Below are 61,135 nucleotides of genomic sequence, written 5' to 3'. Positions count from 1 at the left end.
GCTTCTAAAGTGTCGTTAGATGGAAAAGCTGTTGTTGTTGTTTGTGTTGTTGGAATTTCTGCTCTATTAATAAAAGTGGTTGCATTATTGTATGATGTTGAATGTAAAGATGGATGGGCTATTTTATTTTGGAAGTGTGTTACTGGCGTGGTTATAGGCACATTATTTTTTGTAAGTTGTGCTGCTCGACCTTGATTTGAAGTGGAGACTGCAAACGTTACATTAGTATTTTCTACAGAACAATTTGGTCCGTTAAGCGGTGGCACTGCACTTTGATTTATTTCTGGTATGTTATGAGGATTGGGTTGATTGTTCAGCCATTCGTGTACGGAATTTATGTCTACGGAGCTACGATCATTCCTATCTTCTTCTTCTTGCTGCAACAATTGATACTTCGGAATCTCTTTCTTTAGCTAGTTGCCTTTCTTCTTCGAGGCGCTGCATTTCTAATTCTTTTCTTCGGATAGTGGAGCCTTGTGAAACGCTGGAGGCTTTGCTGCGATGACTTCTGACAGATTTTGAAGAGCTTGAAGACAGATTTATGTTGGCACAATTATGGCATGTGCAAGGTTCATTATCACTGTTTACGGTAACACAATTTAGGTGATAAATCTTCTGGCATTTGTGACAAAGTGCACGCTGATCCGAGAGGGGGTTATTACAAACGGAACAGTTTTCTGTTGATGGCGAGTTGGTGTTGGAGGCAATATGGTGTTGTGGCGGTTGACCCTGTAAAGAAGAATTATCCATTTTTAGGACTTACAAATTTGGCCGGCTGGATGTGTTTTCTTTGGGTTAACCGTATCTTGGTTGTCTTATTCCACTGCTTTGGGTTAGGTTTTGGAACGAGGTTCTTCTTATAAAAAGAATTTCAATTTGTTACGGGAATCTCCCAAGCGCTAAGTTCCACAAGATTGTAAACAGCAAATACTTGGTTTAGAAAATTCAGTTTATTCAATATCCAGTTGTATTTGTATGTTGAAATTCCTAATTGAGGAATAATTATAAATTAAATACATAAAAGTAAATTCAGTTTTTAGATGTTTTTAGTTACTTTTTAGTTTGAAACAAAGCGCGAAAACTTATTATATTTTTTGTACAAATTGAATTCAACGTTAAAGTAATGTTGTATTCTACACTTAGAAACACGTTGGTTTTATAACCTTAAAAAAGATTTAATTAATAGTGATTGAGATTACAATAATTCGATAACTATCAAAATTTGGCAATAGTTCAACAATTGGCCGTGGCGCTAACAGCATGTTGCAATGTAGTTTATCAGTTAGGCGACAGTGGCGCTAACACTCCCTATATTCGGTATTTTAGTGATTTTAGCGACACAATTCACAAGAATTGTTTCAGATTTCGTAGTTGAAGTTACTAATGGGTACTTTAAGCGGTACTTTATTATATTCGGCATTTCGATGATTTTAGCCACATTATGCATCGGAATTGTTTCAGATTTCGTATTTGTCATAAAAATGCTTTCCAAAATACTCCAGACACAATAGTCCAACGGATTGGTATCCGGTGATTTTGGTGGCCATTATGCCCTGGAATTGAAGTGAGGAACCTCATTTTGTAACCATTCTTGGGTGGAGCGTGCGGCTGAGTGCGATGGTGCTGAGTCCTCTTGGAATGTCCAAGGTCTGCGGCCAAAATGTTTGCGTGCCCTAGGCTTTAATACACCCTCCAGAATATTTTCGCGATAATACTCGGCATTTATTCTGATACCACGGTCGATTAATACGTGTGGAGAGCGACCATCGGCTGTTATGGCGTCCCACACCATCACCATGGCAGGCGCTTGAGTTATGGTGGCCAACCGAAGATGCACATTTTCAGCTGACCTCTTTGGCAAGTAAACACGACCACATTGTTTGTTTACAAACTGCTGAACAACGCATGTTTTCTCATCGGAGAAAACCAAATTCGGCAGTTCCCCACATTCGGCCAATAGAAGCAACTATTTAGCTCTTTTGAGTCTATTTTCTTTCTGTTGCGATTTTTTGCACTTTTTGGAATTTCACTCCGAGATCATTTTTCAATATTTGCCGAATGGAATATTGCGATATTTTCAGCTCATGAGCCATTTTTTGGTCACTGCAACGCAGATTTCGATCAAGTCGCTTCTTTACTTTTCGAACCATTTCTGCTGATGTTTCTGCTTTCTTCCGTCCACTTCCTTGACGTCGGGCTACGCCAACAGTATAACTGTAACAAGCGATGATACGACATACAAAAAATTTTTTCACATTTAAATGCTGGAGTGCTCCAACGATAGCCCCTTCAGGTTTTCCAGCCAAATATAAAGAAACCACACTATCACGCTTAAATTCCATCACGAATAAGTTTTTTTCTGTAAAATTCTCATCAAAATGCTTTTGTGCGTTTGTAAACAATATAATGGGCTGTCACTGTAATAATTTTAACAGCTGTCGGACGAGTGACTTAGAAATGACAGCAGTCTGAAGTTGGTTGCAGTTTTTTCACCTCATCTTGCATTATTTCATTCTGCGGCATCAAATCATTTAAGGCAAGCAAAACCATTCTTTTCGCCATCCTTTTTATTATACCCTCCGCCTTGGAAAGGATGGTATATTAATTTTATCATTCCGTTTGTAACATCCCTAAATATTCGTCGTAGATCCCATAAAGTATATATATTCATAATCAGCATAAAATTCTAAGTTGATTTAACGATGTCTGCCTGTTGAAATCACGACACAGCCTACATTATTTGACGTTGAGCGTCAAAGTTTAGTAGAACAATTTGTATTGTGTCTAGGATGCTTGGTATTGAAAATGACATATATCCGTTCACGTTTTGGTATAGTCCCCATATAACGGTACCTTCCGATATTCGGTATTTTGATGATTTTGTCACGGATTTGTCTAAAAATTGGTGTTTGTGTGTCCTAATGGGTCCAAGCGCCGTTGGCGAAACATTGTATGTAGAGGTCAACATTTTTGTATAGCCCCATATAGCGGTACCTCTCGATATCCGATAAGTTGATGATTTGTGCCACATTTTCCCAAGAATATTTCTTAAAATTGGTATTTGTGGGTCATAATGGGTTCCAATGTTTCCTTTACCCTAAGGTGGAGGTTATTAAAAGTTCGACCCGGCCGAACTTAATGTTTATACCCTACACCACAAGGTGGTCAGGGTATTATGTCTTTGTGCATTTGTTTGTAACAGGCAAAAGGAAACGAGATAGACCATAGTTCCTTTTGATGATCTGCATAGAATCACATTTTGAGCCGATTTATGCCTGTCCCCCCGTCCCTCTGTCCGTCTGTCCATCTATTTTTGTAAACAACGTGCAGTTCGCATTTATTGCCCTATCCAGATGAAATTTTGCACAAATCATTTGTTTGGGCCAAGGACGAACCCTATTGAAATTGGAGATAATTGGGCAAAATTTAGATATAGCTCCCATATATATCTTTGTCCGATTTGCCATTTATTGTGCACCAAACGTGTAATATCAGTCCGAATAGTATGGAATTTTGCACGTACGTTCAGATTGGACCTGAAAGTAAGTATGTTAAATTTGATCGAAATAGGTTCAGATATAGCTATAGCTCCCATATATATTGTTCATCCGATTTGTTATTTTTGTCCTCCGCAGCCGTAAAATGCACTCTGTAACAACAATATTTGGGGAAATATATCAAATAAAGCTCAGAAATACATTTGCTAAATTTTATCGAGATCGGTTCAGATTTGGATATAGCTCCCATATATAACTTCGTCCGATTTACCTTTGATTGTGCACCAAATGTCTAATATTTGCCCAAATGGGATGGAATTTGGCACTTACGACCGAATTGAGTCTAAAAGCTAGTATGTCAAATTTGGTGAAGATCGGTTCAGATATAGCTATAGCTTCCATATATATTATTCATCCGATTTGTTATATTTGTTACCCACAACCGTAATATGCACTCCGTAACAACGATATTCAGGGAAATATATCAAATACAGCTCAGAAATATCTTTGCCAAATTTTATCGAGATCGGTTCAGATTTGGATATAGCTTCCATATATATCTTTATCCGATTTCAAATTAATTGTGCACCAAATGGGCAATACAATTCCGAATTTAAAAGATGCAAATGCTTCGGCATATTTAGTTCTTTGAACTTTAAATTATAATTATAATCATAGCGTGTATGATTGAATTCTCCCATAAAAACTTTTAATTGTTATGCGCAGCTCTACTAAATTAGCAATGTGATGTAGGGTATCATAAAGTCGGCTCCGTCCGACTTTAAGACTTTCTTTACTGGTTTTATTTGTTTTCAACTTTTGATAGCCACTTCCAGAACAAAACACTATGCGTATGTGGCAACTTACTTATTTAGAGCACTTTGATTCTTGCCTCCGAAGAGATTCCCTTAAGAATTACAATAAAATAATTTATTATTTCTTATTATTCCACCTTGGAGATTTTATGCTACAATGTGAATCATTCGCTTATCTCATGGCCTTCTTCATTAATGTATTTTCCGATTTTGGAAAAACCATTGATAAATGCAAATATGTTCGTGCTTTTCTTTACCATAAATTCTTTGTTGTGATTATTCTTAACGCAAAGTCTTACGGAACGTCGAAGACAGCTGTTAAAAATACGGTCGTTTATTTATAATCGAAAGTTACAAGAATTGAAAATTAAATTGAAGTCATTTTGAAATTGTCTCCAGGAATATGAAAAGCAATAAAATAAGTGTGTGTTTAATGCTCACAACACTTGCCCTATGGAAAATCCAGCATGGTAAGTGTGAACATTTGGTGAATGCTGATTTTATAACTCATAACCGGCGAATGGAAGTAGTAACCTCATTTTCGCTGGTCGAATGACGATACGTGATATTATTTCCAAACTACTGTATACTCATATCCATTAATATACTCCTTTTCTGTTTCTGATCTTATTTAGCTGTCGCCGAATCCATGGATGAAGAGAAACGCTGTCAGATACTATTAGATCTGGGCGACGTCATCGTAAAAAACGGAAATGAGATAATAAAACCGGGAGATTTTGTTGATGCATATAGTGTCATTCGCATGGAATGCGTATTCGACAACAGGCGATTTCAATCAAATTATGCATTTTGTTTTGATGGAAAATTTCCAGAAAATTCTTTTACTTGCATCGGTAGGTTCGAAATAATTATGTAAACCCGATTGCATGCTCATGTTTCCATTGGGAAAAATTTTATAGATAATGAATAATTTCGTGCGTTATTGTATTTGTGCTACAGAATTTATTGAATGTTGTTGAGAAAGGAATCTATGTTAAGCAAAACCAGTAAGGAGAGGTCAAAAGTCGGGCGGGGCCGACAATATGATATCCCACTATGCGTATTTAGAAGAGCTCCCGTAAAAGAAAGGTTTATATTTGGAATTTAGTGATGTAGATTATACCAATGAATGTAACGGTTACATTAGGGTCTATACGACCACATGGACCTGCATAGGTAACTTTTGTCATAAGCCATTACAATATTTAAATGCGAACTTTAAAAAAAAATCGGTGAATAATGTGGCTAAAATCATCAAAAATGTCAAATATCGGGGGTACCGTTATATGGGGGATATACGAAGACGTGGACCTGCGTGGACAATTTTCTGTCATAGGCTGTATTATTTATTTCAAACTTCAAATACCAAATTTGAAAGAATTCCGGTGAATAATGTCGCTAAAATCAACAAAGAACCGAATATCTGGAGGTTCCGTTATATGGGGATTATACGAAGACGTAAACCTGCACCGACAATTTTCTGTCATAGGCTGTAGTAACTATTACGAACTGCAAATACCAAATTTGAAAGAATTCCGGTGAATAGTGTCGCTAAAATCAACAAAGAACCGTATATCCGGAGGTACCGTTATATGGGGGCTGTACGAAGTCGTGAACCCGCACAGACAATTTCCTGTCTTAGGCTGTGGTATCCACTACGAACATCAAAAACCAAATTTGAAAGAATTCCGGTGAATAATGTCGCTAAAATCAACAAAGAACCGAATATCGGGAGTTACCGTTATATGGGGGCTATACGAAGACGTGGACCTGCACAGACAATTTGTTGTCATAGGCTGTATTATTCATTTCAAACTTCAAATACCAAATTTGAAACAATTCCGATGAATATTGTCGCAAAAATCATCAAAATACCAAACATCTGGAGGTACTGTTATATGGAGGCTATACCAAAACGTGGGCCTACATGGGCCATTTTCAATTTCCATTTTGGCCTGATATAATATATATATGGTGGATAATAGGCGTAATTATTATATATAAAAATCTGAATCGATCCCGAAAAATTTGGAAGAGGTATTTTCGAGCTGTATCTGATGACCGTTATCAAATATCATTGTTGTGGAGTGCATATTACGCATGTGAGGGACTTAAAAACCAAATCGGATGAAACATATATATGGGAGCTATAGCTATATCAGCAGCGATTTTCACAAAATTTAAAGTATTTGTTTCTACGATGAAATCCGTCGGAAGTGCCAAAATTCAGTCCATTTGGGCTGATATTAGCCATTTGTGCACAAAACACCTGAAATCGGATAAATATATATATGGAGCTATATTCAAATCTGAACCGATCTTAAAAAAAATTTAAATATTTATTTCTGAGCTCTATCTGATATCTGCCACCGAAGATTATTGTTGTAAAGTGCGTATTAAGCATGTGAGGGACTTAAAACACTAAATCGGTTTAAACATATATATATGGGAACTATAGCTATATCTGAGCCTATCTTCAAAAATTTCAAATACTTGTTTCTACGATGAATTCAATCGCAATTGCTGAGATTCAGTTCATTTGGGCTGATATTCGCCCTTTGATGCCCGACAAAAAAACTGGAATCGGATAAAGATATATAAACGTCAGATGAAAAAACTACAACCAATTTCAGACTGCTGTCTTTTCTAAGCCACTCGTCCGACAGCTGTTGAAATTATTCCAGTGACAGCTTATTATATTTTTTACAAGCGTATAAAAGCATTTTGGTGAGAATTTTCCAGAAAAAAAAAGTTATTCGTGATGGAATTCAAGTGTGTAGTTTGATTTCTTTATAATTGGCTGGAAAACCACAAGTGGCTATCGTTAGAGCACTCCGACATTTAAATGTGAATGAATCTTTTGTGTCTCGTACAGTTGCTCGTTACCGTGATACTGGTAGCGTAGCCCGACGTCAAGGATGTGGACGGAAGAAAACAGCAACATCAGCAGAAATGGTTCCAAAACTAAAGAAGCGACTTGTTAGAAACCCGCGTCGCAGTGGCCGAAAAATGTCTCGTGAGCTGAACATATCGCTATATTCTATTCGGCAAATATTGAAAAATGAGCTTGGCGTAAAGCTATTGAAATTCCAAAAAGTGCAAGAACTTACACCGCAACAGAAAGAAAATAGACTCAAAAGAGCTAAAGAGTTGCTTCGCTTGGCCGAAAGTTTTGAACTGCCGAATTTGGTTTGCTCCGATGATCAAACATTCGTTGTCCCTCAGTTTGTAAACAAACAAAATAATCGTATTTACTTGCCAAGGAGGTCAGCTGAAAATGTCCACCTTCGGTTTTCCACCAGAATTCAAGCGCCGGCCATGGTAATGGTGTGGGCCGCCATAACAGCCGATGATCGCTCTCCGCTAGTATAAATCGACCGTGGCATCAGAATAAATGCCGAATATTATCGCAAAAATATTCTACAGGGCGTATTAAAGCCTTGGGCATACAAATATGTTAGCTGCAGATCTTGGACATTCCAACAGGACTCAGCACCATCACACTCAGCCGCACGCTCCACCCAAGAATGGTTACAAAATGAGGTTCCTCGTTTCATTTCCAGCGCACAATGGCCACCAAAATCGGATCCGGATATCAATCCGTTGGACTATTGTGTCTGGATTATTTTAGAAAGCAATTTTGGCACTAAAAAATTTCAAAGTGCTGATCACCTCAAGCAAGCGCTTTGCCGGGAATATGCCAAAATACCGCAGATCAACATTCCGGCAGCGTATGACTGTTTCATTGGCCGTTTGAAGGCTATAATTCATGCCAAAGATGACCAATTCGAACAAATCTAAACTTATTCTAAAATATGATGCTATTTCCGACATTTTTTAAAATTTTTAAATTAAAAAAAAAAGTCAAAATTTAACCCCTGCTTAGAATTGTATGCCTAATATGAATATAACCTCCTTTTCAAGGTGAAGGGCATACAAATTCATATTATTTTATTTTGTTGAATTATGATTTATAGAACACCGTAATATTAATATTTTTTCTTTTGCAGACGATCAGAAAGCCTGCCAGGCACCAATGGATCTTAAAGACGCCATTATAATACGTCATAAGCACGACAATGAGACAGTGAAACCTGGCGAATTTGTTGATGAAAATGAACACGTTTTCGTGGAATGCATAATCAACAACGTTCGAACTTATTCAGACGGTTTAATTTGTTTAGACGGGGAGTTTACAGATCCATTACCAAATTGCAGGGGTAGGTTCGGCAACATAGTTGTATGAAACATATTTCATCGATCGATTGTGTTTTTTCTAAAAGTTTTTTGCAATACCAGCCTCGTCAATGATCCGTCAACTATATACGAAGTATTTTCTTCGAGGGATGAACTTTTGCAACCATATGTGTATGAAAACGGTATACCCTTCAATAGTACAGTGGAAGTTCGTTGTGCATCTGGATATACCAGAGCTTCAATAAAATTCCAGAATCGCTTTAGTAATCGGCAGATAATGCACTGTCTGGAGAATGGTACATTTGACCAGCTAATGGAGCCGTGCAAACGGGAAGAATGTAAGTAAAAAAGAAGTAAACCAGTAAAGAAAGTCTTAAAGTCGGGCGGAGCCGACTTTATGATACCCTACACCACATTGCTAATTTAGTAGAGCTCCGCATAACAATTAAAAGTTTTTATGGGAGAATTCAATCATACACGCCATGAATATACTTGCAATTTAAAGTTCAAATGCCGAAGCATTTGTATCTTTTAAATTCGGACTTGTATTGGCCATTTGGTGCACAATTAATTTGAAATCGGATAAAGATATATATGGAACCTTAATCCAAATCAGAACCGATCTCGATAAAATTTGGCAAAGATATTTCTGAGCTGTATTTGATATATTTCCCTGAATATCGTTGTTACGGAGTGCATATTACGGCTGTGGGTAACAAATCTAATAAATCGGATGAACTATAGCTATATCTGAACCGATCTTCACCAAATTTGACATACTAGCTTATAGACTCAATTCGGTCGTAAGTGCCAAATGTCATCGCATTTGGGCAAATATTAGACGTTTAGTGCACAATAAAAGGTAAATCGGACGAAGTTATATATGGGAGCTATATCCAAATCTGAATCGATCTCTATAAAATTTAGCAAAGGTATTTCTGATCTGCATTTGATATATTTCCCCAAATATTGTTGCTACGGAGTGCATATTACGGCTGCGGAGGACAAAAATAACAAATCGGATGAACAATATATATGGGAGCTATAGCTATATCTGAACCGATTTCGATCAAATTTGTCATACTTATTTCCAATCTGATCGTACGTGCAAAATTCCATACTATTCGGAAATTCCATACTACACGTTTGGTGCACAATAAAAAGCAAATCGGACGAAGATATATATGGGAACTATGTCTAAATTTTGACCGATTATCTCCAATTTCAATAGGGTTCGTCCTTGGGCCAAACAAATGATTTGTGCAAAATTTCATTTGGATAGGGCAATAAATGTGAACTGTACATTGTTTACAAAAATACATGGACAGACGGACGGACGGACATGCATAAATTGACTCAGAATGTGATTCTATGCAGATCATCAAAAGGAACTATGGGTCTATCTCATTTCCTTCTGCCTGTTACAAACAAATGCACAAAGACATAATACCCTTACCACCTTGTGGTGTAGGTTATAAACAGCTTTAAATTCGGCCGGGCCGAACATTGAATACTCTCCACTATTTGGGACGAATTTGGCAATTCTCAAAAACAATAAAATCCGTTAAAAATCATCAAAATTCCAAATATAGGGAGGTACCGTAATACGGGGGCTACACGAAGACGTGGACCTGGACCTCCACATACCAAATTTGAAACAATTCAGGTAAAAAAATGTTGTTAAAATAATCGATATACCGAAAATAGGGAGGTACCATTATATGGGGGTTATACCAAAACGTGGACCTATATGGCCCATTTTCAATACCAAAAGTCCTGCAGACATAATATACATTTGAGTAAAATTTTATCAACCTACTTCATTTCGTTCGGAAGCTAGAGTGATTTCCACAGACGGAGGGACGGATATCGCTAAATAGACATTAAATTGTAGCTATAGTTTTTCGGCAGATTACACATATAATAGATGCAATTTTTTTCTATACCTAAAAAAACAGTTTTTCCAGTCTTAGTTGTTGGCCCATATCATGTCTTATCTAAAAACGGCAAAAAACGCTGTGAGATACCATTTATTCTTCAAAACATCGTTGTAAAACGTCATACACACGGAAACAAAACAATGGAACCAGGAGATTTTGTCGAAGAAGGTGAGGTTGTGCACGTGGAGTGCAAAATGAATAATTTAACAGCCTTCTTGGGGAGTGTATTATGTGGTGATGGATTCTTTTCAGCTGAATTTCCTAAATGCAAAGGTAAGTTGAAATAAATCATAAAATCTTAAAAATGCCGAATATATATTGGGGTCTATACGACAGGGACCTACATAAGCTTTGTTTGTCATAAGCCATTACCATATTCAAATTCGAAACATGAAATAAACGGTAAACAATGTCTCTAAAATCATCTAAATACCGCATATATGGAGGTACTGATGTATGGGGCCTATGTGAAGACCTGGATCTGCATAGAAAATTTTCTGTCTTAGGCTGTAGTGTCCATTTCCAACTTAAAATACCAAATTTGAAACGATTCCGGTGAATTATGTCGCTAAAATCTTCAATATACCGAATATCGGGAGGTATCGTTATGTGGGAGCTATACGAAGACGTAGACCTGCACATACAATTTTCTGTCTTAGGCTGTAGTGTCCATTTCGAACTTCAAATACCAAATTTGAAACGATTCCGGTAAAAAATGTCGCTAAAATTGTCAAATTTCTAAATATCGGGAGGTACCGTTATATGAGGGCTATAAGAAGACATGGACCTGCATAGAAAATTTTCTGTCTTAGGCTGCAGTTCCTCTTTCGAACTCCAAATAGCAAATTTGAAATAATTTCGGTGAATAATAGCGCTAAAATAATAAAAATACCGAATATCGGGAGGTATCGTTATATGAGGGCTATAAGAATATGTGGACCTGCACATACAATTTTCTGTCTTAGGCTGTAGTGTCCATTTCGAACTTCAAATACCAAATTTGAAACAATTCCGGTGAATAATGGCGCTAAAATAATAAAAATACCGAATATCGGGAGGTAACGTTATATGAGGGATATAAGAATATGTGGACCTGCACATACAATTTTCTGTCTAAGGCTGTAGTGTCCATTTCGAACTTCAAATATCAAATTTAAAACGATTCCGGTAAAAAATGTCGCTAAAATTATCAAAACATCGAATATCGGGAGTTACCGTTATATGGGGGCTCTACGAAGACGTGTACCTGCACAGATAATTTTCTGTCTTAGGCTGTAGTATTTATTTCGAACTTCAAATATCAAATTTGAAACGATTCCGGTAAAAAATGTCGCTAAAATTATCAAAATACTAAATATCGGGAGGAGCCGTTATATGAGGGCTGTAAGAAAACGTGGACCTGCACAGACAATTTTCTGTCATAGGCTGTAAGATCCACTACGAACTTCAAATATCAAATTTGAAATAATTTCGGTGAATAATGTCGCTAAAATCATCAAAATACCGAATATCGGGAGGTACCGTTATATGGGGGCTACACGAAGACGTGGACCTACGTGGCCCATTTTCAATACCAAAAGTCTGGCAGACATAAAATACATTTGAGTAAAATTTTATCAACCTACGTCATTTCGTTTCGAGGGACGGACATCGAGGATATAAAAGTGAGAGGAGGATTATTTGTATGGGGTTATAGCAGTTTCCCCTAGGAATATATTAGAAGTGGGAAATATTCTTGGTTGAGTCGAGGAGTAGAACGATTCTCGGGATGGATGTCTTAGTGACTTCTTTCTTTCTTTCTCTCTCAAGCGCCCTGCTACTCCTGACTTTCCTGGTGTCAACAACTAAACGAAGTCGCCCAATACCACCCGCAGGAGCGTTGTTGCAACGTGTCTGAGCTCCTAATACAGGGTGGCGCAGAAATACCTATATAACTTTTTATTTCAGATATATTTTTTTAGTAAATTTTTATTTTAAATTTTTATTCGCTGTTGATAGTTGTTGTAATATTTTTTTTTATTTTTTCTCATTAGTGGTTTGCGACTCCCAACACTTAGAAGGACTCTCAACAATTTATAATGTCTTCGCACCGTATGGCCAATTTGTAGAGTCTTCTCTTCATAGATTTGGTATACCCATCGGCAGTGTAGTCGAAATCAATTGTGCTTCGGGTTTCAAAAGAGATTTCAATTGGCAAACAGAATTTCTCTCAAATCGTCAGAATTTAACATGCCTGCCAAATGGAACATTTGATCAAGTACGTGTAGCGTGCATACAGGACTGTGGCCATCCGTTGGTGAGCATATATCCCCTGACAAAGGGTGGAATTCAAACTGATCCCAATAAGGTTCCATGGCATGTTTCGATATATCAGCGCGTAGAGGCTGAGTGGGTTTTTATTTGTGGTGGTTCCATAATCACACCACGGCTTATTTTATCCGGTAAGTTAGGAGGGAGGCATCCATATCATTTATTTCTATCATCACATCAGCAATTTTTTATTTTGATCTATAGCTGCCCACTGTTTTTGGGATAACAAGTTGAGGCGATTGTTCAGTCAAAATCAATTTCAATTTGTTGCTGGTAAATATCGACGAGGTTTCAATGACACCGAGGCGGGTAAAACTCAAATAAGAAATGCTCAGATTATTCACGTATCCGAGAGGTAAGTATATATGTCATGTTCTCATAGCTAAGAGAAGAAGTGTCGAGCATTCACAAGTGAATGAGAATTACAATCACTTCTTGCCTTTCATAAAATACACACATTTTCAACTAAGAGCTCATGGAGTCGGAGAGTCGGAGAAACTCCACACAATCGCGGGTATGTGAGCTTGTTGGTATTTGTTGTGTTTTGAGAAGGCATGAGTGTGATTTGAAATACACATTTTAGACCCCACAAAGTAAATATATTCGTGATCAGCAATGAAATTCTATATCGATTTAGCGAAGTCCCTCCGCTTGTGGAACTCACTCTAGCTTCCGAACGGAATGAAGTAGGTTAATAAAATTTTACTCAAATGTATATGATGTCTGCAGGACCTTTGGCATTGAAAATAGGTTATATAGGTCCACGTTTTGGTATAGCCCCCATATAACCGTACCTCCCGATATTCGGTATTTTGATGATTTTAGCGACACTTTTAACCGGAATTGTTTCAAATTTGGTATTTTAAGTTCGTAGTAGATACTACAGCATAAAACAGAAAATGGACCATGTAGATCCACGCCTTCGTATAGCCCCCATGTAACGGTACCCCCGATATTCGGCATTTTGATAATTTTAGCAACATTATTTACCGGAATTGTTTCAAATTTGGTATTTGAAGTTCGTAATTGATACTATAGCCTATGACAGAAAATTGTCTGTGCAGGTCCACGTCTTCGTATAGCCCCCATATAACGTTACCCCCCGATATTCGGTATTTTGATGATTTTAGCAACATTTTTCACCGGAATTGTTTCAAATTTGGTATTTGAATTTCGTAAGGCAGGTCCACGTCTTCGTATAGCCCTAATAGAATGGTACCTTCCGATATTCGGAATTTTGATGATGTTAGCGACATTATTCACCGGAATTGTTTCATATTTGGTATTTGAAGTTCGTAATGGATGTTACAGCCAAAGACAGACAATTGTCTGTCCAGGTTCACATTATCTGTGCAGGTCCACGCCATGGTACCCCCATACAATTTGACCTCCTGATATTCGGTATTTTTATAATCGTAGCGACATTATTCACCGGAATTGTTTCAAATTTGGTATTTTAAGTTCGAAATAGATACTACAGCTTATGACAGAAAATTGTCTGTGCAGGTCTACATTTTCGTGTAGCCCCTATATAACGGTACCTCCCGATATTCGGTATTTTGATGATTTTAACGACATTATTTACCGGAATGTTTTCAAATTTGGTATTTGAATTTGGTAATGGATATTACAGCCTAAGACAGAAAATTGTCTGTGCAGGTCCACATTTTCGTGTAGCCCCCATATAACGGTACCTTCCGATATTCGGCATTTTGATGATGTTAGCGACATTATTCACCGGAATTGTTTCAAATTTGTTATTTGAAGTTCGTTATGGATATTGCAGCCTATGATAAAAAGTTGTCTGTGCAGGTCCACATCGTCTTATAGCGGTACCCCAAGATATTCTGTATTTTTATGATATTAGCGACATTATCCACCGGAAATGTTTCAAATTTGGTATTTTAAGTTCGAAACAAATACTACAGCCTATGACAAAAAATTTGGTATGCGTCTTCGTATAGCCCGCATATGACGGTACCTCCTGATATTCGGAATTTTCATGATTTTTGCGACATAAGTCACCGTAATTGTAGCAAATTTCGTATTTAAAGTTAGTAATGGGAACTTCAGCTCCTTTTTTTTTTGAATTCGTCACGGAAATCTTATGTTCTTTGCGATATTTTTCCGAAAAAAAAAACTTTCAGAGTCTTGGGCAATCTCATACAATTTTTTTTTAAATTCAATATCAGAATCGGAAACTTGTGCAGAGTTTTTTTTCCGAATTTGAAAAAAATGTTACTATATATTCTTTATGCTAAGAAATTTCCGAACCGCCCTCGTATCTGTGTTATTACTGTTGTTTTACGCATCTTCTCTTCTCCTCCTGATTAGCGTTTTTTGATAATTAAATTATTGGCTGTGCAACATTTCAGCATGCATCCTGCTCCATTGTTATTCATGTTGCTGCTCTCCTATTATTTTCATATCAAAGTCTTCATTTTCGATTTTATTTTATTATGGTATGAGTTATGTGAATGTAGAGCGACATTCATTTGTTTATTTTTACTCATTATCGCAAAAATTTCGTCCAAGTTATTTTTGGTCACGTTCACGAATTATGTTATCTAAAAGTGTATCCAATACAATATCCGCTATGTTTGGTATAAGGGAGTTTCCCATGAGCATACCATAAGTTTGAATGTAAATGTAGCGTGAGGTAAGTGTGCGGTAAGTTCGTTATTTTTTATACCCTCCACCATACATAGTATGGGGGGGGGTATATTAAGTTCTTCATTCCGTTTTTAACTCATCGAACTAATAATAACATAATAACTAATAATTTTAGACCCAAGCAAGTATATATTCTCTTGATCAGCGTAAAATTCTAAATCTGTCCGTACGTCCGTCTATTGTAATCACGCACCAGTCAAAACGAATTAAGATAGGAAGCTAAAATTTTGCACAGATCTGTCGTTTGTGTGCAAGAAGGGCTATATCGTTCGAAGATGGGCTATATCGTTTCACGATATCGTAAATCCCCCCGATATTCGGTATTTTGCTGATTTTAGCGACATTTTTCAATTGAATTGTCTGAAAATGCACACACGGTGTTTTTGATGAATTCCTTATCCCCTGAAAGAGAATTGTCTGTATAGGTCTACGATATCGTAACCAAATGACCTGAACTTTGGTACATCCAACCGAATTTAGTCGAGAAGCAAGTATATAAAATTCGGTTCAGATATAACTTTAGCACCCATATATATGTTTCATCCGATTTGGGGTTTTAAGTTCTCCACATTCGTAATATGCACTTCACGTTAAAGATATTTGGTACCAGATATCGGATGCAGCCCAGAAATACCTCTGCCAATTTTTTTTTAAGATCGGTTCAGATTTGGATATATCTCCCATATATGTATCTCCCTTCGGGTGATTTCTGGTTAATTGTGCACCAAATGGTCCCTATCAGTCCAAATGACCTGAAATTTGGGCGATTCGACCGAATTCAGCCTAGAAGCAAATGTATAAAATTTTCAGACAAGCTTTAGCTCCCATATATATAGATATATTATAGAGCTTGGAAATACCGATTTCAAGTTTATTGTGCAATTAATGGCTAATATCAGCCCAAATGAAGCGAATTTTGTGGAACTCGGCACCGAGATGTATTTTTTTATTATAATCCTTCTCGAAGTGATATCATGCACTTTATAGCAATTGTATAGCCTCCTAATATTTGTTCCCCCTGAAATCAAATTATAACTGCTCTAAAGCCAAATGTTGATCGGTGGTATGATCTACTTCAAATAAATTCTTTTGTTACTGGTTTTGTATATATTTCATATATTTATATATATTTATTTATTTTTTATTTCCTATATTTTTAGATTTGAAGGCCCCCGAAATAGAAGCTTTGCCGATATTGCAGTTATCAAATTGGATTTACCATTAATTTATAATGAAAATGTATCGGCTATATGTTATAAACCTGCCGGTGGCCTTACCCGTTATTTTGTCCCTTCGAATATCACGGGCATTGTGACCGGTTATAATGAGCTGAACAACAGTTTGGAACAAGTGACTATGACATCGGCAGGATATAATGAATGTATATTGCACGATTCGATTGGTGCCACTCTTTCGCAGGATAAATTTTGTCTATACAACGGTCACGACGAGGGTGTTTGTCGCGGTGACAGCGGCAGTGGGTTTGCCCAGGAACTAAAAATCTATGGAGAATCATTATTCTCTTTATTGGGTATTATCAGTTTTTCGCCGGGCACAGTAAATGGATGCGCCCGCGAAGGTTACATAGCGGTGACAAATGCCAAATATATGCTCGACGATTTGTTTGATAAATTCCGGAAGGAAATTGAAGAGGATTTAAGTTTGTTGTAGAATAACAATGCACATGGAGGAATAAGTTTAGAAATAAACGAACGAGTTGGCAAGGTGCGCATTACCATTGGAGCTCCCGTAAAAAACAAATTCTCGGAAAAACAAAGTGGTGATTCAAAATATATATATATATTTTTTTTTTTTTGATGAAAGAAAAGAGTTTTACTCGACTGAGGAGAAAAAAGAAAAATATATAGCTCCTTCCAGTTAAATATTCAAACTGCTCTGATGCCGTATGTCTTACTTTACACATTTTACCAATATAAACGTATTATAGTATTATATATTATCATAATAGCTGCGATATTACTAATACTAATTTAATTTTTAATGTTTCCTTATTTTTTAAAAATAAGGCTTTATACCTTATATTTCTACTTATGGAATTATTAATTATCGTTTTATTGTAGATGAACTCTTTGCAAAAATATATACTTAAATTGTATTCTTAATTGAATTTGGAAATTTTCTTAAAAAATAAAAATAAAATGCGTTAAAAATTCTGTTAAGATCTTATAAAAATCGAATATAGCCGTTATTTGGCGTCTATACGAAGACGTGGACCTGCATAGGCAATTTTTTTCATAAGTCATTAAAATATTCAAATACGAAACTTGAATAAAAAACCCATTACGATTTCTAAAATACGAAATTTGAAACAACTCCGGTGAATAATGTCGCTAAAATCATCAAAATACCGAATATAGGGAGGTACCGACGTATGAGGCCTATGCGAAGTCGTGGGCTTTCATACGCGATTTTTTTTGTCACGGGCTGTAGTACCCTTTCCCTAAATCCCATTTCCCAAAACCCTAAAATCATCAAAATACCAAATATAGGGGGAGGGGGGTACTTTTGTATGGGGGCTATACGATATTGTGAACCTGTGTAGATAATTCTCCTCCAGGGGGTAAAGTACTTAGAAAGAACTTCTTGTGTAGATTTTCAGACAATTTCATTGAAAAATGTAGCTGAAATCATCAAAAAACCGAATATAGGGAGATACCGTTATATGGATATACGATATCGTGGACCTATATAGACAATACTCTTCCAGGGGGTAAAGTACTTAGAAGGAACTTCTTTTGTTGACTGTCAGACAATTTAATTGAAAAATTTGACTACAATCATCAAAATGCAGAATATAGGAGGGTATGGCTATATGGGGGCTATACGATATCGAGGACCGATATAGCCCATCTTCGAACTTGATCTGCCTACAGACAAAAGACTAATCTGTGCAAAATTTTATCTTTCTATCTTTACTCTAGCGTGATTACAACTTGGAAAAATGTGGCACAAATCATTAAAGTACTGAATATGGGGAGGTACCGTTATATGGGGGCAATACCAGAACGTGGACCTATATGTAAAGGGTGATTTTTTTTGAGGTTAGGATTTTCATGCATTAGTATTTGACAGATCACGTGGGATTTCAGACATGGTGTCAAAGAGAAAGATGCTCAGTATGCTTTGATATTTCATCATGAATAGACTTCTCATCTGCCACAACGTCGAATTTTCAGTGAATGGGCCCTAGAAAAGTTGGCAGAAAATCCGCTTTTTTATCGACAAATTTTGTTCAGCGATGAGGCTCATTTCTGGTTGAATGGCTACGTAAATAAGCAAAATTGCCGCATTTGGAGTGAAGAGCAACCAGAAGCCGTTCAAGAACTGCATCCCGAAAAATGCACTGTTTGGTGTGGTTTGTACGCTGGTGGAATCATTGGACCGTATTTTTTCAAAGATGCTGTTGGACGCAACGTTACGGTGAATGGCGATCGCTATCGTTCGATGCTAACAAACTTTTTGTTGCCAAAAATGGAAGAACTGAACTTGGTTGACATGTGGTTTCAACAAGATGGCGCTACATGCCACACAGCTCGCGATTCTATGGCCATTTTGAGGGAGAACTTCGGAGAACAATTCATCTCAAGAAATGGACCGGTAAGTTGGCCACCAAGATCATGCGATTTGACGCCTTTAGACTATTTTTTGTGGGGCTACGTCAAGTCTAAAGTCTACAGAAATAAGCCAGCAACTATTCCAGCTTTGGAAGACAACATTTCCGAAGAAATTCGGGCTATTCCAGCCGAAATGCTCGAAAAAGTTGCCCAAAATTGGACTTTCCGAATGGACCACCTAAGACGCAGCCGCGGTCAACATTTAAATGAAATTATCTTCAAAAAGTAAATGTCATGGACCAATCTAACGTTTCAAATAAAGAACCGATGAGATTTTGCAAATTTTATGCGTTTTTTTTTTTAAAAGTTATCAAGCTCTTAACAAATCACTCTTTACTATGCGCCACCGGAGCTAGAACCCATTGCGAACTACAAATACCAATTTTTGAACAAATCCGTGAAAAATATGACAAAAATCATTAAAATACCGAATATCGGGAGGTACCGTTATATGAGTGCTATACCAAAACATGGACCGATTTTCAATACCAACCATCCTAACACAAAAAATTTAATTTTGATGAAACTTTTTTTTTATTTGTTTCAGTATACTCTGACAAATCATCATGAGTAGACTCACGCTTGAACAACGCTACGAAATTATCAAAATTTACTCAGGCTCTAGTGCAGTTGGTAAATGACCCGTTGTTTTATCTCAAAATTGTGTTCAGGGATGAGGCGCATTTTTGGCTTGACGGGTTTGTTAATAAGCAAAATTGCCGCATATGGAGTGGGACCAATCCACAAGAGACCCTACGGACCCCATTACATCCAGAAAAATGCACATGGTGCGATTTTCACGCTGGTGGCATTATCGGACCTTATTTCTTCAAAAATGAGGCCGGTGCTCGCGTTACGGTCAATGGAGATCGTTACCGCAACATGATCAATGATTTTTTGTTTAAAAATATGGATGACATTGATCCGGAGGAGATGTGGTATCAACTGGATGGCGCTACGTGCCATACGGCGAACGCAACCATCGACTTATTGAAATCAAAATTTGGCGATAATTTGATTTCGAGAAGTGGACCTGTCAATTGACTTCCAATGTCGTGCGATTTGACACCTGGCTTATGCTGATAAACCAGCAACAATTGACGCCTTGGAGGCCAGCATTGTTCGTGTTATTCGTGATATACGACCAGCAGTGCTCGAAAAAGTGGACAAAAATTGGACGTCCAGAATGCACTTCGTCAAGAATAGCCGCGGTGCCCATATGTCCGAAATCATTTTCAAATGTTAATGTCACGTATTGATCTTTCGAATAAAAAAAAAATTGATAAAAATTTAATTTTTTGTGTTATTTTTTACAATTTCAAGTTCTATGGGCCTAAAAAAACACCCTTTACTTTATGGGATCTACGACGAATATTTAGGGATGTTACAAACGGAATGACCAAATTAATGTACCCTCCTTTTCAAGGTGGAAGATTTAATAACAAACTGTGTGATTCATCGTTAAGGTGCCCGAGGACGTAAACTAGGTGTCAGTTTAGTTGTTGTTGTTGTATCAGTAGTACATGTAGATGTTTGGATTCTGCTAATCTGGTTCAAGCTTGAACCTCAATGGGCTGTAACCATAGATCTTCTGGAGTGAGTTGGGTAGGTTTGGCGGTGCAATTAAAGTGGTGTAGCGTATTGTGCGGCCTGTGTCACACGCCAGGCAGACGTCACGCACATCTTTGTCAATTTGTGTCCAATACGAATTGAGACGACTGCACCATCCTGAACGAAATTACGCCAAAACGACACTGCAATATATGGTGGTGGACTCCGATGATGACATTCATCCTGTAATTTCTGATGGCATCTCCGACTGCATCGGTATGAATGCCAATAAGACCTGCCTGATAGGCTTTTTGATTGAGAAGTTCTCTCTTATAGCGTTGGACCTACCTCTTTAGATCATGTATGTCTTTCATGACACGCCTGGGTGGGGTTGCATCCACCAGATACTGCAACGAAAGCATATGATTATATTGACGTAAGGGAAGGACTTTCGCATTATAGATCGTCCACTGGTGTCATGAGGAGACACTCTGTCGCAGTTCTCAGGGCAGAATTCTGGCAGGTCTGGATGTGCTTCCACTGCGTAGCACTAGTATACCACAGACCAACCTATCGCATTATAAGAGGTCAACAAGGTTTCCTTGTCCCCACTCCAAGTGCTGCAGGCTAGCGCCTTAAGGAACTTCTTCCTATTTTTCATCTTGTTACAGATAGCTGTGGCTTGCGCGGATGACATGAACATGCTGTCGAATGAGACCCCTAGAATCTTGGGGTAATTCGTGGTCGGTATTACCTGTGGTAAAGAGTGTGACTGTCAGAGAGTCGTACTTATCCACTAAGATCTTTGGTAATTAGTTTCCGACAAAGTGAATACCGAGAGAACTGCAAATTAGAAGAAGAGATGAAAATCTGAGAGCAAACATAAAACTGAGCGTCGCATCTCATCAGTTTTTCATATAAAGAGCCTGAGTAAAGTACCTTGATGGAAAGGGAACGTGCGAAAAGGGTCTTTGTTCAAGCAGTTGGGTGGCGTGTTCTGAGTCCTGTTGGAATGTCCAAGGTCTGCGGCCAAAATGTTTGCGTGACCAAGGGTTTAATACACCCACAAGAATATTTTCGCGATAATATTCGGCATTTATTCTAATGCCACGTTCGATTAATACGAGCGGAGAGCGACCATCGGCTGTTATGGCGGTCCATGCCATTACCATGGCCGGCGCTTGAGTTCTGGTGGCCAACCGAAGCTGCACATTTTCAGCTGACCTCTTTGGCAAGTAAACACGATCGTTTTGTTTGTTTACAAACTGTTGGACAACGAATGTTTTCTCATCGGAGAAAACCAAATTCGGCCAAGCGATGAAACTCTTTAGCTCTTTTGAGTTTATTTTCTTTCTGTTGCGGTAAAGTTCTTGCATTGAAATTTCAATGGGTTTACCCCGATCTAATTTTTTAATATTTGCCGAGTGGAATATTGCGGCTCTCGAGCCATTTTTCGGTCACAGCTACGCGGGTTTCGATCAAGTCGCTTCTTTACTTTTCGAACCATTTCTGCTGATGTTGCTGTTTTCTTCCGTCCACTTCCTCGACATCGGGCTACGCTACCAGTATCACGGTAACAAGCGATGGTGCAAGACACAAAAGATTTATTCACATTTAAGTGCTCTAACGATAGCCACTTGTGACTTTCCCGCCAAATATAAAGAATCACACTATCACGCGTGAATTCCATCATGAATAACTTTTTTTCTGGAAAATTCTCACCAAAATGCTTTTGTACGCGTATAAACAATATAATGAGCTGTCACGGGAATAATTTTAACAGCTACCGGACGAGTGGCTTAGAACTGACAACAGTTTCAAGATAGTTGCAATTTTTTCATGTCACCTTGTACAGGTCCAATTTTTAAGGTACGTCCCCAAGCACGCTAAAAATAAACAAGTGATCGGGCAATATATATCTCTCAGAATACCTACTATACTGATTATAATTGAAAATATTTTAGAATTTCCAGTTCCTCCAGCTTGCGATGGGTCAACGAAATATTCCCCATTTCAACAAAAATCCCCAACAACATGAAGAAAGCTTGCTTTGTGCGTATTGCAGCAGTAGAGAATAGAGAAAACTTCCAGTAAACGGCAGCTCTTGCCTCTACGAGAGACTAAACAAACTGAGGGTCTCTCAAAAACATTCTCTGAGACGAAAGAAACATGTTTTCCCTCCATAAAGCGGTGTGTTAAGAATTCCATTCATTCAGTAGTACTTTACACTCGATGCGGTTGCCACTGGCGGCAAGTACAAGTTCCATCATACCGGTTAGCGCGTAATGAGTACCAAACAAAAAGAAATCAAAACAAAGCGAATCGAATCGAAAACAGCGTAATATTTAATTAATTGTGTCTTGTTTTTTGCAAAAAAAAGATAAATTAAAAACCTATAATTATTTTGTGCACATCATTGTGGAATCTATCAATACAAAAATTATCGGTCCGAAAAATAAAAAGAAATGAATAAATTCTATTGCATTCATGTACAATTGTTTCTGCTGGCCAGCCAACTGATGGTCAATGCTGAAATTTGTAAGTATTCAGTTCAAAATGACAACAAGGTTACTTTTCTTGGTGTTTTGTTTGTTTTGGTACGACCGAATAGTAAGATAAATGTGTTCGTTTCGAGCCGGCCGAACCTGTTATACATACCTGCAATCTAGATGGAACAAAAAAAAAATAACTTTCCAGTTTCAATAAGATCGCAACATCCCTAAAGAATGACTTGAAGTGACAGATCGTCGATAACACTGTCCAACGCATAAAATAATTACAGGGAAAAACCAGCAGATCGTGAAAGTAGAGCTAAAAATAGAAGACGCGTGTATTGGCGTTTTGAATGTTTACATCGCCAAATAAGAAATATAGTATAGAGGGGGGTCAAGTCTCCCAATTTTAGAATGAGGTTATTGATCTGAACGTTTACAGGCTGGTTATATATTTATTGTTTTATAAATTAACCTCTCCCTTATTTGCTTGAAATTTTTGAATTAAAATTCTTTGGAATCTATTTATTGTAGGTATATAGCACTTCTGCAATATTGCACATACAAACACAGAGATTATACTATTCGAAAATGTTAACTTTCAAGTGAGCCAACAAAGGGATCGTTTTGGTCCTTTTGTTTGGTTCTTATGATTAAGAACTGCTTTTTCATGGGATCGTAGCAAGTCTATTCTACAAAATTAATAGTCATAAATTTCTACTATAGGTCTTAAAAGACGTCAAAAGTCTCAATCTTACTTAAACGCCAGCAGTTCATAATGAAGAACAAGTAAACAAACATTAAGTTCGGCCGGACCGAACTTTTAATACCCTCCACCACAAAGTGAGGCCGTTATATGGAGCCATGCCAAAACGATAACATCTATAGACAATTTTATACTTCAATGATTGTAATATATCGAATCTTTTTAAATACCAAATTTGAAAAAAATTCGTGGGTAAATGCGAGTAGGATTATCAAAATATGGAATATCTGTGGGTATCGTTATATGTGCGCTATAGGAAAACGTGGAACTAAATACTTAATATTCTGTCACCGGGCTAGAACCCATTATGAACTGCAAATACCATTTTTTTTATCAAAATATCGAATATCGGCAGGTACTGTAACCAAAACGTGGATCTATGCATGCAATGTTTCGCTACACGAGCTTGAACCCGCCACACGAGCTAGATCCCATTAAGAACTACAAATACCAATTTCCGGACAAATCCGTTAAAAAATGTGGCAAAAATCATCAAGTCACCGAATATCGTTAGGTACCGTAATATGGGGCTATACAAAAACGTGGACCTATACATTCAATGTATCGCCACCGAAGCTAGAATCCATTATGACCCACAAATAATCAATTTTTGGACAAATTCGTGAATAAATGTGACAAAAATCATCAAAATACCGAATATCGGGAGGTACCGCTATATGGCTATACCAAAACGTGGGCCTATATACACAATGTTTCGTCACCGGAGCTAGAACCCATTATATCCTACAAATACTAATTTTTACATAAATCCGTGAAAAAATTTGGAAAAAATCTTCAAAATATCGTATATCGGTAAGAACCCTTGTATGGGGGCTATACCAAAATGTGGAATTAGAAATACAATGTGGCAAACAACAAAATACTGAATATCGAAAGGTACCGTTCGTTATATGAGGACTATCGTGGAGCGATATATTTCATTTTCAATACCAACCATCCTAGGTAAAATACGTCAAAAATGTGAGGTGAATCGTGATTTCAACAGACAGACGGACGGGCAGACAGACGGACGGGCAGACAGACGGACGGGCAGACAGACGGACATCATTGAAACGATTATGGGGTCTTCGACGAATATTTAGGGATTTTACAATCGAAATGACAAAGTTAATATACCCTTCTTTCCCAGGTGGAGGGTATAAAAACACATTTAGGTTTAAAGCCGTTGTCAATGCGAGTTTATAAAAAGTTCCCCTGCAAAGCAGACTTTTTGAAGGATGGCGTGAAAGATAAAAATATTTCTCATCAAATTATGTAGTTCCCATTACCAATTCTAAATACGAAATTTTAAACAACTCCGATGAATAATAATGAATATCCAAGTACTCTGAAGGACAATTTAGGGGGGGGGGGGGGGGTAACGTTATATGGGGGCTATACGATATCATGGACCGATATATTTCGATGAATTACAAACGGAATGACGAACTTAATATACCCTTCATACTATGTATTGTGGAGGCTATAAAAATCGCAATTCCTACTGAAACCCCATTAAAATTGAGGGAAGTGGTCAATAACTTGGACACTTGGGAATGTTTTTTTTTTTTTTTTTATCAGAAAGAGGTATGGAAAAGCCGTTAACTTCGTAATCTTTTCGGGTTTATGGGAGTACAAGGATCTAAGTTCCATATTTATTGTTCTTTTAATCGCTGAACTTCTATAATTTTTCATTTCTTTAGACGAGAAAATATTTAATGTCATTCTCAACGTAAATCATTTGTTATCAGAAACACAAAATTGACGTATTACCTATTCTGAAACAATTAAACAAAAAATAACAAAACCGACAACAAGACGCTTGTATGATAAGCAAGAAATCCGAATTACCCTCACTAATTCGTATTACGTTGCTGGGCATAACGTAAGACTTGCACGATGTTAATTGGATGGGTTTAACCGAGATGATACTTAGTTTGTAGTGAATGTAAATACAGGGTGAGATGAAAAAACTGAAAGCAACTTCAGACTGGTGTCATTTCAAAGCCACTCGTCCGACAGCTGTTAAAATTATTCCAGTGACAGCTCATTATATTGTTGACAAGCGTACATTTTGGTGGGAATTTTCCAGAAAAAAAGTTATTCGTGATGGAATTCAAGCGTGATAGTGTGATTTCTTTATATTTGGCTGGAAACCCACAAGTGGCTATCGTTAGAGCACTCCAACATTTAAATGTGAATAAATCTTCTGTGTCTCGTGCCATCGCTCGTTACCGTGATGCTGGTAGCGTAGCCCGACGTCTAGAAAGTGAACGGAAGAAAACAGCAACATCAGCAGAAATGGTTCGAAAAGTAAAGAACGACTTGATCGAATCCCGCGTTGCAGTGGCTGAAAAATTGCTCGTGAGCTGAACATATCGCAATATTCTATTCGCCAAATATTGAAAAATGAGCTCGGGGTAAAGCCAGTGAAATTCCCAAAAGTGCACGAACGTACTCCGCAACAGAAGGAAAATAGACTTAAAAGAGCTAAAGTGGCGAAAGTGGTGAACTACCGAATTTGGTTTTCTCCGATGAGAAAACATTCGTTGTGGGCCGTCGTGGGCCGCCATAAAAGCCGATGGTGGCTCTCCGCTCCTGTTAATCGACCGTGGCATCAGAATAAATGCCGATTATTATCGCGAAAATATTCTGGAATATTCTAGAAGTTTTAAGTTGCTTATAAACAACAGAGAAAAAAGTCTGCTTCAGCCTGAGACGGCAAGTTGAAATCCTTGCAAAGCTAATTCGTTGATGGCAGGACGGTTGACCAGCATTATTTGAAATCGATCTAGCCATGTCCGTACTCCACATCTGTCCTTAGGTTGGGTTGACAAGATGGCCGAAACAATTGCCATATGTCTTATAGGACATACACGTAACCCAGTATAGGCTTGTTGTGCGCTTTAGGCTAAGTAGTTGTTGAAAGAAGACGGCAATTTACCATATTGCAATCTTCCTTCTCCTCCCTGTGTGAACATTTCCCATCTCCTCACGTCCAAAGTCTTGTTTTGTCGTCCAAAGACTTCGTTCCGTCTCGAACTTGCTGCCAAATCCTCAGGCGTATACCGTCATTTTAGTTAGGCGAGGAATTTCGCTCTTCCTTATCGGCAGCTGTAGGCTGCCGTTTTCCCATGAAGGTCTTTTCTTACCGATAATCTTCTTTAGGGTGGCATGGTTTGCATGTGCAGCAAGCTTAATTAACATTTTATCGTTCTTTATGCCGCCACTCATGATGGAAATTGGATCACCGTCTTCCATTATGTAATCCAAAATTTTGTTGTTGACAATTTTCTCTATGGTTTCTAGGTGGTCTTTGGGTAAATTGCCCGAACCTTTATTGGTATCGATCAATTTGTAGTGCATTTCGTCCTTATAATGTTTTCTGGCTGTTTTGACCTAAGATTGCAGCTTCTTACCCGTTTTCTTGGGCCTCTTCGGTCGGGCCAGGGATTTCCCCAAACTTATCAGCCGATTACGCGGTCGGATCAAATGTCCGATTTTCTTTACCTCCCTCCACTACCTCCCTCATAAACGTTAAAATTTTTCAAAAATAAAGATCATACATGTATTTTCATTTCACCATTTTTATCAAACATAGGTCATGGGCGATCCCAGCTGGTCCACAGCAGCTCTACTCCTCGCTCTCTCCTAAAATGTGAATTTAGTATCAGATTTCTTTGAACTTGGCATATTATTGATTCGTGCCCAAAATGTTTTTGAAAAATGCAATTCAATTCAAAAAAAAAAAAAAAAAAAAAAAAAAAAAAATAACATCCGCTAAAAATTCTGTTAAAATCTTAAAAATACCGAATATAGCCGATATATTGGGATCTATATGAAGTCGTGGACCTGCATAGGCAACGTTTGTCATAATTGGATTGGAAGCTAAAATTTTGCACAGATCAGTCTTATGTCTGCAGGCAGGTCAAGTTCGAAGATGGGCCATATCGGTCCACAATATCCTATATCCCCCATATAACGGCACCTTTCGATATTCGGTATTTTGATGATTTTAGCCACATTTTTCAATGAAATTGTCTGAAAATCAACACAAGTAGTTCTTTGTCAGTACTTCAGCCTCTGGAAGAGAATTGTCTATATAGGTCCACGATATCGTATAAACCCCCCCAAATTCGGTATTTTGATAATTTTAGCCACATTTTTCAATTGAATTGTCTGAAAATTCTCATAAGAAGTTTCTTGTGAGTACTTTATCCCCTGGAAGTGAATTTTCAATGGAATTGTCTTAAAATCCAGGAAAGGTCCTTCTGAGTACATTACCCCCTGAAAGAGATTTGTCTGTGTGGGTCCACGATATAACGACACCTTCCCCCATATAACGGCACCTTCCGATATTCGCTATTTTGATGATTTTTGCGATGTTATACACCGGAATTGTTTCAAATGTCGTATATATTGTTCGGAACAGTTACAACAGCCTATGACACAAATTAATTATGCAGGACCACGCCTTTGTATAGCTCCCATGAAACGGTTTTCATATGATCGGTATTTTCCGACGGATTTTTTTAAACTTTCAAGTTTCTTCCAAATGGTGGAGGGTATAAACAGTTCGGCCCGGCCGAACTTAGCTGCTTTCTTACATGTTTTCTTTTTCAATTTCTATTTTTTCTACGAATCTTGTACTATTTTATTCTCAATTGTTCATGTTGCTATCTGTTAAACTTGAGGAGTTACAGGCTTTTTTAGTTGGAATTTGAAAAAAAAAATCAACAGTATATTGCGTTTATGCAGCACTTAAATACTTCAAGCCATGCTTGATCTTGCAACGAAATTTGGCACTTTTATCTGGTGACCTATTTGCAAATTTTAAAATAAAAATAACTTTTTGTGCGATATTTTTTTTTTAATTCGTTAAGTCAAATCTCAACCCATAGCAAAAATGCGAATTTCTCATAACTGAATTTTTTGAGATGTGACCCTGTTTGATTAAATGAGCAATATGTTTGTTTGGGGACCGCAGCTGATAAGACATACGTTCTTGTATTTCACACAAATGGTGGTATTTTTGGAGTGCAAGAAATACAACGGCTTGGAAATCCCCAGTCAGTATCAGAGCAAAACATAACATTGGAATCAAAATAATATTATTTTTGTTACATTCGCATTTTTTTAAATATGAGATTATTTTACGCTGCGAAAATCCCGACGTAGAGTGGTTCACAATGTAGCATGTGGGATACTTTTTCATACTTATGGACGAAATCCATTTCAGGATATTTGAAGTTGATTTGACAGTATTCGTCTGTCTGGTTGACCTGAATTTCTAGGGAATGGAATGGTGGCTATTGTGCGCTGGAAATGGAGCAAGGAACCTCATTTTGTGACCATTCTTAGGTGGCGCTAGCTAAGTGCGATGGTGCTGAGTCCTGTTGGAATGTCCAAGGTCTGCGGCCAAAGTGTTTGCGTGACCAAGGCTTTAATACATCCTCCAGAATATTTTTTCGGTCACTCTCCGCTCGTATTAATCGACCGTGGCATCGGAATAAATGCCGAATATTATCGCGAAAATATTCTGAAGGGTGTATTAAAGCCCCCAAACATTTTGGCCCCAGACCTTTGACATTCCAATAGGACTCAGCACCATCGCACTCAGCACGCGCCACCCAAGAATGGTTACAAAATGAGGTTCCTCATTTCCAGCGCACAATGGCCACTAAAAACTCCGGATACCAATCCGTTGAATTATTGTGTTTGAAGTATTTTGGAAAGCAAAGTTGGCACTAAAAAATTCCAAAGTGTCGATCACCTCAAGCAAGCGCTTCGACGGGAATGGGCCAAAATATCGCAAAACAACAATCGGGCAGCGTGTGACGGTTTCATTGGCCGTTTGAAGGCCATAATTCGTGCAAACGGTGACCAATTCTAAAAAATCTAAACTTATTCTAAAATTTGATGCCATTTCCGACATGTTTTGCGTCCATTCAATAAAATTAAAAAAAAAATGTAAAAATTATGGCATTTGACGTTGTTGCAGTTTTTTTTATCTCAGAGTTTCGGACATTTCCATTGAAAAATTTGGCTTCAATAAATTAAATACCGAATATCGGAAGTACCGATGTGTGGGACCGATATAGGTCATCTTCGAACTTAATGTGCCTGCAGACAAAAGACTGATCTGCGCAAATTTTTTCTTAATTCGTTTTGACTCTAGTGTGATTATAACAGACGTACGGACGGATAAGCGGACGGACAGGGCTAAATCGTCTCTTAAGTTGTATCATCATTCAAAATTGGAGGTGAGGCTAGTAACTTTACCACTGGTTTTTAAAGAGACTGAATAATGTTTTCATAGCTTCTATCTCCCACTAATAATTTAACAAAACCCCTAGAATAACCCTCTTTAAAAAGAACAACAATGACTAAAAACAAACCAAGCAGAAAATTGAATCAAAGAACAATCACCGCAAAATTGGATGAATATCTTCACCATTTTTAAATAAAACAAAAACGTCAAAAAACAGCCAGAGTTTTTGTGGGTTATAAAAGATGGCACTCCATACTGAAATGCTTTAGGACCTACTCGATTTGTTTTTTAAACTCCATCTTTTTGTCGGATATGGCATAAATATGGACATACATATTTTTTAATGACTTTTTAAAATATTTTTGCAGCATTTTTTTTAGATTTTTTTTTTGTTCCTCTTTAATAATAATAATTTTAATGTATTAATTTTTTCTATTGTGCGTAGTGTTTGAATTTTACACGGAAAAATGCACTTATTCATAGCACCATTTCTGCAAATATTTATTTTTAATCATCCAAAAAACACCTGTGGCGATAAACAATTCACAGAAGCTCCAATTCAAACCATTGACGTCACATTATCGTTTATCGTTCGATAACATATTTGCACTTATGATTCTTAGAGGAATTCCGGGAAAATGATAAACTATTAGTGTACACTCATAAATGAGTGTCTAATTTGGAATTTTCTAAAGTTTTGAAAATCGTTATGAACACTTTTCAATCTAAATGAAGGATGTAACAGAATCACTCATTAAAACTTTTTAGGAATTCTAATAAAATGCTGCTATTTTCAATTAAACATTCTGCAATAATTTTTTTTATTAATTGTAATCATCTAATACTTTCTTCTTTCTCCCTCTCTATTTAGTTGACTCATCTTCCGATTTGGATTACTCAAATCAGTCCTCATCGAATGATTCTGTAGCGGAATGTTCGATAAATTCCCTGTACAGCTGGCAATGCAACAATGGCCAGTGTATCCACATTGAAGAGCTGTGCGATGGTGTGATACATTGTGAGGATAAGTCCGACGAGACAATGGAACATTGTCTTGACAGTACTTGTCCGGATTATGCCTTCAAGTGTGCCTACGGTGGCTGTATATCGGGTAATGATCGTTGCAATGGTGTGCGAAATTGTATTGACGGCTCCGATGAAATACGCTATCTGTGCGATAGTTCGTCAGATTTATTCCAAGATTTAAGAGGAAGTTGTTGGTAAGTTTGAGACTATAGATATTTTTCAATTTTGTATTTTTATTATTTTTTTTTTTTAATTTCAAACGGCTCCCAAATGTGTAGAGACACCCCAAAATCCACGTTTCTTGGGCTTTAGATAAACTCTATTTTTTCTGGGCTTTAATTCATGTTTTCTAGGCTAAAGATAGACTCTAAAAATTCTTCAAATAATTCACGTTTTTTAGGCTTTAGGGGTCTCTAAAAATTATTTAAAAAAATCTAAGTTTTTTAGGCTTTAGGGGTCTCTAAAAATTATTTAAAAAAATCCAAGATTTTCGCTCTTAAAAATCCACGTTTTCTGGCCTTAATGGAAGCTCTATAACTTCTTTAAAAAATCCACGTTTTCTGGCCTTCAAGGGTCTCTAAAATTTCTTAAAAAAATTTACGTTGCCTGGTCTTCAAGGGTCTCTAAAAATTCTTTAAAAAATCCACGTTTTCCGGCCTCTAGGGGTCTCTAAAAATTCTTTAAAAAATCCACGTTTTCTGGCCTTTAGGGGTCTCTAAAAATTCTTTTAAAAAATCCACGTTTTCTGGCCTTTAGAGGTCTCTAAAAATTCTTTAAAAAATCCACGTTTTCTGGCCTTTAGAGGTCTCTAAAAATTCTTTAAAAAATCTACGTTTTCTGGCCTTTAGGGGTCTTTAACAATTCATTAAAATATTCCACGTTTTTGGCCTTTAGGGGTTTTTAAAAATTCCACGGGGGGTTTTTTAATCCACGTTTTCTGGGCTTTAGATGGAGACAAAAATTTCTTTAAAAAATCTACGTTTTCTGATCTTTAGGGGTCCTTAAAAATTCTTTAAAAAATCCACGTTGTCTGGCCTTTAGGGGTCTCCAAAAATTCCAAAAAATCCACGTTGTCTAGACTTTATGGGGTTTCTAAAAATTCTTTTAAAAATCCACGCTTTCGGGCCTTTATGGGGTTTCTAAAAATTCTTTACAAAATCCACGTTTTCTGGCCTTTAGGGGTCTCTAAAAATTCTTTAAACAATTCATGATTTCTGGCCTTTAGGGGTCTCTAAAAATTCTTTAAAAAATCCACGTTTTCTGGGCTTTAAGGATCTCTAAAAATGTTGAAAAAAATCCACGTTTTCTGGCCTTCAAGGGTCTCCAAAAATTCGTAAAAAAATCCACGTTGTCTGGCCTTCAAGGGTTTCTAAAAATTCTTTAAAAAACCCACGTTGTCTGGCCTTTAGGAGTCTCCAAAAAATCCACATTTTGTGGCCTTTAGGGGTCTCTAAAAATTCTTTTAAAAAATCCACGTTTTCTGGCCTTTAGGGGTCTCTAAAAATTCTTTAAAAAATCCACGTTTTCTGGCCTTTAGAGGTCTCTAAAAATTCTTTAAAAAATCTACGTTTTCTGACCTTTAGGGGTCTCTAAAAATTCTTTAAAATATTCCACGTTTTTGGCCTTTAGGGGTTTTTAAAAATTCTTTAAATTAATCCACGTTTTCTGGGCTTTAGACGGAGACAAAAATTTCTTTAAAAAATCTACGTTTTCTGATTTTTAGGGGTCCTTAAAAATTCTTTAAAAAATCCACGTTGTCTGGCCTTTAGGGGTCTCCAAAAATTCCAAAAAATTCACGTATTCTGGCCTTTAGGGGTCTCTAAAAATTCTTTAAAAAATCCACGTTTTCTGGCCTTTAGGGGTCTCTAAAAATTCTTTAAAAAATCCACGTTTTCTGGCCTTTGGGGAGTCTCTAGAAATTCCATTGCTAATCCACATTCTCTGGGCTTTGGGGAAACTCCAAATATTCTGCAAAAATTCAAGTATTTTAACCTTTCAATATCAAAAAGTTTCAATCTCCTTCCAGGTTATTCTCGCACATGCAATGTAAATCGGGAGAATGTATTTCCCGAGATACGATGTGTGATGGCATAGCCGACTGCAAAGATGGCAGTGACGAAACGATGGAAATATGTAGTATTTTCGATTGTCCCGATTATACGTTCCGTTGTGGTTATGGTGCTTGTGTGCCAGGTATTGCAAGATGCAATGGAATTAAAGATTGTTTAGATGGCTCGGATGAAATACCCAGTCATTGCGGAGTATCGGCGTTGAATGCAACAGAATCCCAAAATGGAACTAAAATAACTATGCCAGGTACCAGAAGACCAGACTATGTTACGTCCAGGATTCCAATATATACTCAAGCTCCGCCAATTCAGGAGTCAGGAGTCACTAGCAGGGGGACACCGCCAACACCATCTAGACCTTTCTTTGTGCCATCAACACCAACTCATACCTCACCAACACCATCTAGACCTGTCTTTGTGCCATCAAGACCAACTCAAACCTCGTCAACAACATCTAGACCGTTCTTTGTGCCATCAACACCAACTCAAACCTCGCGCCTACCCACCTCGACAATGAGACCCTCATTTGCTGGTCCCGCCCGTTTTTGCACTCCCAATTCGGTGGTGAGTGGAATTTCCACAGTTGCGTCATGTTCGTACAATAACACTCCGGTTAGTTGTTATCATAACGCCCCAATTGGTACGGAGGCCAAGATTTTCTGTTCGCCTGGTTATATGCGAAAACGTCTCAATCTCATCGACAGCATGACCATGTATTGCAACTTTGATGGTGTCTGGAATCGTCCGAAGTTTAGGTGTATTCCACGTTGTGGTGTCTTGAGTGAGGAAGAGAAACGCAATCCAATTAAGCCCTGGGATGTGACGTTGTTTCGGCGTTCGCATACAACGCTCTATCTGCCGATTTGCAGCGGCGTTATTGTTTCAGCTAAAATTGTGTTATCAGGTAAAATACTTTAAATTTATATATTCGAAATATAACTTAATTATTAATTTGTGTATTTTTAGCCAGCAACTGTCTATTATCAGGAGATGGGGTATATACCACCGATCATTTGGTCTACAATGTTGTTGAAGGTTATTACAATAACGTCTACAGAGAGGGCGAGACGCAAAGGGTTATGGTACACAATATATCTGCTGTTAGAGTGTAAGTACCCTCAGATATACAGCTTCAAAGGCTATGTATCATATTGGTAAAAATTTTAACTTTTAAAATGATTTAGAACTTCTATTCAGTGAATCGTAGCAACTCAAATAAAAAATCAAAATTTTCGAGCCTTCAAGGAAACTGTAAACAAATTACGTTTTAGGGGCGTTGGGGAGAATCTAAAAATTCATTGAAATGTTATCTGGCTTTTGAGAGGCTCTAATTTTTTTTTTGTAAAGAATTTAGAATACCCTAAAAATGTTCAATAACATCAAAGCCTTTAGACTCTAAAAATAAAAAAAAATCCACTTAGGATGTCTTTAAGGAGACCCAACAAATCGTTAAAAAAGAATACACATGTTGGCGTTAGGGAGACTTTAAAATTCCTAAAAAAAGTTTTCTCTTTAAAAGTCCACGTTTCTGGAGTTTTATTAGACTTTAAAACCTTCCAAGATTTAAGACCATAATGTGACTGTAAAAATTCTATAAAAATTCACGAAGGCCCCGAAAAATTTGTAAACTTATAAGAAAATCCCGAAAAAGTCAGATTTTCTGTTCTTCAGGAAATTCTTTAAAAATCCACGTTTTCTGGTCTTTAGGGAGGGTTTAACATTTTTTTAAAAATCCACGTTTTCTGGTCTTTAGGGAGGGTTTAACAATTTTTTAAAAATCCACGTTTTCTGGTCTTTAGGGAGGGTTTAACAATTTTTTAAAAATCCACGTTTTCTGGTCTTTAGGGAGGGTTTAACAATTTTTTAAAAATCCACGTTTTCTGGTCTTTAGGGAGGGTTTAACAATTTTTTAAAAATCCACGTTTTCTGGTCTTTAGGGAGGGTTTAACAATTTTTTTAAAAAAACCAAGTTTTCTGGTCTTTAGTGAGGGTTTAACAATTTTTTAAAAATCCACGTTTTCTGGTCTTTAGGGAGGGTTTAACTTTTTAAAAAATCCACGTTTTCTGGTCTTTAGGGAGGGTTTAACAATTTTTTAAAAATCCACGTTTTCTGGTCTTTAGGGAGGGTTTAACTTTTTAAAAAATCCACGTTTTCTGGTCTTTAGGGAGGGTTTAACAATTTTTTAAAAATCCACGTTTTCTGGTCTTTAGGGAGGGTTTAACTTTTTAAAAAATCCACGTTTTCTGGTCTTTAGGGAGGGTTTAACAATTTTTTAAAAATCCACGTTTTCTGGTCTTTAGGGAGGGTTTAAAAATTTTTAAAAAATCCACGTTTTCTGGTCTTTAGGGAGGGTTTAACAATTTTTTAAAAAATCCACGTTTTCTGGTCTTTAGGGAGGGTTTAACAATTTTTTAAAAATCCACGTTTTCTGGTCTTTAGGGAGGGTTTAACTTTTTAAAAAATCCACGTTTTCTGGTCTTTAGGGAGGGTTTAACAATTTTTTAAAAATCCACGTTTTCTGGTCTTTAGGGAGGGTTTAACTTTTTAAAAAATCCACGTTTTCTGGTCTTTAGGGAGGGCTTAACAATTTTTTTAAAAATCCACGTTTCCTGGTCTTTAGGGAGGGTTTAAAAATTTTTTAAAAATCCACGTTTTCTGGACCTTGTGGAGGCTCTAAAAAATCTTTAAAAAATCCACGTTTACTGGACCTTGGGGAGGCTCTAAAAATCTTTAAAAATCCACGTTTTCTGAACCTTGGTGAGGCTCTAAAAAATCTTTAAAAAATCCACGTTTTCTGAACCTTGGTGAGGCTCTAAAAAATCTTTAAAAAATCCACGTTTTCTGGCCTTTATGGAGACTCTAAAAATTCTTTAAATAATTTACGTTTTCTGGCCTTTATGGAGGTTCTAAAAATTCTTTAAAAAATCCACGTTTTCTGGCCTTTAAGGAGGCTCTAAAAATTCTTTAAATAATCTACGTTTTCTGGCCTTTATGGAGACTCTAAAAATTCTTTAAATAATTTACGTTTTCTGGCCTTTATGGAGGTTCTAAAAATTCTTTAAAAAATCTACGTTTTCTGGCCTTTATGGAGGCTCTAAAAATTCTTCAAAAAATCCATGTTTTCTGGCTTTTATGGAGACTCTAAAAATTCTTTAAAAATTCCACGTTTTCTGGCCTTTATGGAGGCTCTAAAAATTCTTTAAAAAGTTCACGTTTTCTGGCCTTTGAGGAAGCTTTAAAAATTCATTAAAATATCCACGTTTTCTGGCCATTGAGGAGGCTCTAAAAATTCTTTAAAAAATCCACGTTTTCTGACCTTTATGGAGGCTCTAAAAATTCTTTAAAAAATCCACGTTTCCGGCCTTTATGGAGGCTCTAAAAATTCTTTAAAAAAATTCACGTTTCTGGCCTTTATGGAGGCTTTAACATTTCTTTTAAAAATCCACGTTTTCTGGAGCTTGGGGAGGCTCTAAAAAATCTTTAAAATATCCACGTTTTCTGGCCTTTTTGGAACCTGGAAATTCTTTAAAAATCCACGTTCTCTGGCCTTTACGGAACCTGAAAATTCTTTAAAAAATCCACGTTTTCTGACCTTTATGGAGGCTCTAAAAATTCTTTAAAAAATCCACATTTCTGACCTTTATGGAGGCTCTAAAAATTCTTTAAAAAATCCACCTTTTCTGACCTTTATGGAGGCTCTAAAAATTCTTTAAAAAATCCAAGTTTCCGTCCTTTATGGAGGCTCTATAAATTCTTTAAAATATCCATGTTTTCTGGTCTTTATGGAGGCTTTAACAATTCTTTAAAAAATCCACGTTTTTTGGACTTTATGGAGGCTCTAAAAATTCTTTAAAAAATCCACGTTTTCTGGCCTTTGTGGAGGCTCTAAAATTTCTTTAAAAAATCCCCGTTATATGGCCTTTATGGAGGCTCTAAAAATTTAAAAAAAAAAACAACGTTTTCTGGCCTTTATTGAGGCTTTAAAAATTCTTCTAAAAAATCCAAATTTTTTGGTTTTTTATGGAGGCTCTAAAATTCTTTAAAAAATCCACGTTTTCTGGTCTTTATGGAGGCTTTAAAATTTCTTTAAAAAATCCACATTTTCTGGCCTTTGTGGGGGCTTTAAAATTTCTTTAAAAAAATCCACGTTTTCTGGCATTTATTGAGGCTTTAACATTTCTTTTAAAAATCCACGTTTTCTGGACCTTGGGGAGGCTTTAAAAAATCTTTAAAAAATCCACGATTTCTGGCCTTTATTGAGGTTTTAAAAATTCTTTAAAAAATTCACGTTTTCTGTCCTTTATAGAGAATCTAAAAATTCTTTAAAAAGTCCACGTTTTCTGGACTTTATGGAGGCTCTAAAAAAAACTAAAAATTCGTTAAGAAATCCATATTCTGGCCTTTACGAAGACTTAAAAAAAACTGCAAAAACTGATAATAATACTAGGAATATTTTGGGAGAGGGGGAACTTGTCCCACTATTTGTTACTTTTCGTGCACATTTCCAAAACCACTTTAATATATAAAAATAACTTTCCAACCTTGATTCTCATCTCAAACTATACCACTTTAAAAGTTTATCACCATTTTAGAACTTAACTTAAAGTTCGTATTTCCAAAAAAACTGCACTCCATCAGTGATTCTCATTCCAAATTTTAGAATTCTAGTTCATTCCGTATGTCCAATAAAAAGTTTTCAATTTTTAGTATATTTTAGCACTTTTCCTACCCTTTTAGTCCGAATTTCCAAAAATCCTACCTTATCACTCGCACCAAGATCCTCGTGCAAAGATTCTAGCTTCAGCCGTTTTGTCTGAGCTTTGATTCTTGGTTAGCCAGTCAGTCACTCAGTTATTTCACTACCCTTTTATATTTTTAACCGATTTCTTTTATCTCTCTTTTTCAGGACCACATATCCATCGATACCGCCAACTGACCAAATTGCCATATTGGTAGTGGAAGATTATTTCCTTTTCTCCTCTCGTGTGAAACCTGTATGCCTACCAAGTCTTGAAAATCATCCACTACTGCTTAGCGAACCACATTTGAATGTGGGGCGGGGTGTAATACGAGATACTTCGAGAGAATATTTGGAATTTCTGATATCCCGGATGGAAGGTTCAAGTTTTGGAAGTCAACAAATCAATACAAGTATCGAATATATACGTATTGAGAAATTTATACCATTCATTATGAAGGAGATTAAACGTTATGATACCATATTGTAAAGAGAGGGCGAGAGAGAGAGAGAGAGAGAGAGCGAACGAGCGAGTGAACGAAATAAGAATGGAGCAGAAATATGAATGCATTGAGAGTTTTGGAGAGGTAGCTGACATAGCTGTTGTTAGTTGTGTCCTTACACCATTATTAAAATTGGTCCCCCTTTGTCCTAAAAATAGTACAGATTTCTGGAATTTCTTCAGGAAAGGAAATATAGTCTTAATAATGAAAATCATGTAGATTCTTATCTCCATGGCGGCAAGGTGACCAGCTCCCAACTAAAAGGTGTTTTTCGAGATTAACCAAAATACCATTTAAAAGTATTAAAAAGAATTTGTTCCAAATAAAACTGCATTTGTGCTCGTCATCACTTTTTTGTTGTAGATTAATAGTTAAGACATTTATTTAATTAACTTTTTTTCTTCTGTTTTATAATTATTCTTTTTTTTGTTCATTATTTTTTTCTGTATTTTTTTTTTGGTTTTTCTATTATTTATTTTAAGTTTTTTGTCTAAGTTTTCATATATTTTTTATTTTATTTATTATTATGATTAAGTTAATACTACATATTTAAATAACTTACAATTACATTATTTTTAATAATAAAAAATATTTATTTATTTAAAACGAAAAAGAAAAAATTATTAATAATTTTTTCATATAATTAGAATGTAGTTTTTAAGGTTTCATTTTGCTTCCTGTTCCTATTCTTATTGAGATTCCTTAAAATGTGTATTTTGTAATAAATTGTTAAGTAAATGTACATTAAAAAAATCAATTAAAATTATTAATTTTGCTGTTGTAATTTTTTCATATACAAGTGGGATGTCAGATAATGCAGGAATGTTGTCGTAGTGAAGAATAATATAATAATCATCTAAATCAAATCATTCGATATAAAAATTGATTTCTCAAACCCTCTGTGGCGCTGAAAATATTTTTTTGGTACCTTTGGTTTCTAACCCCAAATGTGGTAAAAAATAAAATGTTTATAAAAAAATAAAATGTGTTAAAAATAACAAACAAGTATAAAAGCTGTAAGTTCGGCCGGGCCGACGGCTGAATAATGTCCTTAAAATCATGAAAATACCGAATACCGGGGGGTACCGGCTATACGATATCGAGGACTCATATCGACAATTCACTTCCTGGGTATAAAGTACATAGAAAGAACTTCTTGCGCAGATTTTCAGATAATTTCATTGGAAAAATAATCAAAATACCGAATGTAGAGAGTTACCGTTATAGGAGGGATATACGATATCGTGGACTTATATAGACAATACTAATCCAGGGGGTAAAGTATTCAGAAGGAATTCCTTGAATTCAGACAATTCCATTGATAAATGGGCTACAATCGTCAAAATACCGAATATCAGGACAGCGTTATATAACCTATCTTCGAACTGATCTGTTCAAAATATTGGCTGCTTATCTTAATTTGTTTTGACACTAGCGTGATTACAACAGATGAACGGACTGACAGGTATAAATCGTCTTAGAATTATACGCTGATCAAGAATATATATAATTTGTTGGGTCTACAGTTATTATTTTGATGAGTTACAAACGGAATGACGAACTTAACATATCCTCTATATATGGTGGAGGGGGTATGCGTCACTTCTGTTATTAGGAACATCCAATTCAAATTTCAAACAATTCTGTAAAAAATATGGCTACAATCCCCAAAATATCTGCTATCGGGAAAATAGGGGATATACATAAATGTTGGCATATATAAATATTGTTCTATATAAGCAGGAGAACCACTTAGGAATTTTTAGTAATTCCTTTAGCAAATGTGGTTTAAATCGTCCAAATACGGAAGTATCTTTATATGCGGAGCATAGGAAAACGTGAACCTATAAGGCTAAACCTATAAAGGCTAAACTCGTTAAAATATCGAATATTGCGGGTACTTTTATATGAGGTCTATATGTGGACCTATATAGATAATATTGTGGCACATGGGGTAGAACCTAAATACAGAATTTTAAACTATTCAGTCAGAAAATGTGGTTAAAAATTGTCACAATATTGAATATCCGGAGGTACATATATATATGGAGCCGTACGAATATGTTGACCGATATGGCTGACTACAAAAGGCAACTTAAGTTCCTATCACATGCCGTTTTGACTCTAGCGTAATTAAAACAGACGGGCAGACGGAAGGATGGACAGGGCTAAATCGACTTAGAATTTAACTCTGATTAAGAATATATACAGGGTGGGATGAAAAACCTGCAACCAACTTCAGACTGCTGTCATTTCTAAGCCACTCGTCCGACAGCTGTTAAAAGTATTCCAGTGACAGCTCATTATATTGTTTACAAGGGTACAAAAGCATTTTGCTGAGAATTTTGCAGAAAAAAAGTTATTCGTGATGGAATTCAAGAGTGATAGTATGATTTCTTTATATTTGGCGGGAAACCCACAAGTGGCTATCGTTAGAGCAATCAAGCATTTAAATGTGAATACATTTTTTGTGTCTCGTACCATTGCTCGTTACCGGGATACTGGTAGTGTAGCCCGACGTGAAGGAAGTGGACGGAAAAAAACAGAAACTTCAGCAGAAATGGTTCGAAATGTGAAGAAGCGACTTGATCGAAACCCGCGTCACAGTGGCCGAAAAATGGCTCGTGAGCTGAACATATCACAATATTCCATTCGCAAATATTGAAAAATGAGCTCGGGGTAAAGTCATTGAAATTCCAAAAAATTCAAGAACTTACACCGCAACAGAAAGAAAATAGAATCAAAAGAGCTAAAGAGTTGCTGCGAGAGAGGTCAGCTGAAAATTTGCACCTTCAGTTGCCCACCGGAACTCAAGCGTCGGCCATGGTGTGGGCCGCCATAACAGCCGATGGTTGCCATAAATGCCGAATATTATCGCGAAAATATTGCAAAGGGGGAATTAAAGCCTTGGGCACGCAAACATTTTGGCCGCAGACCTTGCACATTCAGATAGGACTCAGCACCATCGAACTCAGCACGCGCCACCTAGGAATGGTTACAAAATGAGGTTCCTCGCTTCATTTCCAGTGCACATTTCCAGCGCACAATGGCTACCAAAATCTCCGGGTACCAATCCGTTGGATTATTTTGTCTGGCGTATTTTGGAAAACAAGATTGGCACTAAAATATACCAAAGTGTCGATCACCTCAAGCAAGCGCTTCGCCGGGAATGGGTCAAAATACCGCAGAGCAACACCCGGGCAGCTTGTGACGGTTTCATTGGCCGTTTAAAGGCCATAATTTGTATTGTGTCTAGGATTGTTGGTATTGAAAATGAGATATATCGGTCCAAGTTTTGATGTAGTCCCATATGACCGATATTCGGTATTTCGATGATTTTTACCACATTCTTTCACGAATTTGTCTGAAAATTGGTACTTGTAGGTCATGATGGGTCCTAGTTCGATTTTCAACAAATTTGACGGAGGCTTTTGTACCTATAGTACCAAATAACATTGCTGTATAGTGCATGATATGACTTCGATAAAGATTATATTAAAAACCAGTAAAGAAAGTGTTAAAGTCGGGCGGGGCCGGCTTTATGATACCCTTTACCACTTAGCTAATTTAGTAGAGCTCCGCATAACAATTAAAAGTCATACACGCTATGATTATAATTGTAATTTAAAGTTCAAAGGACTAAATATGCTGAAGCATTTGTACCTTTTAAATTCGGACTTGTATTGCCCATTTGGTGCACAATTAATTTGAAATCGGATAAAAATATATATGGGAGCTATATCGAAATCGGAACCGATCTCGATAAAATTTGGCAAAGATATTTCTGAGCTGTATTTCATATATTTACCTGAATATCGTTGTTACGGAGTGCATATTACGGCTGTGGGTAACAAATATAACAAATCGGATGAACAATATATATAGGAGCTATATCTATATCTGAACCGATCTTCACCAAATTTGACATACTAGCTTCTAGACTCAATTCGGTCGTAAGTGCCAAATTTCATCCCATTTGAGCAAATATTAGACGTTTGGTGCACAATCAAAGGTAAATCGGACGAAGTTATATATGGAAGCTATATCCAAATCTGAACCGATCTTGATAAAATTTAGCAAATGTATTTCTGAGCTGTATTTGATATATTTCCCCAAATATTGTTGTTGTAGAGTGCATATTATGGCTGGGGAGGACAAAAATAACAAATCGGATGAACAATATATATGGGAGCTACTGCTATATCTGAACCGATTTCGATCAAATTTAGCATACTTATTTTCTGATCTTATTTTCAGTCTGATCGTACGTGCAAAATTTCGTACTATTCAGACTGATATTACACGTTTGGTGCACAATAAAAGGCAAATCGGACGAAGATATGTATGGGAGCTATATATAAATTTTAATCGATTATCTCCAATTTCAACAGGGTTCGTCCTTGGGCCAAACAAATGATTTGTGCAAAATTTCATCTGGATAGGGCAAAAAATGCGAACTGTACTTTGTTTACAAATATACATGGACAGGCGGACGGACATGGATAAATCGACTCAGAATGTGATTCTATGCTGATCTTCAAAAGGAACTATGGGTCTATCTCGTTTCCTTTTGCCTGTTACAAACATATGCACAAAGACATAATACCCTGACCACCTTGTGGTGTAGGGTATAAAAATTATTGGAGCAATAAATATACCGGTCCGAGTATCGCTAAATGGCAGACCTTGAACATTCCAACAGGACTCAGCACCATCGCACGCGCCACTCAAGAATGGTCACAAAATGAGGCTCCTCGCTTCATTTCCAGCGCACAATGGCCACCAAAATATCCGGATACTAATCCGTTAAACTATTGTGTTTGAAGAATTCTGGGAAGCAAGATTAGCACTAAAAAATACCAAAGTGTTGATCACCTCAAACCAAAGGTAATGGGCCAAAATTCCGCAGAGCAACATTCGGACAGCGTGTGACGGTTTCATTTGCCGTTTGAAGACCATAATTCGTGCCAAAGGTGACCAATTCGAACAAATCTAAACTTATTCTAAAATTTGATACTATTTCCGACCTATTTTGCTCTCATTCAGTAAAATTAAAAAAAAAATGTAAAAATTATGGCATTTGACTTTGTTGCAGTTTTTTTTATCTCACCCTGTAGAAGTCTCTGTTTCTATTAAACATATATCGAAAGAAAGTACATCAATGTTCCCAAAAAGAACTAGAAAACATTTTCTAATTTTTGTGATCAGCTCGGCCTTTTTGAGCTGATATCAAAGGTAACATTAAATTTCATTTTACGCAAAAAGTGTAAAAAAAAAGAAATATCCTTCATATATTCATAATCAATATAAAATTCTTTGTCGATTTAACGACGTTCGTCTCTCTGTTTGTTGAAATCACTATATAGGCCATATTATCACTATATAGGCAGAGCTTCAAAATTTTGCAGATATAGTTGTATTGTGTCTAGGATGGTTGGTATTGAAAATAAGATATATCGGTCCACGCCTTTGTATAGCCGCCACATAACTGTACCTCCGATATTCGGTATGAGTTTTGCCACATTTTTCGACGGATTTGTCTAACAATTGGTGTTCGTAGTTCATAATGGTTTCTGGCACCGGTGGAGGAACATTGCATATCTAGGTCTACGTTTTCCTATAGCGCACATATAACAGTACCTTCGGATATTCGGTATTTTGACGATTTAAACGACATGTTCTAATAGATTTGTGTAAAATTTGGTATTTGAAGTTCATAATGGGTTCTAGCTCCAGTGGCAGAACATTGAATATTTAGGTGCACTTTTTTCTATAGCTGTCAGTCCTTCTTTCCGTCCGTCCGTCTGTCCATGTATTCTTGTTATCCGATTCAGATGAACTTTTCAAAACAATATTTGTTTTTAACCGATTTCGGGTTAATTGTGCACTAAATGGTCAATAAAAGCCCTAATGACTTGAATTTTGGTACATCCCACCGAATTCAGCAAGTACATCAAATTTGGAGAAAAATTGGCTCTGATATTGCTATAGCTCCCATATATATGTTTCATCCGATTTGGGGTTTTGAATCCTTCACATTCGTAATATGCACTCCACAAGAATGATATTTGGTACCGGACATCAGATACTGCTCGAAAATACCTCCGCCAAATTTTAGCGAGATCGGTTCAGATTAGGATATTGCTCCCATGTGTCATCCGATATATCTATTCGACAAAAATAATATTTGGTACCAGATATCTGCCAAATTTTATTATGATCGGTTCAGATTTGGATGTAACTCATATATATATACCTTCAACCAATTTCGGGTAAATTGAGCACCAAATGCTCAATATCAGTCTAAATGACCTGAATTTTGGCACATCCGACCGAATTCAGTCTGGAAGTAAGTACATCAAATTTGGTGAAAATCGGTTCAGATATAGCTATAACTCCCATACATATGTTTCATCCGATTGGTGTCTTTAATTCGATTTCAAGTTTATCGTGCAAATTATGGCTAATATCACATCAAATGGAGTGATTTTCGGGACGTACGTTTCGATTTTCTGAAAGTCAGCTCCCATATATATTTTTTAATGTAATCCTTATCGAAGTGACATCATGCTGTCTATAGCAATGTTAGTTGGTATAAAAGGTTAACATGTCTCCGTCAAATTTAGTGAAAATCGATTCAGAATCTGATATGCCTTCTATATATCAGTTGCGTCTGAAACCTAATTATAGCTACTCTAAAGCCAAATGTTGATAGGTAGTTAGGGATAGGGATCTACTTCAAATAAATTATTTTGTTACGGGAGCTCTACTAAATATGCATAGTAGACTTTCGACTTTTACTTACAGATTTTTACTTGTTTTCAAATTAAATTACCGTGATTTTTAAAGTAATGTCGCGATATTTCCCAGCGTTGTTCAGGCATATACACATCCATATTTGTTAAGCTGAAGTAAAAAACTAATTATCTTTCAAATCAGACATAAGCTAAGGGTTATCCTTCATGTGTTGAAAAGAAATATTGTAGTTCGTCTTGGTCAGGAGAAAAATTAATAAATAAATTGAAATGGGATACTTACAAACCAACATTTGTACATATTCCTGCATAATGTTTTTTTATGTTTCACAAATTTATTTAGGGTTTTCTTTTTTACTATATTTATTACAATTATTTAAAATGGTTGTTTGATGTTTTCTATTTTCTTTTCAGTTTTTTTTTCTTTGCTACGAATCTATTTCAATTTAAGTTGTATTGTAAACTTATTTTCTGGATATTGAATCTATTTGTGTTTTAGTTTTAACGGTTGTGGGTTAAAAGTTGATTTCTGTTGTCTTTAATTCAGATATTGTTTGTTTGCATATCATGAATATATTTTTCTTGTATTGGTTTTGGTTTTCAACGCTTATTTTAAATATTATTCAAATAGTATGCATATCTAGGACACATTGAGTTCTTATTTTTTTTTTTTTTTGCTGCAAATGAAAAAAATGTATTTTACAATTTTTGTGGATTTCATTTCTTTGAATATAAAAATGAATATTAACACTTACCTAATTATTTTTTATTTTTTGAGAAAACTTTAAAGATTGTTTTTCAGGAAAAATTAAAAAAAAAATAAATTAATTAATAAATAAAAAAATATTTTATTTAATCAGCGTTATGACCAAGGAAGTCCTAAACTTACAGGGTGAATTTTAATCCCGTCCTTAAACTCTTTAAAAAAAAATAAAGCTGTAGGCTTTGAAAATTACAGGGTGAGATGAAAAACCTGCAACCAACTTAAGACTGCTGACATTTCTAAGCCTCTCGCCCGACAGCTGTTAAAATTATACCAGTGACAGCTCATTATATTTACAAGCGTACAAAAGCATTTTGGTGAGAACTTGCCAGAAAAAAGTTCTTCGTGATGGAATTCAAGCGTGATAGTGTTATTTCTTTGTATTTGGCTGGAAAACCACAAGTGGCTATCGTCAGAGCACTCCAACATTTAAACTGGTAGCGTAGCCCGACGTCAAGTAAGTGGACGGACGGAAAACAGCAACATCAGCAGAAATTGTCCGAAAAATAAATAAGCGACTTGATCGAAACACGCGTCGCAGTGACCGAAAAATGGCTCGTGAGCTGAACACATCGCAATATTCCATTCAGCAAATATTGAAAAATGAGCACGGGGTAAAGCCATTGAAATTCCAAAAAGTTCAAGATCTTACACCGCAACAGAAAGAAAATGGACTCAAAAGAGCTAAAGAGTTGCTTCGCTTGGTCGAAAGTGTTGAACTGCCGAATTTGGTTTTCTCCGATGAGAAAACATTCGTTGTCCAGCAGTAAACAAACAAAATGATCGAGTTTACTTGCCAAAGGGGTCAGCTGGAAATGTGTACCTTTGGTGAGCCACCAGAACTCAAGCGCCGGCCATGGTGATGGTGTGGGGCGCCATAACAGCCGATGGCTGGTTTCCGCTCGTATTAATCATCGTCCGTTGCATCAGAATAAATGCCGAATATTATCGCGAAAATCTTCTGGAGGGTAGGATGTCGAAGGTGTATTAAAGCCTTGGGCACGCCAACATTTTGTCCGCAGACCTTTCACATTCCAACAGGATTCAGCACCATCGCACTCAGCACGCGCCACCCAAGAATGGTTACAAAATGAGGTGCCTCGCTTCATTTCCAGCGTACAATGGCCACCAAAATCTCCAGATACCAATCCGTTGGACAATTGTGCCTGGAGTATTTTAGAAAGAAAGGTTGGCACTAAAAAATACCAAAGTTTCGATAACCTCTAGCAAGCGCTTCGCCGGGAATGGGCCAAAATAGCAATAGCAGAGCAACTTTCGGGCAGCGTGTGACGGTTTCATTGGCCGTTTGAAAGCCATAATTCGCACCAGAGGTGACCAATTCGAAAAAATATAAACTTATTTTAAAATTTGATGCTATTTCCGACATTTTTTGCTTTCATTCAATAAAATTAAAGAAAAAAATTAAAAATTATGTCGTTTGACATTGTTGCAGTTTTTTATGTCACCCTGTATATTTTCTCGCTAAAATTTTAAAAGAAAATTACAAAACCAAATCTATTTTTGAATAAATTGTTATTAAATTTATTGTTTATTTTTGTTTAATACATTAAAAAATTAAATTACAATTAATTATGATAAGCGAACTATTTTTTCTTAATTTTAGTTAAGCGAGTGTTAATATTCAAAATTTTATTTTTTTACATAATTTTTTCTTCGAATCAATTTTTTTCTTTTTCTTTGTTTTAGTATAGTTTAATTTCTAATAAAAGAAAACAATAGTTTTACATTTTTCATTTCATTTTCTTTTGTTTTTCTCCTTAAAATGTTTTCTTTTTTTTCACATAATATGTTACTTTTGTGTTTGCATTTCAGTTCAGTCTTAGATAAATTATAGAAAAAATATATTTCATTATTTTTTTCAAGTTTAGTTGCTTTTAGTTTTTTTTTGTCCAAAAAATTGCCAAAATGTTTTACATTAATGTTTTGCGCACCAAACACAAGTAGTTTAATAATAATAATTGATTTTTGCTTTGTAATAGAAAAATTATATAAATATTTTGAGTTTGTTTTTTTTTTAATTTCTTTAAGAAATTACATGTCCTAAAGTTATTTTGTTTTTTTTTTTTGTAATTTATTTTTTTGTTTCAATTATTTTTTTTGTTATTTTTAAAATTCTAAATGTAAAAATTGAACATTTATTCAAATTCATGTCATTAGCAATTATTGTTGTTGGTTTGTGTGGGTGTACGTGTGGTTTTTGTCTCATTTTTTGATTATTTTTTATTACATATGTTTAAGATAGTATAAAATAATAAAATATTCTAAGATTACTTTTAAAATTATTTACAAATAGTTAAAAAAAAAATAATAGAAAAAATATTTCTAAAAAATTACACTGTGCAACACAAAAATTAATTTCGGTGAAAATCCAGCAGATTATGATAGTAGAGCTTACAAGTAAAAAAGCAGTAAGTTCGGGCCAAAATTTGAATACCATCCACCATTTGGAACGAATTAGGAAATTTTCAAAAAAAAAAAACCAGTAAGGAAAGCTCAAAAGTCGGGCGGGGCCGACTGTATGATACCCTACACCACTATGGATATTTAGTAGAGCTCTCGTAAAAAGGTTTATACAGGGCATTTCAGAGCTCTATGAGATATTTGGTACAAAATCAAAATCTATCAAATTCTATCGTGCATTTTACGAACTATAGCTATCTCTGAACCGGGTTTCTCCAAATTTTACGTATTAGCTTCTAGACTGAATTCGGTCTTATGTACGAAAATTCAGGTGATTTGGGCTGATATTGACCATTTAGTGAACATTTAACCCGAAATCGGATGAAGATATATATGGGAGCTATATCCAAATCTGAACCGATTTCGATAAAATTTAAAACAGCTATTCCTGTGCTCCATCTAATACCTGGTACCAAATATCACGGTTGTGGAGTGAATATTACGAATGTATGGGACTAAAATACTAAATCGGATGAAACATATATATGGTTGCTATATCTATATCTGAACCGATTTTCACTAAATTTGATATACTTGCTTCTAGGCTGAATTTGGTCCGATGTACTAAAATTCAGTCCATTTGGACTTATATCGGCCATTTGGTGGACAATTAACCCGAAATCGGATGAAGATATACATGGGAGCTATATCCAAATCTGAACCGATTTTCACTAAATTTTATATACTTGCTTCTAGGCTAAATTTGATCCGATGTACTAAAATTCAGTCCATTTGGACTTATATCGGCCATTTGGTGCACAATTAACCCGAAATCGGATAAAACATATATATGGGAGCTATAGCTGTTTCTGAACCGATTTTCTCCAAATTTGTTGTATTTGCTTTAAGGCTAATCTCGGTCACATGTGCCAAAATTCGGGCCATTTGGGCTGATATTGGCCATTTGGTGGTCAATTAACCCGAAATCGGATGAAGATATATATGGGAGCTATATCCAAATCTGAACCGATTTCGATAAAATTTAAAACAGCTATTTCTGTGCTCCATCTAATGCCTGGTACCAAATATCACGGTTGTGGAGTGCATAGTAGGAATGTGAGGGACTTAAAGATCAAATCGGATGAAAGATATATATGGGAGCTATAGCTATATCTGAACCGATTTTCTCCAAATTTGATATACTTGCTTCTAGGCCGAACTCGGTTGGGTGTGCCAAAATTCAGGTAATTTGGACTGATAAGTGGACATTCGGTGCACATTTAACCCGAAATCGGATGAAGATATATATGGGAGCTATATCTAAATTTGATCCGATTCTCACCAATTTCAATAGAGTTCGTCCTTGGGCCAAAAAAATATTGTTTGGAAAATTTCATCTCAATCGGATAATAAATGCGACCTGCATTTTGTTCACAAGAATACATGGACAGACGGACGGACGGACTGACATGCATAAATCGACTCAGAAAGTGATTCTATGAAGGTTCTCAAAAGTAACTATGGGTCTATCTCGTTTCCTTCTCCATGTTACAAACAAATGCACAAAGACATAATACCCTTACCACTATGTGGTGTAGGGTATAAAAAAATAAAATCCATTAAAAATTCTATCAAAATCTTAAAAATACCGACTATCAGAAGGTGCCGATATATAAGGGGATATGGAATATTGTGGACCTATATAGACAAATCTATGTCTAGGGGTAAAGTACTCACAAATAACTCCTTGTGTAGAATTTCAGACAATTCCATTGGAAAATATGGCTAAAATCGTGAAAATAGCGAATATCGGAAGGAGCTGTTAAAGGGGAATATACGAATTTTGTGGACCTATAAAGACAATTCTCTTTCAGGGGGTAAAGTGCTTATAAAGAACTCCCTGATTGGAATTATAGACAATTCTATTGAAAAAATGCGGCTAAAATCATTAAAATGTTGAATATCCAGGGGGGGTGGTACCGTTATATGGGGGCTATACGATATCCCGGACCTATATAGATATTTTTCTTCCAGGGGATAAAGTATTAATGTAGAATTTCAGAAAATTTCATTGAAAAATGTGGCTAAAATTATCAAAATACCGAATATCGGGGGGTACCGTTGTATGGACTAATATAGCCCATCTTTGAACTTGACCTGCCTGCTGACCAAAGACAGACCTGTGCATAAATGTTAGCTTCCTATCTTAATTCGTTTTGACTGTACAGTTATTACAAGAATATAAATGTATATACTTTGTTATGTCTAAAATGATTATTTCGATGAGTTACAAACGGAATGACGAACTTAATATACCCTTCATACTATGTATGGTGGGGGGTATAAAAATAATTGCAGGGGAAAAAATGCAGTGTATCGGCGTTATGAAAGTTTACAACGCAAAGTAACCTAAAAAGAGGGGGAAATATCACTCCCACACACACACACTTCAGTACTTTAAGGAATGTTCTTATCAAGATTCCTTGGAAACTGTTGATTTTAGGTATATAGTTTCTTCGGCAATATTGCAGAGAAAAATAAGAGAAATATTTTAACCCCCAAGCGATACAACAAAGCCCCTTTTTGGTCCTTTTTTTGAAAAAAGGGTTAAGAACTGCTTTAAAATGGGAACCTAGCTACTCAAAATATTCTACAAAAGTTTTTTGCCATTAAATTCTACTGTAGGTCCTGGAAACGTCAGGAATTTAAATCTTACCTAAACGCCTGGATATCACATAAATTAAAAAGCCATTTTAGGGTTAAAGCCGTACTTTGTGTAGGTTTCTGCAAAAATCTCACCCTAAACATCAATTTAGCGGAATGACGACAAAGAAAAAATATTCTTCATCAAATTTTACTAAAAGTACTGAGGAAAGGAAATCTATATTTTTATTGTTCGTCCATCAAAATTTTCTAAAAAAATCAAAAATATATATTCCTTAAACTTTAATAAATTTTTCCTCAGACTTTTTTCAAGTTGATGCCTGCAAATAACATAAAATCCCATTTTAGGCGGAAGCTGTAAAAGGAAAAATATTCCACACAGCATTGCACTATAAATCTCAAAATAAAACATACAGCTTATTACAATAGTTGAAATGATATTAAAAATTAATTTCAAAATTTGTGTACCAAAGACGTCAGGAGTCTAAATCTTACCTAAAAGCCAGGATATCACATAAACTAAAAAACCATTTTAGGGTTAAAGCCGTACTTTGTGTGAGTTTCTGCAAAAATCTCCACCAAACATTAATTTAGAAGGATGACGTCAAAAACAAAAAAAAAAAATAAAATAAATATTCCTCATCAAATTTCACTATAAGTCACTAAAGAAAATAAATCGTTATTTCTATTGTATGTCAAAAAAATTTTCTAAAAAATCCGAAAAAATGTTCTCAGACTTTTTTCGAGTTGACGCCTGAAAATGACATAGAACCCCGTTTTATGCGGAAGCTGTTAAAGAAAAAAATTTTCTTCACAAAATTGCACAAAATATTTCAAAATATACCATATATCTTAGTAAAATAGTTTAAATAATAGTTTAAAATTAAATTCAAAGTTTGAGTACTGAAGTAAAAATATTTTTGAAAAATGTGATATAGAATATAGGGGACCGAAGTATTCCATTTTCATACTTCATCTTATACAGAGAAGATGTATGTTGTCTTTACAACAGGTCTTGCGTTAGCAAAAATATTTGAATGTGTGAAATTTGAAGAGAGTTGTATGCTTATTTCGTTTTCTTTGAGCGTTTTGTTTTTCAAAATCTTGAAAACCATGTGGGGGAGGTACTAGAAGAAATGGTGCGACCTCTACCATCTTAATAACAAATCTTATGTTGATAGAAATATTGAGATGTACCAAGTTTGAATGGAATCGGATGTTAATTTCGCGTTTTATGAGCTCCATGGTTACTCAAAATTTTGACCCTTTGTGGGGGAGGTACCAGAAGGTGTGAGCCGATACATTCTATTCTATTCTACACTCGACCTCTGGTTAATTAAAATATTGGAATGTGTGAAATTTGACGACAATAGGACTCTTACATCACATTTTATACGAGTTATAATTATTCAAGATTTAAAAAAAGTGGACCGATATTCCATTTTCACACCTGACGCAAATAATAGTATTTGCAAAGTTGGAGCAGAATCGGATCATCCTTTCACTTTCTGTGCAGAAAATATTTTTTTTAAAGTTTCGAAATTTTAAGTGGGAGGTACCAGAAGGAGTGGACCGATATATTTCATTTTTACACCAGGCCTTAGATTAATGAAAATATTAGAATGTGTGAAGACAATTGAACTCTTACATCACATTTTATACGAGTTATAATTATTCAAAATTTTAACCCTTTGTGGGGGAGGTACTTGATGGAGTGGACCGATATTTTCCATTTGCGCACCTAACCTAGCACAGACGCAAATATTTGTATTTGCAAAGTTGGAGCATAATCGGATCATTGTTTCTCTTTCTCTGCAATTTTGTTTTTGTTTTTAAAAATTTCGACATTTTGTGGAGAAGGCACCAGAAGGAGTGGACCGATACATTGCATTTTTACACCAGGCCTTAGATTAATGAAAATATTAGGATGTGTGAAATTCGAAGACAATTGAACTCTTACATCAGATTTTATACGAGTTATAATTATTCAATTAATTATTTTGAACCTTTGTGGGGGAGGTACTTGAGGGATTGAACCCATATTGTCCATTTTCGCACCTGACCTGACACTGACGCAAATATTAGTAATTGCAAAGTTGGATCAAAATCGGATAATCCTTTCCCTTTCTTTGCAATAAAATATTAATTTCGACATTTTGTGGGGGAGGTACCAGATGGAGTTGACCGATATTGCCCATCTCCGAACTCGATCCAACTTTGAAAAAAATATTACGATGTAGCAAGTTTGGACCAAATCGGATACTCCCTTCGAGGGAGTATCTGTCTGCACCAGCCAGACAGATCGACTTCAAATGTCCTAAAACAGATTTGGTCCAAAGAGACCTAGAGGGTCAAAAACCGTTATTTCTATGAGGCACGTTTTGGTCGTATCAAATAATTATATAATTATGAAATATTTATTAATTATATAATTATGAAATATTTTCCTGTTTTACTTTTGTGGAAAATTGGTGCGAATATGTTTTAATATGCAATGGAAATAAACATTTCTTTTCTGTAGTCACTTATAGTGAAATTTTATGAAGAATATTTTGGCCTTTGATTTTATCCTTCTAAAATGACGGTATGCACGAGATTTGTGCATAAAGTCACATAGACTATGGCCGAACCCTGAAATGTCTATAAAGTATCTACGAATTACGGGCGTTTAGGTAAGATTAAGTGATTACATATTGTATATATTGTATATACAAATTTCTTCTGTTCAGAGCTCAAAACAGAATTTGATTTCGACACTTACTTTGACACTTTACACACAAAATGAATTATAATTGGAGATTTTGACTTGGATTGGAAACGTGTTAAATTAACAGTAAAAAAAGCTAACACATAATTTTCATAAATTTCGAATGTTTTTTTGTGTAGAATATATGTGTGACATTCAGGCGCATACTCGAAAAAAGTCCAAGGAAAAATTTAATAAAAAATTTCGAAATATTTTTTTTTTATTTTTTTTTCTTTGTGGAACATTGAGGCGAATATTTGTTTCTATACAATGTAGAAAATGAATTTATTTCCGTTGGTCACTTATAGTAAAATTTTATGAGGAATATTTTTGTCTTTGGCATCATTTTTCTAAAATGATGCTTTATTGGAAACTACGGCTTTAACCCTAAAATCTCTTTTAAGTATATATAAATTCCTGGCGTTTGGATAAGATTTAGATTTTTGGTGTCCTCTAGTACCTTATGGAATTTTATGGAAAATAATTCTGTAGAGTATTTGTCTTGCTTGCTATTTTAAATAGGCTTTTAACCATAAATATGAAAAAGGACCAAAAATACCACTTCAGTAACTCGTGTGGGGATTGATAATTTCCACCGAAATATTCCTTGTATTTTTTTCTGCAATATTGCCGACTACACATACACTATATACCTAAAATACACGGATTCCAAGGAATCTTGATACGAAAATTCCAAAAAGTATGGGTTGAACTTTCCCCACCATTTAGGTTATTTTGCCATGATAACTTTAAAAACGCCAATATATGTGTCTTCTATTTTTAGTTCACCTTTCATAATCTGCTAGATATTACCAAAAAGCAAGTGTTCAAAATCTTTCGGTTGCTTTTATCAGAAAATAAATCACATCCAAAACTTCAGTCATTTTTAAGTACATTAAATTGTCAAAATCTGACATCTCATCGTGTTCGGTTATGCCAAAATAAGTTACTTTACTGCGCTCTAGTCTGAAAATTGTGTACTTGGATAAACGGAGGAAAGCTAATTCAGCTGAAAAGGGTGGTTTGTGCTACGGCACCTTTCTGAATAAAAATCAATAAAAACTCGAAAACTCGAACGGTACTAAATTTTTGGCCCCCAAAAAATCCACTTGCTTTATTTCCACCCACTATTTTTGTGTGTTGTAGCAAAGAAATCAGTAAACTTAAAACTTACAAAGTCTAAAAATAAACATTTTATAGTTTAAACATAATGGACGGTATTATTTTACAAATTAATTTATTAAAAAAAAATTACTTAATTTAAATTTGTTAACAATTCACTTCGCGAATTGTTAATACTGTACAGAATGAATGTAAGAATATATATAGTTTGAACTTAAAATCTTGTTGCTGTCAAGTTGAACTGTACACACAAGTGGTATGTTCGTGGAATGAGCTTTTATGAGCTTTGTGTTAATTACTAGCCATGCGAAAGGGTTAAGCTAAGTTAATTAAACAAACACAACTTTTACGAAAGAGTTAAATGTTAAGCTTTCGTTGCGTTGGACCCTAAATGTTTTAGTACTTTTGAAACAAAAAGTTTGATGCTATGCTAAATGTGTGGAGCTTTTGGAGTGAAAGCAGTGCGTTTTTGAGTAACATGAGTTTAATTAGTAGTCGTCCACCAGTCATTTGTAATTCTCTTTGTTTTAGTTGTGGCAGAACATTTAAGTGTTGGAGAGGGTTAGGCTTTTTAGGCTGCTCCAAGTTAAATGTATTGCGTAGACAATTTAATACATTTTATTATTTTTGTTCTCTTATGGGAATAGTTGAACGAATCACATGTAATATTTATGGAGGAGGAGCAAGATAGATTAAGTTTTTGGTGGATCCAAGTAGAAGCTTCTTAGATTTTTGAGGAGATCAAGTTTTACAACTTGAAAATTTTGTTTCTTAATTAGATGCTAAATGTTAATAAGATGTTCTAGTTTAGAAAACGATATAGATTCGGTTCTCGGTCCAAATTTGATAATATTAAAAGTCGAACATATTGGCTTATAATTTTTGTATTTAGTAAATATATTAGATTTATAAATTGTGTCAACTTGTCTCTAAAACGCCTTAATGACACAGATGGCTTTACATATGGAAGAAATGAATAAAAGTTCTGAAATGTAAAAAAAATAAATAAAAAGTATCAGTCGGTTTTGACGACAGATGTATATAATATATTTTGCCTTCGGTTATGATTATTCAACTGTTTGACCTTTTATGGAATAGGTTCCGAAGGAATGGGGCAATATTTTCTACTTCGCATCGGACATAAATTCCATATTCATTTAAGTTTCTGGTTGAGAGAAATATTTAGATATAGCAAGTAGTAAACATTCGCTGACTTGTTTCGCAAGTTATGACAGATGGAGATATTAAAAATTGTGACCCTTTGTGGATAAGGAACCAGAAGGGGTTCGAATATATTTATCATCTTCAGAAGAGATCTTGTGATAGCAAAAATGTTTGGATGTGTGAAATTTGAAGAGAGTTGGATACTTATATCGGCTTCTATGAGCGTTTTGTTTTTCAAAATCTTGATTCCTACGTGGGAGGTACCAGAAGAAATGGCCCGTATTTACCATCTTTATAACAGATCTTGTGTTGATGGAAATATTGATATTCAAAATTTGAACCTTTGTGGGGGAAGTACCAGAAGGAGTGGACCCGTATACACATCTTTAGATCTTGCGTTATTGGATGCGTAAAATATGAAGATAACAGAAGGCTTATTTTATAATCGTTTTGGTTATTCAAATCTTTGACCCTTTGTGAGGGAAGTACAAGAAGAAATGGTCCAAACTCTACCTTCTTTATAACAGATCTTCTGTTGACAGAAATATTGAGATGTATGGATGGAAATATGTAATACGGAAATATTGAGATGATGGAATCGGATGTCAATTTAGTGTTTTATAAGCTTCATGGGTATTCAAAATTCTGACTTTGTGAGGGAGGTATCAAAAGGAGTACCCCTATTTTCACCACCTTGAGTTAATAAAAATATTGTGATATGTATGATATGAAGAGAACCAGATGATTATTTCGGATTATATGATTGTTTTTGTTATTTAACACTTCGACCCTTTGTGGGGGAGGTACCAAAAGAAATGGTCCGATCTCTACCCTCTTCATAACAGATCTTGTGTTGACATGTTTAGATGCACTAAGTCTGAATGGAATCGGATTTCAATTTCGTGTTTTATGAGCTTCATGAGTATTCAAAATCTTGACCCTTTGTGGAAGAGCTACCGATATATCTCATTTCCACACCAGATCTTGAGTTAATAAAAATATTGTGATGTGTGTAATTTGAAGAGAACCAGATGCTTATTCTTGACCATTGACCCTTTATGAAAGAGCTACCGATATATCCCATTTTCACAGCAGACCTTCAGTCAATATTTAAATGTTGACCCTTTGTTAGGGAGGTACCAGAAGGAGTGGACCGTCTTCATACCAGATATCTTGGGATGGGTGAAATCAACATTTTGAAGATATTCAGGCTTTTATTTCAAAGTTTCCGAAAAGTGTAGTTATTCAAAATTTTGACACTTTATGGGGGAGGTACCAGAAGGAGTAGGCGGATATATCCCATTTTCGTACTAGATCTTGTGTTGATGGAAATATTAGGATGTGCCACGTTTGAAAAAATGGGATGCTCATTTCGTTTCTTAAGAGTGTCATGGTTAATCAAAATTTTGACCCGTTGTGGGGGAGTTATAAAAAGGAGTGGTCTGATATATTTCATCTTCATACCAAATCTTGTGTGGGTAAAATAATTGGGATGTGTGAAATCATTTGTGGCGGAGGTACATGAAACAGTGGACCGATATATACCATCTACATGCCACATCTTGGGTTGATAAAAAATATTGAGATGTGCGAAATTTGAGGACAACCGGTCACTTTTTTCTCATTTCATATGAGATATAATTATTAAAAATTGTGATCCTTTGTAGGGGAGGTATTTGTCGGATTGATCCGATATATATTCCATATTCGTTACTAACATATCGTTGATAAAAATATTTGGATTGGCAGAGTTTGCTCAAGGTTGGATGATCATTTCTTGTTCTATGCGGTAAAATATTTTCTGTGAACATTTTGACCTATTGACCTATTCAAAAAGTGGACCTATATGCACTTTCAATACCAATAATTCTACGAACCTAAAACACATCTGGTAACACATCTGGTAAAATGTTATCGACCGACTTCATTTCGATCGTTGGCCAGAGTTATCAAGTCAAGTTAGAAAAGAATAGTTGACTTATTTCGTAAGTTGTGGGATATATAAATACTGACAATTGTGAAGGGAAGTTACCAGAAGGAGTGTAACGATATATCCCATCTTCACATCAGGTATTGTGTTAGTAGAAATAATTGGACGTGTGAAATATGAAGAGAACCGGATCCTTATTTCGGATTTTATGATCGTTTTTGTTATTCAAAACTTTGACCCCTTGTAGGGGAGGTACCAGAAGGAATGATCCGATCTCTACCTTCATTATGACAGATTTTGTGTTGACAGAAATATTGAGATGTACCAAGTTTTAATGGAATCGGATGTTAATTTCGTGTTTTATGAGCTTCGTGAATATTCAACCTTTGGCCCTGGGGAGATACCAGAAGGAGTAGACCGATATATTCCATCTTCACACCAGACGATGGATTAATAAAAATATTGTGATGAGTGTAATTTGAAGATGCTCGGACTCTTAAATTACATTTTATAAGAGTTATAATTATTCAAAATTTTGAATCCTTTATGGGTCAGGTACCAGAAGGAGTGGATCGATATTGCCCACCTCTGAACTCGATCTAAGTTAAACAATAATATTACAAAATACCAAGGTTGTACCAAATCGAATACTCCCTTCGATAGTTATCGTGCGCATAAGTCAGCCAGAAAGACAGAACGACGGACGGTCAACTTTAGATCGACTCAAAATGTCCTGAAACAGATTTGGTCTAAAGGGACCTAGGGTCTAAAACCGTTATCTCGCTGAGGCACATTGTGGCCGTATCAAAGGATGTATATCTTCTGTGGCCATCTGAGGGTTTAATTCATGTCGAAGCTAGATTGACGGGATATTCGGCCCATACAACTCTGAAGTTTTTGCTGAGAGCTATTTCATAGTGTTTTGATTGTGTTGCAATTGTTCGGAGTTGTGCTAAAACTGATTGTTTTTATCAAGGTTTTTGTATCTCAGTATTCGACATCCGATTGTAGACGTCTGTCAGCTATGGAAATGTGTTGACGTGACGTAAAAAGGTTGTCAACTGAGGTCTGCTCACAGCAAACGTTTTAAAAGACTTATTGGACCGATCAGTGAATGGGAACATGTCGCTTGCTAACCATTATCATGATTTATGAACAAGTAAAAAAAAACAATAATTTCGGACGGGCCGAACTTTTAATACCCTCAACCAATATGACCTACAAATACCAATTTTTATACAAAATCCGCGAAAAAACTTGAAAAAATCATCAAAATACCGAATATCGGGAGGTACCGTTATATGGGGTCTATACCAAAACGTGGATCTATACATGCAATGTTGCGCCACCGAGGATAGAACCCATTATGACCAACAAATACCAAATTTTAGAAAAATCCATGAAAAAATGGGGCAAAAATCTTCAAAATACCGAATATCGGGAGGTACCGCTATATAGAGGTATACAAAAACGTGTAACTATACATATAATGTTTCGCCATACGAACTAGGACCCATTATGACCCACAAATACCAATTCTTAGACAAAATTTGCAAAAATCATCAAAATACCAAATATCGGAAGGTACCGTTATGTAGAGACTATACCAAAACGTGGACCGATATATCTCATTTTCAATACCAACCATCCTAGACACAATACAAATTATTCTGCTAAATTTTGACGCTCTACGTCAAATAATGTGGCCTGTATCGTAATTTCAACAGACAGATTATGAATATATATATACGTCATGGGGTCTACGACGAATATTTAGGGATGTTCCAAACGGTATGACAAATTTAATATACCCTCCTTTCCAAGGTGGAGGGTATAAAAATTGACGGAATTCGACAAAATATACAATAAATTGGACGTAATGTGCCTGATTTTCGGTAATTAATTTAATGCCTTTTGAAAAACCTACATAACCACTTTTAGACACTTCGATAAAAAAATGTAGACAAGAAAAATGTGAAAATCTCAAATCCACGCAGGAAATAAATGAAAATCAATTTTGTAATTACTAATGACATTTCTCTATCCATTCTGAAGCGATTAAGCGATATCTTGCTAAAAATTGTCATCCAAAAATGTCTTCGGAATAATTTCTCGTGAGAATTAGTTTTGACGGGTTTCAATTTAGGATATGCATTAATTAAACCCTAAATTGAAGAGCCGCCATAAATATTAAAAATTGTGAATGTTGTTTCTTGGTAAAAATTACTGAATTGCTCTTATAAACTCTTAACCCATTTTCCATTTTTTTGCATTTTCAATAACACATTTCACAATCAAGCTCATTTAACGAACAGTTTTTGTGTCTTTAGAACTCAACTTATTCTAACCTAAAATAACAAAACTTAATAATATTTATAAAATAAAGAATAAAAAAGAATATGAAATATAAAGCATATAGTAAAACTAAAACAAATAAATCATACATCATTCTACACTTCTTTTTTCTTCTTTAATTATATTATAATTTATAATATTTTTCCATTTGTTTTCTTTCATTTATTTTTTTATTAATTATATTAATTTACTCGCCTTAAAAATATAGCTATCCCTTATCCTTGCCGGGACCGACACTAACACCCAACAGATGTTCACCGGCCATTGTCAGACCAGCCGGCTGATGGGCATAGTTGCGTATCTGATGCAGCGAAATCAGCTGATTTGGAAATGCATTCGAGGCATTGTTTTGGTTGACGTTTTTATTCTGAAAACTGATCGCATCGTAGAGATACGGACGCTGAGCCATGGCATGATGCGAGAGAGTGTTCAAGTGCGGAGGCATAGAGTTGATCGGTGTAAATGCTGAGTTGGTGGTGGTTTTCGTAATGCTCGACGCATCGTAGGGTCCAACGGTGGATGGTGTGGAGACTGTAAGACAAAGAGCAATACAAATTTGAAGATATGAATAATATAAATGGCTAGTTATATTTATTAAATTAATGTCTAACAAGTCATTAACAAATTGTCCAGGGAGGGGATGGCAAAGATCAGAGAACACTATCTGCCCAATAAATACAACGATATACATATCTAGTTTATTCAGAAGCCATGGGCGATACGGAGCAAAG

The 61,135-nt window shown here is 35.8% G+C and overlaps 3 protein-coding genes across 3 annotated transcripts in view; 2 read left to right on the top strand and 1 right to left on the bottom strand.

Moving 5' to 3' along the window:
• Positions 1-8,786: 8,786 nt before the first annotated feature.
• LOC131804752 (modular serine protease-like) lies at positions 8,787-17,103 on the top strand. The gene is made up of 4 exons (XM_059127898.1): positions 8,787-8,847; positions 12,483-12,890; positions 12,964-13,114; positions 16,593-17,103. Exons 1-4 carry the CDS (start codon positions 8,787-8,789, stop codon positions 17,101-17,103), a joined length of 1,131 nt encoding a protein of 376 aa, XP_058983881.1.
• A 5,688-nt stretch (positions 17,104-22,791) lies between these two features.
• Positions 22,792-39,211, top strand: LOC131804775 (modular serine protease-like). The gene is made up of 5 exons (XM_059127947.1): positions 22,792-23,156; positions 31,019-31,367; positions 33,200-34,146; positions 34,209-34,350; positions 38,150-39,211. The coding sequence occupies exons 1-5, from the start codon at positions 23,084-23,086 to the stop codon at positions 38,469-38,471; spliced, it is 1,833 nt and encodes a 610-aa protein (XP_058983930.1). The 5' UTR covers positions 22,792-23,083; the 3' UTR covers positions 38,472-39,211.
• A 21,389-nt stretch (positions 39,212-60,600) lies between these two features.
• The window catches only part of LOC105262410 (zinc finger protein rotund-like), a 6,263-nt gene continuing 5,728 nt past the window's right edge, over positions 60,601-61,135 (bottom strand). Inside the window, 1 exon segment of the mRNA XM_059127875.1 lies at positions 60,601-60,935. Within this exon segment, the coding sequence (XP_058983858.1) occupies positions 60,613-60,935 (323 nt within the window). The 3' untranslated portion in view covers positions 60,601-60,612.

The sequence above is a fragment of the Musca domestica genome, unplaced genomic scaffold, assembly GCF_030504385.1.
Source record: "Musca domestica strain aabys unplaced genomic scaffold, Musca_domestica.polishedcontigs.V.1.1 102, whole genome shotgun sequence".
Taxonomy (NCBI): Eukaryota; Metazoa; Arthropoda; class Insecta; order Diptera; family Muscidae; genus Musca; species Musca domestica.
The sequence above is the reverse complement of the archived record's forward strand: the minus strand, read 5'-3'. Positions and strand labels throughout refer to the sequence as shown.

Bases quoted from the DNA above. Each gene is read 5' to 3' on its own strand.
- LOC131804752 (XM_059127898.1), top strand. From the start codon at position 8,787: ATGCACTGTCTGGAGAATGGTACATTTGACCAGCTAATGGAGCCGTGC. The intron at 12,891-12,963 runs GTAAGTTAGGAG...TTTGATCTATAG, and splicing joins ACCACGGCTTATTTTATCCG to CTGCCCACTGTTTTTGGGAT. The intron at 13,115-16,592 runs GTAAGTATATAT...CTATATTTTTAG, and splicing joins ATTATTCACGTATCCGAGAG to ATTTGAAGGCCCCCGAAATA.
- LOC131804775 (XM_059127947.1), top strand. From the start codon at position 23,084: ATGAATAAATTCTATTGCATTCATGTACAATTGTTTCTGCTGGCCAGC. The intron at 31,368-33,199 runs GTAAGTTTGAGA...ATCTCCTTCCAG, and splicing joins GATTTAAGAGGAAGTTGTTG to GTTATTCTCGCACATGCAAT. The intron at 34,147-34,208 runs GTAAAATACTTT...GTGTATTTTTAG, and splicing joins AGCTAAAATTGTGTTATCAG to CCAGCAACTGTCTATTATCA.